The sequence below is a fragment of the Heterodontus francisci genome, chromosome 24 (genome assembly GCF_036365525.1).
Source record: "Heterodontus francisci isolate sHetFra1 chromosome 24, sHetFra1.hap1, whole genome shotgun sequence".
Lineage (NCBI taxonomy): Eukaryota > Metazoa > Chordata > Chondrichthyes > Heterodontiformes > Heterodontidae > Heterodontus > Heterodontus francisci.
The window spans coordinates 6810237-6875830 of record NC_090394.1 but is presented as its reverse complement, the minus strand read 5'-3'; positions in this window follow the sequence as shown (position 1 = coordinate 6875830).

The following is a 65594-nucleotide window of genomic DNA, read 5'->3' as shown; positions in this document are numbered from 1 at the left end:
AAGGGTTTAACTGTGTGCGGAAGGGGTTTCAGTGTCTGGGGAAGATGTTTCAGTGTGTGGGGAAGGGGTTTCAGTGTGTGGGGAAGGGTTTCAGCGTGTGATGAAGGTTTTCAGTGTGTGGGGAAGGGGTTTCAGAGTTTGGGGAAGGGTTTCAGTGTGTAGGGAAGGGGTTTCAGTGTGTGGGGAACGGTTTTCAGTGTGTGGGGAAGTGTTTCAGTGTGTGGGGAAGGATTACAGTGTGTGGGGACGGGGTTTCAGTGTGTGGGGAAGAGATTTCAGTGTGTGGGGAAGTGTTTCAATGTGTGCGGAAGGGGTTTCAGTGTGTGGGGAATGTTTTCAGTGTGTGGGGAAGGTGTTTCAGTGTGTGGGGAAGGGGTTTCTTGGTGTGGGGAAGGGTTTCACTGAGTGCGGAAGGGGTTTCAGTGTTTGTGGAAGGTGTTTCAGTATGTGGGGAAGGTGTTTCAGTGTGTGGGGAAGATGTTTCAGTGTGTGGGGAAGGCGTTTCAGTGTGTGGGGAGGTGTTTCAGTGTGTGGGGAAGGGGTTTCAGTGTGTGGGGAAGGATTTCACTGTGTGCGGAATGGGTTTCAGTGTGTGGGGAAGGGGTTTCAGTGTGTGGGGAAGGTGTTTCAGTGTGTGTGGAAGGGGTTTCATTGTGTGGGGAAGGGGTTTCAGTGTGTGGGGAAGGGGTTTCAGTGTGTGCGGAAGAGGTTTCAGTTTGTGTGGAAGGTGTTTCAGTGTGTGGGGAAGGGGTTTCAATGTGTGGGAAAGGTGTTTCATTGTGTGTGGAAGGGGTTTCAGTGTGTGGGGACGGGGTTTCAGTGTGTGGGGAAGGGATTTCAGTGTGTGGGGAAGTGTTTCAGTGTGTGCGGAAGGTGTTTCAGTGGGTGGGGAAGGGTTTCAGTGTGTGGGGAAGGTGTTTCAGTGTGTGGGGAAGGCGTTTCAGTGTGTGGGGAGGGGGTTTCAGTGTGTGGGGAAGGGTTTAACTGAGTGCGGAAGGCGTTTCAGTGTGTGGGGAAGGTGTTTCAGTGTGTGGGGAAGGGGTTTTAGTATTTGGGGAAGGGGTTTCAGTGTGTGGGGAAGGGTTTCAGTGTGTGGGGAAGGGTTTCAGTGTGTGGGGAAGGTGTTTCAGTGTGTGGAGAAGGGGTTTCTGTGTGTCGGGAAGGGTTTCACTGTGTGCAGAAGGGGTTTCAGTGTGTGGGGAATGGGTTTCAGCGTGTGGGGAAGGTGTTTCAGTGTGTGTGGAAGGGGTTTCACTGTGTGGGGAAGGGGTTTCAGTGTGTGGGGAAGGTGTTTCAGTGTGTGGGGAAGGTGTTTCATTGTGTCCGGAAGTGTATTCAGTGTGTGGGGAAGGTGTTTCATTGTGTGGTGAAGGGTTTCACTGTGTGGGGAAGAGGTTCCTGTGTGTGGGGAAGTGGTTTTAGTGTTTGGGGAAGGGGTTTCAGTGTGCGGGGAAGGATTACAGTGTCTGGGGACGGGGTTTCAGTTTGTGGGGAAGGGGTTTCAGAGTGTGCGGAAGTGTTTCAGTGTGGGGGGAAGGGGTTTCAGCGTGTGGGGAATGGGATACAGTGCGTGGGGAAGGCGTTTCAGTGTGTGGGGATGTGTTTCATTGTGTGGGGAAGGGGTTTCAGTGTGTTGGGAAGGGGTTTCAGTGTGTGGGGAAGGGTTTCACTGTGTGCGGAAGGGGTTTCAGTGTGTGGGGAAGTGGTTTCAGTGTGTGGTGAAGGTGTCTCAGTGTGTGCGGAAGGCGTTTCAGTGTGTGGGGAAGGTGTATCAGTGTGTGGGGATGGGTTTCACTGTGTGGGGAAGCTGTTTTAGTGTGTGTGAAGGGTTTCATTGTGTGCGGAAGTGTTTTCAGTGTGTGGGGAAGGGGTTTCAGTGAGTGGGGAAGGTGTTTCAGTGGGTGGGGATGTGTTTCAGTGTGTGGGGAAGGGGTTTCAGTGTGTGGGGATGTGTTTCAGTGTTTGGGAAAGGGGCGTCAGGGTGTGGGCAAGGGTTTCACTGAGTGCGGAATGGGTTTCAGTGTGTGGGGAATGGGTTTCAGTGTGTGGGGAAGGTGTTTCAGTGTTTGTGGAAGGGGCTTCAGTGTGTGGGGAAGTGTTTTCAGTGTGTGGGGAAGGGCTTTCAGTTTGTGGTTAAGGTGTTTCATTGTGTGCCGAAGGGGTTTCAGTTTTGTGGGGAAGGGGATTCAGTGTGTGGGGAAGGTGTTTCATTGTGTGGGGAAGGTGTTTCATTGTGCTCGGAAGGGCATTCAGTTTGAGGGGAAGGGTTTTCAGTGTGTGGGGAGGGGGATTCACTGAGTGGGTAAGGGTTTAACTGTGTGCGAAAGGGATTTCAGTGTATGGGGAAGGTGTTTCATTGTGTGGGGAAGGGGTTTGAGTATGTGGGGAAGGGTTTCAGTGTGTGATGAATGTTTTCAGTGTGTGGGGAAGGGGTTTCAGAGTGTGGGGAAGGGTTTCAGTGTGTAGGAAAGGGGTTTCAGTGTGTGGGGAAGGGGTTTCAGTGTGTGGGGAAGTGTTTCAGTGAGTGGGAAAGGATTACAGTGTGTGGGGACGTGGTTTCAGTGTGTGGGGAAGGGATTTCAGTGTGTGGGGAATTGTTTCAGCGTGTGCGGAAGGGGTTTCCGGGTGTGGGGAAGGGTTTCAGCGTGTGGGGAAGGTGTTTCAGTGTGTGGGGAAGGGGTTTCTAGGTGTGTGGAAGGGTTTCACTGATTGCGGAAGGGGTTTCAGTGTTTGGGGAAGGGGTTTCAGTCTGTGGGTAAGGTGTTTCAGTGTGTGGGGAAGGTGTTTCAGTGTGTGTGGAAGGGGTTTCAGTGTGTGGGGACGGGGTTTCAGTGTGTGGGGAAGGGATTTCAGTGTGTGGGGAAGTGTTTCAGTGTGTGCGGAAGGTGTTTCAGTGGGTGGGGAAGAGTTTCAGTGTGTGGGCAAGGTGTTTCAGTGTGTGGGGAAGGGGTTTCAGTGTGTGGGGAGGGGGTTTCAGTGTGTGGGGAAGGGTTTAACTGAGTGCGGAAGGTGTTTCTGTGTGTGGGGAAGGTGTTTCAGTGTGTGATGAAGGTGTTTCAGTATGTGGGGAAGGGGTTTCAGTATGTGGGGAAGGGTTTCAGTGTGTGGGGAAGGGTTTCAGTGTGTGGGGAAGGTGTTTCAGTGTGTGGAGAAGGTGTTTCAGTGTGTGGGGAAGGGTTTCACTTTGTGCAGAAGGGGTTTCAGTGAGTGGGGAATGGGTTTCAGCGTGTGGGGAAGGTGTTTCAGTGTGTGTGGAAGGGTTTTCACTGTGTGCGGAAGGGGTTTCAGTGTGTGGGGAAGTTGTTTCAGTGTTTGCGGAAGGGGTTTCAGTCTGTGCGGAAGGGGATTCAGTGTGTGGGGAAGGTGTTTCATTGTGTGGGGAAGGTGTTTCATTGTGTCCGGAAGGGTATTCAGTGTGAGGGGAAGGGGTTTCAGTGTGTGGGGAGGGGGTTTCAGTGTGTGGGGAAGGGTTTAACTGTGTGCGGAAGGGGTTTCAGTGTGTGGGGAATGTGTTTCAGTGTGTGGGGAAGGGGTTTCAGTTTGTGGGGAAGGGGTTTCAGTGTGTGGGGAAGGTTTCAGTGTGTGGTGAAGGGTTTCACTGTGTGGGGAAGGGGTTCCTGTGTGTGGGGAAGTGGTTTTAGTGTTTGGGGAAGGGGTTTCAGTGTGCGGGGAAGGATTACAGTGTCTGGGGACGGGGTTTCACTTCGTGGGGAAGGGGTTTCAGAGTGTGCGGAAGGGTTTCAGTGTGGGGGGAAGGGGTTTCAGCGTGTGGGGAATGGGATACAGTGCGTGGGGAAGGCTTTTCAGTGTGTGGGGATGTGTTTCATTGTGTGGGGAAGGGGTTTCAGTGTGTTGGGAAGGGGTTTCAGTGTGTGGGGAAGGGTTTCACTGTGTGCGGAAGGGGTTTCAGTGTGTGGGGAAGTGGTTTCAGTGTGTGGTGAAGGTGTCTCAGTGTTTGCGGAAGGGGTTTCAGTGTGTGGGGAAGGTGTATCAGTGTGTGGGGATGGGTTTCAGTGTGTGGGGAAGCTGTTTTAGTGTGTGTGAAGGGTTTAATTGTGTGCGGAAGTGTTTTCAGTGTGTGGGGAAGGGGTTTCAGTGAGTGGGGAAGGTGTTTCAGTGGGTGGGGATGTGTTTCAGTGTGTGGGGAAGGGGTTTCAGTGTGTGGGGATGTGTTTCAGTGTTTGGGGAAGGGGTGTCAGGGTGTGGGCAAGGGTTTCACTGAGTGCGGAATGGGTTTCAGTGTGTGGGGAATGGGTTTCAGTGTGTGGGGAAGGTGTTTCAGTGTTTGTGGAAGGGGTTTCAGTGTGTGGGGAAGTGTTTTCGGTGTGTGGGGAAGGGCTTTCAGTTTGTGGGTAAGGTGTTTCATTGTGTGCGGAAGGGGTTTCAGTTTGTGGGGAAGGGGATTCAGTGTGTGGGGAAGGTGTTTCAATGTGTGGGGAAGGTGTTTCATTGTGCTCGGAAGGGTATTCACTGTGAGGGGAAGGGTTTTCAGTGTGTGGGGAGGGTGTTTCACTGTGTGGGTAAGGGTTTAACTGTGTGCGGAAGGGGTTTCAGTGTCTGGGGAAGGTGTTTCAGTGTGTGGGGAAGGGGTTTGAGTGTGTGGGGAAGGGTTTCAGTGTGTGATGAATGTTTATAGTGTGTGGGGAAGGGGTTTCAGAGTGTGGGGAAGGGTTTCAGTGTGTAGGAAAGGTGTTTCAGTGTGTGGGGAAGTGGTTTCAGTGTGTGGTGAAGGTGTCTCAGTGTGTGCGGAAGGGGTTTCAGTGTGTGGGGAAGGTGTATCAGTGTGTGGGGATGGGTTTCAGTGTGTGGGGAAGCTGTTTTAGTGTGTGTGAAGGGTTTCATTGTGTGCGGAAGTGTTTTCAGTGTGTGGGGAAGGGGTTTCAGTGAGTGGGGAAGGTGTTTCAGTGGGTGGGGATGTGTTTCAGTGTGTGGGGAAGGGGTTTCAGTGTGTGGGGATGTGTTTCAGTGTTTGGGGAAGGGGTGTCAGGGTGTGGGCAAGGGTTTCACTGAGTGCGGAATGGGTTTCAGTGTGTGGGGAATGGCTTTCAGTGTGTGGGGAAGGTGTTTCAGTGTTTGTGGAAGGGGTTTCAGTGTGTGGGGAAGTGTTTTCAGTGTGTGGGGAAGGGCTTTCAGTTTGTGGGTAAGGTGTTTCATTGTGTGCGGAAGGGGTTTCAGTTTGTGGGGAAGGGGATTCAGTGTGTGGGGAAGGTGTTTCATTGTGTGGGGAAGGTGTTTCATTGTGCTCGGAAGGGTATTCACTGTGAGGGGAAGGGTTTTCAGTGTGTGGGGAGGGTGTTTCACTGTGTGGGTAAGGGTTTAACTGTGTGCGGAAGGGGTTTCAGTGTCTGGGGAAGGTGTTTCAGTGTGTGGGGAAGGGGTTTGAGTGTGTGGGGAAGGGTTTCAGTGTGTGATGAATGTTTTTAGTGTGTGGGGAAGGGGTTTCAGAGTGTGGGGAAGGGTTTCAGTGTGTAGGAAAGGGGTTTCAGTGTGTGGGGAAGGGGTTTCAGTGTGTGGGGAAGTGTTTCAGTGTGTGGGGAAGGATTACAGTGTGTGGGGACGTGGTTTCAGTGTGTGGGGAAGGGATTTCAGTGTGTGGGGAAGTGTTTCAGTGTGTGCGAAAGGGGTTTCAGTGTGTGGGGAAGGGTTTCAGCGTGTGGGGAAGGTGTTTCAGTGTGTGGGGAAGGGGTTTCTAGGTGTGGGGAAGGGTTTCACTGAGTGCGGAAGGGGTTTCAGTGTCTGGGGAAGGGGTTTCAGTATGTGGGTAAGGGGTTTCAGTGTGTGGGGAATGTGTTTCAGTGTGTGGGGAAGGCGTTTCAGTGTGTGGGGAAGTGTTTCAGTGTGTGGGGAAGGGGTTTCAGTGCGTGGGGAAGGTTTTCACTGTGTGCGGAAGGGGATTCAGTGTGTGGGGAAGGGGTTTCAGTGTGTGGGGAAGGTGTTTCAGTGTGTGTGGAAGGGGTTTCATTGTGTGGGGAAGGGGTTTCAGTGTGTGGGGAAGGTGTTTCAGTGTGTGCGGAAGAGGTTTCAGTTTGTGTGGATGGTGTTTCAGTGTGTGGGGAAGGGGTTTCAATGTGTGGGAAAGGTGTTTCATTGTGTGTGGAAGGGGTTTCAGTGTGTGGGGACGGGGTTTCAGTGTGTGGGGAATGGATTTCAGTGTGTGGGTAAGTGTTTCAGTGTGTGCGGAAGGTGTTTCAGTGTGTGGGGAAGGGTTTCAGTGTGTGGGGAAGGTGTTTCAGTGTGTGGGGAAGGGGTTTTAGTGTGTGGGGAGGGTGTTTCAGTGTGTGGGGAAGTGTTTAACTGAGTGCAGAAGGCGTTTCAGTGTGTGGGGAAGGTGTTTCAGTGTGTGGGGAAGGGGTTTCAGTATGTGGGGAAGGGGTTTCAGTATGTGGGGAAGGGTTTCAGTGTGTGGGGAAGGGTTTCAGTGTGTGGGGAAGGTGTTTCAGTGTGTGGAGAAGGGGTTTCAGTGTGGGGGGATGCTGTTTTTGTGTGTGTGAAGGGTTTCATTGTGTGCGGAAGTGTTTTCAGTGTGTGGGGAAGGGGTTTCAGTGAGTGGGGATGGTGTTTCAGTGGGTGGGGATGTGTTTCAGTGTGTGGGGAAGGGGTTTCAGTGTGTGGGGATGTGTTTCAGTGTGTGAGGAAGGGGTTTCAGTGTGTGGGGATGTGTTTCAGTGTTTGGGGAAGGGGTGTCAGGGTGTGGGGTAGGGTTTCACTGAGTGCGGAATGGGTTTCAGTGTGTGGGGAATGGGTTTCAGTGTGTGGGGAAGGGGTTTCATTGTGTGTGGAAGGGGTTTCAGTATGTGGGGAAGGGGTTTCAATGTGTGGGAAAGGTGTTTCATTGTGTGTGGAAGGGGTTTCAGTGTGTGGGGACGGGGTTTCAGTGTGTGGGGAAGGGATTTCAGTGTGTGGGGACGGGGTTTCAGTGTGTGGGGAAGGGATTTCAGTGTGTGGGGAAGTGTTTCAGTGTGTGCAGAAGGTGTTTCAGCGGGTGGGGAAGGGTTTCAGTGTGTGGGGAAGGTGTTTCAGTGTGTGGGGAAGGGGTTTAAGTGTGTGGGGAGGGGGTTTCAGTGTGTGGGGAATGGTTTAACTGAGTGCGGAAGGTGTTTCTGTGTGTGATGAAGGTGTTTCAGTATGTGGGGAAGGGGTTTCAGTGTGTGGGGAAGGGTTTCAGTGTGTGGGGAAGGGCTTCAGTGTGTGGGGAAGGTGTTTCAGTGTGTGGAGAAGGGGTTTCAGTGTGTGGGGAAGGGTTTCACTGTGTCCGAAGGTGTTTCAGTGTGTGGGGAATGGGTTTCAGTGTGTGGGGAAGGTGTTTCAGTGTGTGTGGAAGGGGTTTCACTGTGTGGGGCAGGGGTTTCCGTGTGTGGGGAAGGATTTCAGTGTGTGGTGAAGGGTTTCACTGTGTGGGGAAGGGGTTCCTCTGTGTGGGGAAGTGGTTTTAGTGTTTGGGGAAGGGGTTTCAGTGTGCGGGGAAGGATTACAGTGTGTGGGGACGGGGTTTCAGTTTGTGGGGAAGGGGTTCCAGAGTGTGCGGAAGGGTTTCAGTGTGTGGGGAAGGGGTTTCAGCGTGTGGGGAATGGGATACAGTGCGCGGGGAAGGCGTTTCAGTGTGTGGGGATGTGTTTCATTGTGTGGGGAAGGGGTTTCAGTGTGTCGGGAAGGGGTTTCAGTGTGTGGGGAAGGGTTTCACTGTGTGCGGAAGGGGTTTCAGGGTGTGGGGAAGTGGTTTCAGTGTGTGGTGAAGGTGTCTCAGTGTGTGCGGAAGGGGTTTCAGTGTGTGGGGAAGGTGTATCAGTGTGTGGGGATGGGTTTCAGTGTGTGGGGAAGCGGTTTTAGTGTGTGTGAAGGGATTCATTCTTTGCGGACGTGTTTTCAGTGTGTGGGGAAGGGGTTTCAGTGAGTGGGGAAGGTGTTTCCTAGGGTGGGGATGTGTTTCAGTGTGTGGGGAAGGGGTTTCAAGCTGTGGGGATGTGTTTCAGTGTGCAAGGAAGGGGTTTCAGTGTGTGGGGACGTGTTTCAGTGTTTGGGGAAGGGCTGTCACGGTGTGGGGAAGGGTTTCACTGAGTGCGGAAGGGGTTTCAGTGTGTGGGGAATGGGTTTCAGTGTGTGGGGAAGGTGTTTCAGTGTTTGTGGAAGGGGTTTCAGTGTGTGGGGAAGGGTTTTCAGTGTGTGGGGAAGGGCTTTCAGTTTGTGGGGAAGGTGTTTCAGTGTGTGCGGAATGGGTTTCAGTGTGTGGGTAAGGTGTTTCATTGTGTGCCGAAGGGGTTTCAGTGTGTGGGGAAGGTGTTTCATTGTGTGGTGAAGGTGTTTCATTGTGCTCGGAAGGGTATTCAGTGTGAGGGGAAGGGTTTTCAGTGTGTGGGGAGGGGGTTTCACTGTGTGGGTAAGGGTTTAACTGTGTGCGGAAGGGGTTTCAGTGTCTGGGGAAGGTGTTTCAGTGTGTGGTGAAGGGGTTTCAGTGTGTGGGGAAGGGTTTCAGTGTGTGATGAAGATTTTCAGTGGGTGGGGAAGGGGTTTCAGAGTGTGGGGAAGGGTTTCAGTGTGTAGGGAACGGGTTTCAGTGTGTGGGGAAGTGTTTCAGTGTGTGGGGAAGGATTACAGTGTGTGGGGACGGGGTTTCAGTGTGTGGGGAAGGGGTTTCATTGTGTGGGGAAGTGTTTCAGTTTGTGTGGAAGGTCTTTCACTGTGTGGGGAAGGGGTTTCTCGGTGTGGGGAAGGTTTTCACTGAGTGCGGAAGGTGTTTCAGTGTTTGGGGAAGGGGTTTAAGTATGTGGGGAAGGTGTTTCAGTGTGTGGGGAAGGTGTTTCAGTGTGTGGGGAAGGCGTTTCAGTGTGTGGGGAAGTGTTTCAGTGTGTGGGGAAGGGGTTTCAGTGTGTGGGGAAGGTTTTCACTGTGTGCGCAAGGAGTGTCAGTGTGTGGGGAAGTGGTTTCAGTGTGTGGGCAAGGTGTTTCAGAGTATGTGGAAGGGGTTTCATTGTGTGGGGAAGGGGTTTCAGTGTGTGGGGAAGGGGTTTCAGTGTGTGCGGAAGAGGTTTCAGTTTGTGTTGAAGGTGTTTCAGTGTGTGGGGAAGGGGTTTCAATGTGTGGGAAAGGTGTTTCATTGTGTGTGGAAGGGGTTTCAGTGTGTGGGGAAGGGGTTTCAGTGTGTGGGGTGGGGGTTTCAGAGTGTGGGGAAGGGTTTAACTTTGTGTGGAAGGGGTTTCTGTGTGTGGGGAAGGTGTTTCAGTGTGTGGGGAAGGGGTTTCAGATTGTGGGGAAGGGGTTTCAGTGTGTGGGGAAGGGTTTCAGTGTGTGGGGAAGGTGTTTCAGTGTGTGCGGAAGGTATTTCAGTGTGTGGGGAAGCGGTTTCAGTGTGTGGGGAAGTGTTTCACTGTGTGCGGAAGGGGTTTCAATGTGTGCGGAAGGTGTTTCAGTGTGTAGGAAAGGGGTTTTATAGTGTGTGGAAGGGGTTTCAGTGTGTGGGGAAGTGTTTCAGTGTGTGGGGAAGGATTACAGTGTGTGGGGCCTGTGTTTCAGTGTGTGGCGAAGGTGTTTCAGTGTGTGGGGAAGTGTTTCAGTGTGTGCGGAAAGGGTTTCAGTGTGTGCCGAAGGGCTTCAGTGTGTGGGGAAGGTGTTTCAGTGTGTGGGGAAGGGGTTTCTTGGTGTGGGGATGTGTTTCACTGTGTGCGGAAGGGGTTTCAGTGTGTGGGGAAGGTGTTTCACTGTGTGCGGAAGGGGTTTCAGTGTGTGGGGAAGGGGCTTCAGTGTGTGGTGAAGATGTTTCAGTGTGTGTGGAAGGGGTTTCAGTGTGTGGGGAAGGGGTTTCACTGTGCGGGGAAGGTGTTTCAGTGTGTGCGGAAGGGGTTTCAGTTTGTGCGGAAGGTGTTTCAGTGTGTGGGGAAAGGTTTTTCATTTTGTGCGGAAGGGGTTTCAGTGTGTGGGGAAGGTGTTTCAGGGTGTGGGGAGGGGGTTTCAGTGTGTGGGGAAGTGTTTAACTGTGTGCGGAAGGGTTTTCAGTGTGTGGTGAAGGTGTTTCAGTGTGTGGGGAAGGGGTTTCAGTATGTGGGGAAGGGGTTTCAGTGTGTGGGGAAGGGTTTCAGTGAGTGGGGAAGGGTTTCAGTGTGTGGGGAAGGTGTTTCAGTGTGTGTGGAAGGTGTTTCAGTGTGTGGGGAAGGGGTTTCAGTTTGTGGGAAAGGTGTTTCGGTGTTTACGGAAGGGGTTTCAGTGTGTGCGGTAGGAGTTTCAGTGTGTGGGGAAGGGGTTTCAGTGTGTGGGAAAGGTGTTTCATTGTGTGCGGAAGGGGTTTCAGTTTGTGGGGAAGGGCATTCAGTGTGTGGGGAAGGTGTTTCATTGTGTGGGGAATGTGTTTCATTGTGTGCAGATGGGTATTCAGTGTGAGGGGAAGAGGTTTCAGTGTGTGGGGAGTGGGTTTCACTGTGTGGGGAAGGGTTTAACAGTGTGCAGAAGGGGTTTCAGTGTGTGGGTAGGAGTTTCAGTGTTTGGGGAATGGGTTTCAGTATGTGGGGAAGGGGTTTCAGTGTGTGGGGAAGGGTTTCAGTGTGTGGGGAAGGGGTTTCAGTGCGTGGGGAAGTGTTTCAGTGTGTGGGGAAGTGTTTCAGTGTGTGCGGAAGGTGTTTCAGTGTGTGGGGAAGGGGTTTCAGTGTGTGGGGAAGGAGTTTCAGTGTGTGCGGATGTGTTTCAGTGTGTGGGGAAGGCGTTTCAGTGTTTGGGGATGTGTTTCAGTGTGTGGGGACGGGGTTTCAGTGTGTGGGGAAGAGTTTCACTGTGTGGGCAAGGGGTTCCTCTGTGTGGGGAAGTGGTTTTAGTGTTTGGGGAAGGGGTTTCAGTGTGCGGGGAAGGATTAAAGTGTCCGGGGACGGGGTTTCAGTTTGTGGGGAAGGGGTTTCAGAGTGTGCGGAAGGGTTTCAGTGTGGGGGGAAAGGGTTTCAGCGTGTGGGGATGTGTTTCATTGTGTGGGGAAGGGGTTTCAGTGTGTCGGGAAGGGGTTTCAGTGTGTGGGGAAGGGTTTCACTGTGTGCGGAAGGGGTTTCAGTGTGTGGGGAAGTGGTTTCAGTGTGTGGTGAAGGTGTCTCAGTGTGTGCGGAAGGGGTTTCAGTGTGTGGGGAAGGTGTATCAGTGTGTGGGGATGGGTTTCAGTGTGTGGGGAAGCGGTTTTAGTGTGTGTGAAGGGATTCATTGTGTGCGGAAGTGTTTTCAGTGTGTGGGGAAGGGGTTTCAGTGAGTGGGGAAGGTGTTTCCATGGGTGAGGATGTGTTTCAGTGTGTGGGGAAGGGGTTTCAGTGTGTGGGGATGTGTTTCAGTGTGTAAGGAAGGGGTTTCAGTGTGTGGGGACGTGTTTCAGTGTTTGGGGAAGGGGTGTCACGGTGTGGGGAAGGGTTTCACTGAGTGCGGAAGGGGTTTCAGTGTGTGGGGAATGGGTTTCAGTGTGTGGGGAAGGTGTTTCAGTGTTTGTGGAAGGGGTTTCAGTGTGTGGGGAAGGGTTTTCAGTGTGTGGGGAAGGGCATTCAGTTTGTGGGGAAGGTGTTTCAGTGTGTGCGGAATGGGTTTCAGTGTGTGGGTAAGGTGTTTCATTGTTTGCGGAAGGGGTTTCAGTTTGTGGGGAAGGGGATTCAGTGTGTGGGGAAGGTGTTTCATTGTGTGGGGAAGGTGTATCATTGTGCTCGGAAGGGTATTCAGTGTGAGGGGAAGGGTTTTCAGTGTGTGGGGAGGGGGTTTCACTGTGTGGGTAAGGGTTTAACTGTGTGCGGAAGGGGTTTCAGTTTCTGGGGAAGGTGTTTCAGTGTGTGGTGAAGGGGTTTCAGTGTGTGGGGAAGGGTTTCAGTGTGTGATGAAGGTTTTCAGTGTGTGGGGAAGGGGTTTCAGAGTGTGGGGAAGGGTTTCAGTGTGTAGGGAACGGGTTTCAGTGTGTGGGGAAGTGTTTCAGTGTGTGGGGAAGGATTACAATGTGTGGGGACGGGGTTTCAGTGTGTGGGGAAGGGGTTTCAGTGTGTGGGGAAGTGTTTCAGTGTGTGTGGAAGGTGTTTCAGTGTGTGGGGAAGGGGTTTCTCGGTGTGGGGAAGGTTTTCACTGAGTGCGGAAGTTGTTTCAGTGTTTGGGGAAGGGGTTTCAGTATGTGGGGAAGGTGTTTCAGTGTGTGGGGAAGGTGTTTCAGTGTGTGGGGAAGGCGTTTCAGTGTGTGGGGAAGTGTTTCAGTGTGTGGGGAAGGGGTTTCAGTGTGTGGGGAAGGTTTTCACTGTGTGCGGAAGGGGTGTCAGTGTGTGGGGAAGGGGTTTCAGTGTGTGGGGAAGGTGTTTCAGTGTATGTGGAAGGGGTTTCATTGTGTGGGGAAGGGGTTTCAGTGTGTGGGGAAGGGGTTTCAGTGTGTGCGGAAGAGGTTTCTGTTTGTGTTGAAGGTGTTTCAGTGTGTGAGGAAGGGGTTTCAATGTGTGGGAAAGGTGTTTCATTGTGTGTGGAAGGGGTTTCAGTGTGTGGGGAAGGGGTTTCAGTGTGTGGGGTGGGGGTTTCAGAGTGTGGGGAAGGGGTTTCAGATTGTGGGGAAGGGGTTTCAGTTTGTGGGGAAGGGTTTCAGTGTGTGGGGAAGGTGTTTCAGTGTGTGCGGAAGGTATTTCAGTGTGTGGGGAAGCGGTTTCAGTGTGTGGGGAAGTGTTTCACTGTGTGCGGAAGGGTTTTCAGTGTGTGCGGAAGATGTTTCAGTGTGTAGGAAAGGGGTTTTATAGTGTGTGGAAGGGGTTTCAGTGTGTGGGGAAGGGGTTTCAGTTTGTGGGAAAGGTGTTTCGGTATTTACGGAAGGGGTTTCAGTGTGTGCGGAAGGAGTTTCAGTGTGTGGGGAAGGGGTTTCAGTGTGTGTGGAAGGTGTTTCAGTGTGTGGGGAAGGGGTTTCAGTTTGTGGGAAAGGTGTTTCGGTGTTTACGGAAGGGGTTTCAGTGTGTGCGGAAGGAGTTTCAGTGTGTGGGGAAGGGGTTTCAGTGTGTGGGAAAGGTGTTTCATTGTGTGCGGAAGGTGTTTCAGTGTGTGGGGAAGGGGTTTCAGTTTGTGGGAAAGGTGTTTCGGTGTTTACGGAAGGGGTTTCAGTGTGTGCGGAAGGAGTTTCAGTGTGTGGGGAAGGGGTTTCAGTGTGTGGGAAAGGTGTTTCATTGTGTGCGGAAGGGGTTTCAGTTTGTGGGGAAGGGCATTCAGTGTGTGGGGAAGGTGTTTCATTGTGTGGGGAATGTGTTTCATTGTGTGCAGAAGGGTATTCAGTGTGAGGGGAAGAGGTTTCAGTGTGTGGGAAGTGGGTTTCACTGTGTGGGGAAGGGTTTAACAGTGTGCAGAAGGGGTTTCAGTGTGTGGGTAGGAGTTTCAGTGTTTGGGGAATGGGTTTCAGTATGTGGGGAAGGGGTTTCAGTGTGTGGGGAAGGGTTTCAGTGTGTGGGGAAGGGGTTTCAGTGCGTGGGGAAGTGTTTCAGTGTGTGGGGAAGTGTTTCAGTGTGTGCGGAAGGTGTTTCAGTGTGTGGGGAAGGGGTTTCAGTGTGTGGGGAAGGAGTTTCAGTGTGTGCGGATGTGTTTCAGTGTGTGGGGAAGGCGTTTCAGTGTTTGGGGATGTGTTTCAGTGTGTGGGGACGGGGTTTCAGTGTGTGGGGAAGAGTTTCACTGTGTGGGCAAGGGGTTCCTCTGTGTGGGGAAGTGGTTTTAGTGTTTGGGGAAGGGGTTTCAGTGTGCGGGGAAGGATTAAAGTGTCCGGGGACGGGGTTTCAGTTTGTGGGGAAGGTGTTTCAGAGTGTGCGGAAGGGTTTCAGTGTGGGGGGAAAGGGTTTCAGCGTGTGGGGATGTGTTTCATTGTGTGGGGAAGGGGTTTCAGTGTGTCGGGAAGGGGTTTCAGTGTGTGGGGAAGGGTTTCACTGTGTGCGGAAGGGGTTTCAGTGTGTGGGGAAGTGGTTTCAGTGTGTGGTGAAGGTGTCTCAGTGTGTGCGGAAGGGGTTTCAGTGTGTGGGGAAGGTGTATCAGTGTGTGGGGATGGGTTTCAGTGTGTGGGGAAGCGGTTTTAGTGTGTGTGAAGGGATTCATTGTGTGCGGAAGTGTTTTCAGTGTGTGGGGAAGGGGTTTCAGTGAGTGGGGAAGGTGTTTCCATGGGTGGGGATGTGTTTCAGTGTGTGGGGAAGGGGTTTCAGTGTGTGGGGATGTGTTTCAGTGTGTAAGGAAGGGGTTTCAGTGTGTGGGGACGTGTTTCAGTGTTTGGGGAAGGGGTGTCACGGTGTGGGGAAGGGTTTCACTGAGTGCGGAAGGGGTTTCAGTGTGTGGGGAATGGGTTTCAGTGTGTGGGGAAGGTGTTTCAGTGTTTGTGGAAGGGGTTTCAGTGTGTGGGGAAGGGTTTTCAGTGTGTGGGGAAGGGCATTCAGTTTGTGGGGAAGGTGTTTCAGTGTGTGCGGAATGGGTTTCAGTGTGTGGGTAAGGTGTTTCATTGTTTGCGGAAGGGGTTTCAGTTTGTGGGGAAGGGGATTCAGTGTGTGGGGAAGGAGTTTCATTGTGTGGGGAAGGTGTTTCATTGTGCTCGGAAGGGTATTCAGTGTGAGGGGAAGGGTTTTCAGTGTGTGGGGAGGGGGTTTCACTGTGTGGGTAAGGGTTTAACTGTGTGCGGAAGGGGTTTCAGTGTCTGGGGAAGGTGTTTCAGTGTGTGGTGAAGGGGTTTCAGTGTGTGGGGAAGGGTTTCAGTGTGTGATGAAGGTTTTCAGTGTGTGGGGAAGGGGTTTCAGAGTGTGGGGAAGGGTTTCAGTGTGTAGGGAACGGGTTTCAGTGTGTGGGGAAGTGTTTCAGTGTGTGGGGAAGGATTACAATGTGTGGGGACGGGGTTTCAGTGTGTGGGGAAGGGGTTTCAGTGTGTGGGGAAGTGTTTCAGTGTGTGTGGAAGGTGTTTCAGTGTGTGGGGAAGGGGTTTCTCGGTGTGGGGAAGGTTTTCACTGAGTGCGGAAGTTGTTTCAGTGTTTGGGGAAGGGGTTTCAGTATGTGGGGAAGGTGTTTCAGTGTGTGGGGAAGGTGTTTCAGTGTGTGGGGAAGGCGTTTCAGTGTGTGGGGAAGTGTTTCAGTGTGTGGGGAAGGGGTTTCAGTGTGTGGGGAAGGTTTGCACTGTGTGCGGAAGGGGTGTCAGTGTGTGGGGAAGGGGTTTCAGTGTGTGGGGAAGGTGTTTCAGTGTATGTGGAAGGGGTTTCATTGCGTGGGGAAGGGGTTTCAGTGTGTGGGGAAGGGGTTTCAGTGTGTGCGGAAGAGGTTTCAGTTTGTGTTGAAGGTGTTTCAGTGTGTGGGGAAGGGGTTTCAATGTGTGGGAAAGGTGTTTCATTGTGTGTGGAAGGGGTTTCAGTGTGTGGGGAAGGGGTTTCAGTGTGTGGGGTGGGGGTTTCAGAGTGTGTGGAAGGGGTTTCAGATTGTGGGGAAGGGGTTTCAGTGTGTGGGGAAGGGTTTCAGTGTGTGGGGAAGGTGTTTCAGTGTGTGCGGAAGGTATTTCAGTGTGTGGGGAAGCGGTTTCAGTGTGTGGGGAAGTGTTTCACTGTGTGCGGAAGGGTTTTCAGTGTGTGCGGAAGGTGTTTCAGTGTGTAGGAAAGGGGTTTTATAGTGTGTGGAAGGGGTTTCAGTGTGTGGGGAAGTGTTTCAGTGTGTGGGGAAGGATTACAGTGTGTGGGGCCTGTGTTTCTGTGTGTGGGGAAGGGGTTTCAGTGTGTGGGGAACGGCTTCAGTGTGTGGGGAAGGTGTTTCAGTGTGTGGGGAAGGGGTTTCTAGGTGTGGGGATGTGTTTCACTGTGTGTGGAAGGGGTTTCAGTGTGTGGGGAAGGTGTTTCACTGTGTGCGGAAGGGGTTTCAGTGTGTGGGGAAGGGGCTTCAGTGTGTGGTGAAGGTGTTTCAGTGTGTGTGGAAGGGGTTTCAGTGTGTGGGGAAGGGGTTTCACTGTGCGGGGAAGGTGTTTCAGTGTGTGCGGAAGGGGTTTCAGTTTGTGCGGAAGGTGTTTCAGTGTGTGGGGAAAGGTTTTTCATTTTGTGTGGAAGGGGTTTCAGTGTGTGGGGAAGGTGTTTCAGTGTGTGGCGAGGGGGTTTCAGTGTGTGGGGAAGGGTTTAACTGTGTGCGGACGGGTTTTCAGTGTGTGGTGAAGGTGTTTCAGCGTGTGGGGAAGGGGATTCAGTATGTGGGGAAGGGGTTTCAGTGTGTGGGGAAGGGTTTCAGTGAGTGGGGAAGGGTTTCAGTGTGTGGGGAAGGTGTTTCAGTGTGTGTGGAAGGTGTTTCACTGTGTGGGGAAGGGGTTTCAGTTTGTGGGAAAGGTGTTTCGGTTTTTGCGGAAGGGGTTTCAGTGTGTGCGGAAGGAGTTTCAGTGTGTGGGGAAGGGGTTTCAGTGTGTGGGAAAGGTGTTTCATTGTGTGCGGAAGGGGTTTCAGTTTGTGGGGAAGGGCATTCAGTGTGTGGGGAAGGTGTTTCATTGTGTGGGGAAGGTGTTTCATTGTGCTCGGAAGGGTATTCAGTGTGAGGGGAAGGGTTTTCAGTGTTTGCGGAGGGGGTTTCACTGTGTGGGTAAGGGTTTAACTGTGTGCGGAAGGGGTTTCAGTGTCTGGGGAAGGTGTTTCAGTGTGTGGTGAAGGGGTTTCAGTGTGTGGGGAAGGGTTTCAGTGTGTGATGAAGGTTTTCAGTGTGTGGGGAAGGGGTTTCAGAGTGTGGGGAAGGGTTTCAGTGTGTAGGGAACGGGTGTCAGTGTGTGGGGAAGTGTTTCAGTGTGTGGGGAAGGATTACACTGTGTGGGGACGGGGTTTCAGTGTGTGGGGAAGGGGTTTCAGTGTGTGGGGAAGTGTTTCAGTGTGTGTGGAAGGTGTTTCAGTGTGTGGGGAAGGGGTTTCTCGGTGTGGGGAAGGTTTTCACTGAGTGCGGAAGGTGTTTCAGTGATTGGGGAAGGGGTTTCAGTATGTGGGGAAGGTGTTTCAGTGTGTGGGGAAGGTGTTTCAGTGTGTGGGGAAGGCGTTTCAGTGTGTGGGGAAAAGTTTCAGTGTGTGGGGAAGGGGTTTCAGTGTGTGGGGAAGGTTTTCACTGTGTGCGGAAGGGGTGTCAGTGTGTGGGGAAGGGGTTTCGGTGTGTGGGGAAGGTGTTTCAGTGTATGTGGAAGGGGTTTCATTGTGTGGGGAAGGGGTTTCAGTGTGTGGGGAAGGGGTTTCAGTGTGTGCGGAAGAGGTTTCAGTTTGTGTTGAAGGTGTTTCAGTGTGTGGGGAAGGGGTTTCAATGTGTGGGAAAGGTGTTTCATTGTGTGTGGAAGGGGTTTCAGTGCGTGGGGAAGGGGTTTCAGTGTGTGGGGTGGGGGTTTCAGAGTGTGGGGAAGGGTGTAACTTTGTGTGGAAGGGGTTTCTGTGTGTGGGGAAGGTGTTTCAGTGTGTGGCGAAGGGGTTTCAGATTGTGGGGAAGGGTTTTCAGTGTGTGGGGAAGGGTTTCAGTGTGTGGGGAAGGTGTTTCAGTGTGTGCGGAAGGTATTTCAGTGTGTGGGGAAGCGGTTTCAGTGTGTGGGGAAGTGTTTCACTGTGTGCGGAAGGGTTTTCAGTGTATGCGGAAGGTGTTTCAGTGTGTAGGAAAGGGGTTTTATAGTGTGTGGAAGGGGTTTCAGTGTGTGGGGAAGTGTTTCAGTGTGTGGGGAAGGATTACAGTGTGTGGGGCCTGTGTTTCTGTGTGTGGGGAAGGGGTTTCAGTGTGTTGGGAAGTGTTTCAGTGTGTGCGGAAAGGGTTTCAGTGTGTGGGGAACGGCTTCAGTGTGTGGGGAAGGTGTTTCAGTGTGTGGGGAAGGGGTTTCTCGGTGTGGGGATGTGTTTCACTGTGTGCGGAAGGGGTTTGAGTGTGTGGGGAAGGTGTTTCACTGTGTGCGGAAGGGGTTTCAGTGTGTGGGGAAGGGGCTTCAGTGTGTGGTGAAGGTGTTTCAGTGTGTGTGGAAGGGGTTTCAGTGTGTGGGGAAGGGGTTTCACTGTGCGGGGAAGGTGTTTCAGTGTGTGCGGAAGGGGTTTCAGTTTGTGCGGAAGGTGTTTCAGTGTATGGGGAAAGGTTTTTCATTTTGTGCGGAAGGGGTTTCAGTGTGTGGGGAAGGGTTTAACTGTGTGCGGACGTGTTTTCAGTGTGTGGTGAAGGTGTTTCAGTGTGTGGGGAAGGGGTTTCAGTATGTGGGGAAGGGGTTTCAGTGTGTGGGGAAGGGTTTCAGTGAGTGGGGAAGGGTTTCAGTGTGTGGGGAAGGTGTTTCAGTGTGTGTGGAAGGTGTTTCACTGTGTGGGGAAGGGGTTTCAGTTTGTGGGAAAGGTGTTCCGGTTTTTGCGGAAGGGGTTTCAGTGTGTGCGGAAGGAGTTTCAGTGTGTGGGGAAGGGGTTTCAGTGTGTGGGAAAGGTGTTTCATTGTGTGCGGAAGGGGTTTCAGTTTGTGGGGAAGGGCATTCAGTGTGTGGGGAAGGTGTTTCATTGTGTGGGGAATGTGTTTCATTGTGTGCGGAAGGGTATTCAGTGTGAGGGGAAGAGGTTTCAGTGTGTGGGGAGTGGGTTTCACTGTGTGGGGAAGGGTTTAACAGTGTGCGGAAGGCGTTTCAGTGTGTGGGTAGGAGTTTCATTGTTTGGGGAATGGGTTTCAGTATGTGGGGAAGGGGTTTCAGTGTGTGGGGAAGGGTTTCAGTGTGTGGGGAAGGGGTTTCAGTGTGTGCGGAAGTGGTTTCAGTGTGTGTGGAAGGGGTTTCCTAGTGTGGGGAAGGGGTTTCATTGTGTGGGGAAGTGTTTCAGTGTGTGCAGAAGGTGTTTCAGTGTGTGGGGAAGGGGTTTCAGTGTGTGGGGAAGGAGTTTCAGTGTGTGCGGATGTGTTTCAGTGTGTGGGGAAGGCGTTTCAGTGTTTGGGGATGTGTTTCAGTGTGTGGGGACGGGGTGTCAGTGTGTGGGGAAGAGTTTCACTGTGTGCGGAAGAGTTTCAGTGTGTGGGAACGGGGTTTCAGTGTGTGGGGAAGGTTTTTCAGTTTGTGTGGAAGGGGTTTCAGTGTGTGGGGAAGGGGTTTCAGTGTGTGGGGAAGGGGTTTCAGTGTGTGGGGAAGGTGTTTCAGTGTGTGCGGATGGGGTTTCAGTTTGTGCGGAAGGTGTTTCAGTGTGTGGGGAAGGGGATTCAATGTGTGGGGATGGAGCTTCATTGTGTGCGGAAGGGTGTTCAGTGTGTGGGGAATGGGTTTCAGTGTGTGGGGAGGGTATTTCAGTGTGTGGGGAAGTGTTTCAGTGTGTGGGGAAGGTGTTGCATTGTGTGGGGAAGGGGTTTCAGTGTGTGGGGAAGGGTTTCAGTGTGTGGGGAAGGGGTTTCAGTGTGTGGGGAAGGGGTTTCAGTGTTTGGGGAAAGTGTTTCAGTACATGGGGAAGGTGTTTCAGTGTGTGGGGATGTGGCTCAGTGTGTGGGGAAGGCGTTTCAGTGTGTATGGATGTTTTGCAGTGCGTGGGGAAGGGGTTTCATTGTGTGGGGATGTGTTTCAGTGTGTGGGGAAGGGGTTTCAGTGTGTGGGGAAGAGTTTCACTGTGTGTGGAAGGGGTTTAAGTGTGTGGGGAAGGGGTTTCAGTGTGTGGAGAAGGTGTTTCTGTGTGTGTGGAAGGTGTTTCAGTGTGTGGGGAATGTGTTTCAGTGTATGGGGAAGGGGTTTCAGTGTGTGGGGAAGGTGTATCAGTGTGTGCGGAAGGGGTTTCAGTTGGTGCGGAAGGTGTTACAGTGTGTGGGCAAAGGGTTTCAATGTGTGGGAAAGGTGTTTCATTGTGTGCAGAAGGGGTTTCAGTGTGTGGGGAAGGTGTTTCAGTGTGTGGGGAGGGGTATTCAGTGTGTGGGGAAGGGTTTAACTGTGTGCGGAGGGGGTTTCAGTGTGTGGTGAAGGTGTTTCAGTTTGTGGGGAAGGGGTTTCAGTATGTGGGGAATGGGTTTCAGTCAGTGGGGAAGGGTTTCAGTGTGTGGGGAAGGGTTTCAGTGTGTGGGGAAGGTGTTTCAGTGTGTGTGGAAGGGTTTTCAGTGTGTGGGGAAGGGGTTTCAGTGTGTGGGGAACGTGTTTCGGTGTTTGCGGAAGTGGTTTCAGTGTGTGCAGAAGGTGTTTCAGTGTGTGGGGAAGGTGTTTCATTGTGTGCGGAAGGGGATTCAGTTTGTGGGGAAGGGTATTCAGTGTGTGGGGAAGGCGTTTCATTGTGTGGGGAAGGTGTTTCATTGTGCGCGGAAGGGTATTCAGTGTGAGGGGAAGAGGTTTCAGTTTGTGCGGAGTGGGTTTCAGTGTGTGGGGAAGGGTATAACAGTGTGCGGAAGGGGTTTCAGTGTGTGGGGAAGGTGTTTCAGTGTGTGGTGAAGGGTTTCATTGTGTGGGGAAGGGGTTTCAGTGTGTGTGGAAGGGGTTTCAGTGTGTGGTGAAGAGGTTTCAGTGTGTGGGGAAGGGGTTTCAGTGTGTGGGGAAGGGGTTTCAGAGTGTGGGGTAGGGGTTTCAGTGTGTGGGGAAGTGTTTCAGTGTGTGCGGAAGGTGTTTCAGTGTGTGGGGAAGGGGTTTCAGTGTGTGGGGAAGGGTTTCACAGAGTGCTGAAGGGGTTTCAGTGTTTTGGGAAGGGGTTTCAGTATGTGGGGAAGGAGTTTCAGTGTGTGCGGATGTGTTTCAGTGTGTGGGGAATGCGTTTCAGTGTTTGGGGATGTGTTTCAATGTGTGGGGAAGGGGTTTCAGTGTGTGGGGATGTGTTTCAGTTTGTGCGGAAGGTGTTTCAGTGTTTGGGGAAGGGGTTTCAATGTGTGGGGAAGGTGCTTCTTTGTGTGCAGAAGGGTATTCAGTGTGTGGGGAAGGGGTTTCAGTGTGTGGGGAAGGTCTTCAGTGTGTGCAGAAGGGTTTCAGTGTGTGGGGAAGGTGATTCAGTGTGTGGGGAATGGGTTTCAGCGTGTGGGGAAGGTGTTTCAGTGTGTTTGGAAGGGGTTTCAATGTGTGGGGAAGGGGTTTCAGTGTGTGGTGAAGGGGTTTCAGTGTGTGGGGAAGTGGTTTCAGTTTGTGGGGAAGGGTTTAACAGTGTGCGGAAGGGGTTTCAGTGTGTGGGGAAGGTGTTTCAGTGTTTGGGGAATGGGTTTCAGTATGTGGGGAAGGGGTTTAAGTGTGTGGGGAAGGGTTTCAGTGTGTGGTGAAGGGTTTCATTGTGTGGGGAAGGGGTTTCAGTGTGTGGGGAAGAGGTTTCAGTGTGTGGTGAAGGGGTTTCAGTGTGTGGGGAAGGGGTTTCAGTGTGTGGGAAAGGGGTTTCAGAGTGTGGGGAAGGGGTTTCAGTGTGTGGGGAAGTGTTTCAGTGTGTGCGGAATGTGTTTCAGTGTGTGGGGAAGGGGTTTCAGTTTGTGGGGAAGGGTTTCACTGAGTGCGGAAGGGGTTTCAGTGTTTTGGGAAGGGGTGTCAGTGTGTGGGGAAGGAGTTTCAGTGTGTGCGGATGTGTTTCAGTGTGTGGGGAAGGCGTTTCAGTGTTTGGGGATGTGTTTCACTGTGTGGGGAAGGGGTTTCAATATGTGGGGATGTGTTTCAGTGTATGGGGACGGGGTTTCAGCGTGTGGGGAAGAGTTTCACTGTGTGCGGAAGAGTTTCAGTGTGTGGGGACGGGGTGTCAGTGTGTGGGGAAGGTGTTTCAGTTTGTGTGGAAGGGGTTTCAGTGTGTGGGGAAGGAGTTTCAGTGTGCGGGGAAGGTGTTTCAGTGTGTGCGGAAGGGGTTTCAGTTTGTGCGGAAGGTGTTTCAGTGTGTGGGGAAGGGGTATCAATGTGTGGGAAAGGTTTTTCATTGTGTGCGGAAGGGGTTTCAGTGTGTGGGGAAGGTGTTTCAGTGAGTGGGGAGGGTGTTTCAGTGTGTGGGGTAGGGTTTAACTGAGTGCGGAAGGGGTTTCAATGTGTGGGGAAGGTGTTTCAATGTGTGGGGAAGGGGCTTCAGTGTGTGGGGAAGGGGTTTCAGTGTGCGGGGTAGGGTTTCAGTGTGCGGGGAAGGGTTTCAGTATGTGGGGAAGGTGTTTCCGTGTGTGGGGAAGTGGTTTCAGTGTGAAGGGTAGTGTTTCACTGTGTGCGGAAGGGGTTTCAGTGTGTGGGGAATGGGTTTCCGCGTGTGGGGAAGGTGTTTCAGTGTGTGTGGAAGGGGTTTCAGTGTGTGGGGAAGGGGTTTCAGTGTGTGGGGAAGGTGTTTCGGTGTTTGCGGAATGGGTTTCAGTGTGTGCGGAAGGTGTTTCAGAGTGTGTTGGGAAGGGGTTTCAGTGTGTGGGGAAGGTGTTTCATTGTGTGCGGAAGGGGTTTCAGTTTGTGGGGAAGGGGATTCAGTGTGTGACGAAGGTGTTTCATTGTGTGGGGAAGGTGTTTCATTGTGTGCGGAAGGGTATTCAGTGTGAGGGGAAGGGGTTTCAGTGTGTGGGGAAGGTGTTTCAGTGTGTGGGGAAGGTGTATCAGAGTGTGGGGAAGGGGTTTCAGTGTGTGGGGAAGTGTTTCAGTGTGTGCGGAATGTGTTTCAGTGTTTGGGGAAGGGGTTTCAGTTTGTGGGGAAGGGTTTCACTGAGTGCGGAAGGGGTTTCAGTGTTTTGGGAAGGGGTGTCAGTGTGTGGGGAAGGAGTTTCAGTGTGTGCGGATGTGTTTCAGTGTGTGGGGAAGGCGTTTCAGTGTTTGGGGATGTGTTTCACTGTGTGGGGAAGGGGTTTCAATATGTGGGGATGTGTTTCAGTGTATGGGGACGGGGTTTCAGCGTGTGGGGAAGAGTTTCACTGTGTGCGGAAGAGTTTCAGTGTGTGGGGACGGGGTGTCAGTGTGTGGGGAAGGTGTTTCAGTTTGTGTGGAAGGGGTTTCAGTGTGTGGGGAAGGAGTTTCAGTGTGCGGGGAAGGTGTTTCAGTGTGTGCGGAAGGGGTTTCAGTTTGTGCGGAAGGTGTTTCAGTGTGTGGGGAAGGGGTATCAATGTGTGGGAAAGGTTTTTCATTGTGTGCGGAAGGGGTTTCAGTGTGTGGGGAAGGTGTTTCAGTGAGTGGGGAGGGTGTTTCAGTGTGTGGGGTAGGGTTTAACTGAGTGCGGAAGGGGTTTCAGTGTGTGGGGAAGGTGTTTCAATGTGTGGGGAAGGGGCTTCAGTGTGTGGGGAAGGGGTTTCAGTGTGCGGGGTAGGGTTTCAGTGTGCGGGGAAGGGTTTCAGTATGTGGGGAAGGTGTTTCCGTGTGTGGGGAAGTGGTTTCAGTGTGAAGGGTAGTGTTTCACTGTGTGCGGAAGGGGTTTCAGTGTGTGGGGAATGGGTTTCCGCGTGTGGGGAAGGTGTTTCAGTGTGTGTGGAAGGGGTTTCAGTGTGTGGGGAAGGGGTTTCAGTGTGTGGGGAAGGTGTTTCGGTGTTTGCGGAATGGGTTTCAGTGTGTGCGGAAGGTGTTTCAGAGTGTGTTGGGAAGGGGTTTCAGTGTGTGGGGAAGGTGTTTCATTGTGTGCGGAAGGGGTTTCAGTTTGTGGGGAAGGGGATTCAGTGTGTGACGAAGGTGTTTCATTGTGTGGGGAAGGTGTTTCATTGTGTGCGGAAGGGTATTCAGTGTGAGGGGAAGGGGTTTCAGTGTGTGGGGAAGGTGTTTCAGTGTGTGGGGAAGGGGTATCAGTATGTGGGGAAGGTGTTTCAGTGTGTGGAGAAGGGTTTCAGTGTGTGGTGAAGGGTTTCATTGTGTGGGGAATGGGTTTCAATGTCTGGGGACGGGATTTCAGTGTGTGGGGAAGGGGATACAGTGCGTGGGGAAGGCCTTTCAGTGTGTGGGGATGTGTTTCAATGTGTGGGGAAAGGGTTTCAGTTTGTGGGGAAGGAGTTTGAGAGTGTGGGGAAGGGGTTTCAGTGGGTGGGGATGTGTTTCAGTGTGTGGGGATGGGGTTTCAGTGTGTGGGGATGTGTTGCAGTGTGTGGGGAAGGTGTTTCAGTGTGTGGGGATGTGTTTCAGTGTTTGGGGAAAAGGTGTCAGGGTGTGGGGAAGGGTTTCACTGAGTGCGGAAGGGGTTTCAGTGTGTGGGGAATGGGTTCCAGTGTGTGGGGAAGGTGTTTCAGTGTTAGTGGAAGGGGTTTCAGTGTGCGGAGGAGGTGTTTCCGTGTGTGGGGAAGGGCTTTCAGTTTGTGGGGAAGGTGTTTCAGTGTGTGCGGAAGGGGTTTCAGTTTGTGCAGAAGGTGTTTCAGTGTGTGGGGAAGGGGTTTCAGTGTGTGGGGAAGGTGTTTCATTGTGTGGGGAAGGTGTTTCATTGTGTGCGGAAGGGTATTCAGTGTGAGGGGAAGAGGTTTCAGTGTGTGGGGAGTGGGTTTCAGTGTGTGGGGAAGGGTTTAACAATGTGCGGAAGGGGTTTCAGTGTGTGGGGAAGGTGTTTCAGTGTTTGGGGAATGGGTTTCAGAATGTGGGGAAGGGGTTTAAGTGTGTGGGGAAGGGTTTCAGTGTGTGGTGAAGGGTTTCATTGTGTGGGGAAGGGGTTTCAGTGTGTGGGGAAGAGGTTTCAGTGTGTGGTGAAGGGGCTTCAGTGTGTGGGGAAGGGGTTTCAGAGAGTGGGGAAGGGGTTTCAGTGTGTGGGGAGGTGTTTCAGTGTGTGCGGAAGGTGTTTCAGTGTGTGGGGAAGGGTTTCAGTGTGTGGTGAAGGGTTTCATTGTGTGGGGAAGGGGTTTCAGTGTGTGGGGAAGAGGTTTCAGTGTGTGGTGAAGGGGTTTCAGTGTTTTGGGAAGGGGTTTCAGTGTGTGGGAAAGGAGTTTCAGTGTGTGCGGATGTGTTTCAGTGTGTGGGGAAGGCGTTTCAGTGTGTGGGGATGTGTTTCAGTGTGTGGGGACGGGATGTCAGTGTGTGGGGAAGAGTTTCACTGTGTGCAGAAGAGTTTCAGTGTGTGGGGACGGGGTGTCAGTGTGTGGGAAAGGTGTTTCAGTTTGTGTGGAAGGGGTTTCAGTGTGTGGGGAAGGAGTTTCAGTGTGCGGGGAAGGTGTTTCAGTGTGTGCGGAAGGTGTTTCAGTATGTGGGGAAGGGGTTTCAGTGTGTGGGGTAGGGTTTCAGTGTGTGGGGAAGGGTTGCAGTGTGTGGGGATGGTGTTTCAGTGTGTGGGGAAGTGGTTTCAGTGTGTAGGGTAGTATTTCACTATGTGCGGAAGGGGTTTCAGTGTGTGGGGAAGGTGTTTCAATGTGTGGGGAAGGGTTTCAGTATGTGGGGAAGGTGTTTCAGTGTGTGGGGTAGGGTTTCAGTGTGTGGGGAAGGGTTGCAGTGTGTGGGGATGGTGTTTCAGTGTGTGGGGAAGTGGTTTCAGTGTGTAGGGTAGTGTTTCACGATGTGCGGAAGGGGTTTCAGTGTGTGGGGAATTGGTTTCCGCATGTGGGGAAGGTGTTTCAGTGTGTGTGGAAGGTGTTTCAGTGTGTGGGGAAGGGGATTCGGTGTGTGGGGAAGGTGTTTCATTGTGTGCGGAAGGGGTTTCAGTTTGTGGGGAAGGGGATTCAGTGTGCGACGAAGGTGTTTCATTGTGTGGGGAAAGTGTTTCATTGTTTGCGGAAGGGTATTCAGTGTGAGGAGAAGGGGTTTCAGTGTGTGGGGAAGGTGTTTCAGTGTGTGGGGAAGGGGTTTCAGTAAGTGGGGAAGGGGTTTCAGTGTGTGGGGAAGGGTTTCAGTGTGTGGTGAAGGGTTTCATTGTTTGGGGAAGGGGTTTCAGTGTGTGGGGAAGGGGTTTCAGTGATTGGTGAAGGGGTTTCAGTGTGTGGGGAAGCGGTTTCAGTGTGTGTGGATGGGGTTTCAGTGTGTGGGGAAGTGTTTCAGTGTGTGGGGAAGGGGTTTCAGTGTGTGGGGAAGTGTTTCAGTGTGTGTGGAAGTGGTTTCAGTGTGTGGGGAAGGGTTTCAGTGTGTGGGGAAGGTGTTTCAGTGTGTGGGGAAGGGGTTACAGTGTGTGGGGAATGGCTTTCAGTTTGTGGGGAAGGTGTTTCAGAGTGTGGGGAAGGGGTTTCTGTGGGTGGGGATGTGTTTCAGTGTGTGGGGAAGGGGTTTCAGTGTGTGAGGTTGTGTTTCAGTGTGTGAGGAAGGGGTTTCAGTGTGTGGGGATGTGTTTCAGTGTTTGGGGAAGGGGTGTCAGGGTTTGGGGAAGGGTTTCACTGAGTGCGGAAGGGGTTTCAGTGTATGGGGAATGGGTTTCAGTGTGTGGGGAAGGTGTTTCAGTGTTTGTGGAAGGGGTTTCAGTGTGCGGGGAAGGGTTTTCAGTGAGTGGGGAAGGGCTTTCAGTTTGAGGGGAAGGTGTTTCATGGTGTGCGGAAGGGGTTTCAGTTTGTGGGGGAAGGGGATTCAGTGTGTGGGAAAGGTGTTTCATTGTGTGGGGAAGGTGTTTCATTGTGCTCGGAAGGGTATTCAGTGTGAGGGGAAGGGTTTTCAGTGTGTGGGGACGGAGTTTCACTGTGTGGGTAAGGGTTTAACTGTGTGCGGAATAGGTTTCAGTGTCTGGGGAAGGTGTTTCAGTTTGTGGGGAAGGGGTTTTAGTGTGTGGGGAAGGGTTTCAGTGTGTGATGAAGGTTTTCTGTGTGTGGGGAAGGGGTTTCAGTGTGTGGGGAAGGGTTTCAGTGTGTAGGGAAGGGGTTTCAGTGTGTGGGGAAGGTGTTTCAGTCTGTGGGGAAGGTTTACAGTGACTGGGGACGGGGTTTCAGTGTGTGGGGAAGGGATTTCAGTGTGTGGGGAAGTGTTTCGAGAGTGTGCGGAAGGGGGTTCTGTGTGTGGGGAAGGGTTTCAGTGTGTGGGGAAGGTGTTTCAGTGTGTGGGGCAGGGGTTTCAGTGTGTGGGGAGGGGGTTTCAGTGTGTGGGGAAGGTTTTAACTGAGTGCGGAAGGCGTTTCAGTGTGTGGGGAAGGTGTTTCAGTGTGTGGGGAAGGGGTTTCAGTATGTGGGGAAGGGGTATCAGTGTGTGGGGAAGGGTTTCAGTGTGTGGGGAAGGGTTTCAGTGTGTGGGGAAGGTGTTTCAGTGTTTGGGGAAGGGGCTTCAGTGTGTGGGGAAGGGTTTCACTGTGTGCGGAAGGGGTTTCAGTGTGTGGGGAATGGGTTTCAGCGTGTGGGGAAGGTGTTTCAGTGTGTGTGGAAGGGGTTTCACTGTGTGGGGAAGGGGTTTCTGTGTGTGGGGAAGTGTTTCAGTGTGTGGGGAAGTATTACAGTGTGTGGGGACGGTGTTTCAGTGTGTGGGGAAGGGGTTTCAGTGTGTGGGGAAGTGTTTCTGTGTTTGGGGAAGGGGTTTCAGTGTGTGGGGAAGGGTTTCAGCGTGTGGGGAAGGTGTTTCACTTTGTGGTGAAGGGGTTTCTAGGTGTGGGGAAGAGTTTCACTGAGTGCAAAAGGGGTTTCAGTGTTTGGGGAAGGGGTTTCAGTATGTGGGGAAGGTGTTTCAGTGTGTGGGGATGTGTTTCAGTGAGTGGGGAAGTCGTTTCAGTGTGTGGGGATGTGTTTCAGTGAGTGGCGAAGGGGTTTCAGTGTGTGGGGAAGGGTTTCACTGTGTGCGGAAGGGGTTTCAGTGTGTGGGGAAGGTGTTTCAGTGTGTGTGGAAGGTGTTTCAGTGTGTGTGGAAGGGGTTTCAGTGTGTGGGGAAGGGGTTTCAGTGTGCGGGGCTGATGTTTCAATGTGTGCGGAAGGGGTTTCAGTTTGTGGGGATGGTGTTTCAGAGTGTGGGGAACGGGCTTCAATGTGTGGGAAAGGCTTTTCATTGTGTGCGGAAGGGGTTTCAGTATGTGGGGAAGGTGTTTCAGTGAGTGGGGAGGGGGTTTCAGTGTGTGGGGTAGGGTTTAACTGTGAGTGGAAGGTGGTCCGGTATGTGGGGAAGGGGTTTCAGTGTGTGGGGTAGGGTTTTAGTGTTTGGGGAAGTGGTTTCAGTGTGTGGGGTAGTGTTTCACTGTGTGCGGAAGGGGTTTCAGTATGTGGGGAATGGGTTTCAGCGTGTGGGGAAGGTGTTTCAGTGTGTGTGGAAGGGGTTTCAGTGTGTGGGGAAGGGGTTTCAGTGTGTGGGGAAGGTGTTTCGGTGTTTGCGGAAGGGGTTTCAGTGTGTGCGGAAGGTGTTTCAGTGTGTGGGGAAGGGGTTTCAGTGTGTGGGGAAGGTGTTTCATTGTTTGCGGAAGGGGTTTCAGTGTGTGGGGAAGGGGATTCAGTGTGTGACGAAGGTGTTTCATTGTGTGGGGAAGGTGTTTCATTGTGTGCGGAAGGGTATTCAGTGTGAGGGGAAGGGGTTTCAGTGTGTGGGGAGTGGGTTTCAGTGTGTGGGGAAGGGTTTAACTGTGTGCGGAAGGGGTTTCAGTGTGTGGGGAAGGTGTTTCAGTGTGTGGGGAAGGGGTTTCAGTATATGGGGAAGGGGTTTCAGTGTGTGGGGAAGGGTTTCAGTGTGTGGTGAAGGGTTTCATTGTGTCGGGAAGGGGTTTCAGTGTGTGGGGAAGGGGTTTCAGTGTGTGGTGAAGGGGTTTCAGTGTGTGGGGAAGGGGTTTCAGTGAGTGGGGATGGGGTTTCAGTGTGTGGGGAAGTGTTTCAGTGTGTGGGGAGGGGTTTCACTGTGTGTGGGGAAGTGTTTCAGTGTGTGCGGAAGTGGTTTCAGTGTGAGGGGAAGGGTTTCAGTGTGTGGGGAAGGGTTTCACTGAGTGCGGAAGGGGTTTCAATGTTTGGTGAAGGGGTTTCAGTCTGTGGGGAAGGTTTTTCAGTGTGTGGGGATGTGTTTCTGTGTGTGGGGAAGGCGTTTCAGTGTGTGGGGATGTGTTTCAGTGTGTGCGGAAGGGGTTTCAGTGTGTGGTAATGTGTTTCAGTGTATGGGGAAGGGGTTTCAGTGTGTGGGGAAGAGTTTCACTCTGTGTGGAAGGGGTTTCAGTGTGTGAGGAAGGGGTTTCAGTGTGTGGGGAAGGTGTTTCAGTGTGTGTGGAAGGGGTTTCAGTTTGCGGGGAAGTTGTTTCAGTGTGTGCGGTCGGGGTTTCAGTTTGTGCGGAAGGTGTTTCAGTGTGTGGGGAAGGGGTTTCAATGTGTGGGAAAGTTTTTTCATTGTGTGTGGAAGGGTTTCAGTGTGTGGGGAAGGTGTTTCAGTGAGTGGGGAGGGGGTTTCAGTGTGTGGGGTAGGGTTTCAGTGTGTGGGGAAGGGTTGCAGTGTGTGGGGATGGTGTTTCAGTGTGTGGGGAAGTGGTTTCAGTGTGTAGGGTAGTGTTTCACTATGTGCGGAAGGGGTTTCAGTGTGTGGGGAAGGTGTTTCAATGTGTGGGGAAGGGTTTCAGTATGTGGGGAAGGGGTTTCAGTGTGTGGGGTAGGGTTTCAGTGTGTGGGGAAGGGTTGCAGTGTGTGGGGATGGTGTTTCAGTGTGTGGGGAAGTGGTTTCCGCATGTGGGGAAGGTGCTTCAGTGTGTGTGGAAGGTGTTTCAGTGTGTGGGGAAGGGGTTTCGGTGTGTGGTGAAGGTGTTTCATTGTGTGCGGAAGGGGTTTCAGTTTGTGGGGAAGGGGATTCAGTGTGTGACGAAGGTGTTACATTGTGTGGGGAAAGTGTTTCATTGTGTGCGGAAGGGTATTCAGTGTGTGGGGAAGGGGTTACAGTGTGTCGGGAAGGTGTTGCAGTGTGTGGGGAAGGGGTTTCAGTAAGTGGGGAAGGGGTTTCAGTGTGTGGGGAAGGGTTTCAGTGTGTGGTGAAGGGTTTCATTGTTTGGGGAAGGGGTTTCAGTGTGTGGGGAAGGGGTTTCAGTGATTGGTGAAGGGGTTTCAGTGTGTGGGGAAGCGTTTTCAGTGTGTGTGGATGGGGTTTCAGTGTGTGGGGAAGTGTTTCAGTGTGTGGGGAAGGGGTTTCAGTGTGTGGGGAAGTGTTTCAGTGTGTGTGGAAGTGGTTTCAGTGTGTGGGGAAGGGTTTCAGTGTGTGGGGAAGGTGTATCAGAGTGTGGGGAAGGGGTTTCAGTGTGTGGGGAATGGGTTTCAGTTTGTGGGGAAGGGGTTTCAGAGTGTGGGGAAGTGGTTTCAGTGGGTGGGGATGTGTTTCAGTGTGTGGGGAAGGGATTTCAGTGTGTGAGGTTGTGTTTCAGTGTGTGAGGAAGGGGTTTCAGTGTGTGGGGATGTGTTTCAGTGTTTGGGGAAGGGGTGTCAGGGTATGGGGAAGGGTTTCACTGAGTGCGGAAGGGGTTTCAGTGTATGGGGAATGGGTTTCAGTGTGTGGGGAAGGTGTTTCAGTGTTTGTGGAAGGGGTTTCAGTGTGCGGGGAAGGGTTTTCAGTGAGTGGGGAAGGGCTTTCAGTTTGAGGGGAAGGTGTTTCATGGTGTGCGGAAGGGGTTTCAGTTTGTGGGGAAGGGGATTCAGTGTGTGGGAAAGGTGTTTCATTGTGTGGGGAAGGTGTTTCATTGTGCTCGGAAGGGTATTCAGTGTGAGGGGAAGGGTTTTCAGTGTGTGGGGAGGGGGTTTCACTGTGTGGGTAAGGGTTTAACTGTGTGCGGAATAGGTTTCAGTGTCTGGGGAAGGTGTTTCAGTTTGTGGGGAAGGGGTTTCAGTGTGTGGGGAAGCGTTTCAGTGTGTGATGAAGGTTTTCTGTGTGTGGGGAAGGGGTTTCAGTGTGTGGGGAAGGGTTTCAGTGTGTAGGGAAGGGGTTTCAGTGTGTGGGGAAGGTGTTTCAGTCTGTGGGGAAGGTTTACAGTGACTCGGGACGGGGTTTCAGTGTGTGGGGAAGGGATTTCAGTGTGTGGGGAAGAGTTTCAAGAGTGTGCGGAAGGGGGTTCTGTGTGTGGGGAAGGGTTTCAGTGTGTGGGGAAGGTGTTTCATTGTGTGGGGAAGGGGTTTCAGTGTGTGGGGAGGGGGTTTCAGTGTGTGGGGAAGGTTTTAACTGAGTGCGGAAGGCGTTTCAGTGTGTGGGGAAGGTGTTTCAGTGTGTGGGGAAGGGGTTTCAGTATGTGGGGAAGGGGTATCAGTGTGTGGGGAAGGGTTTCAGTGTGTGGGGAAGGGTTTCAGTGTGTGGGGAAGGTGTTTCAGTGTTTGGGGAAGGGGTTTCAGTGTGTGGGGAAGGGTTTCACTGTGTGCGGAAGGGGTTTCAGTGTGTGGGGAATGGGTTTCAGCGTGTGGGGAAGGTGTTTCAGTGTGTGTGGAAGGGGTTTCACTGTGTGGGGAAGGGGTTTCTGTGTGTGGGGAAGTGTTTCAATGTGTGGGGAAGTATTACAGTGTGTGGGGACGGTGTTTCAGTGTGTGGGGAAGGGGTTTCAGTGTGTGGGGAAGTGTTTCAATGTTTGGGGAAGGGGTTTCAGTGTGTGGGGAAGGGTTTCAGCGTGTGGGGAAGTTGTTTCAGTTTGTGGCGAAGGGGTTTCTAGGTGTGGGGAAGAGTTTCACTGAGTGCGGAAGGGGTTTCAGTGTTTGGGGAAGGGGTTTCAGTATGTGGGGAAGGTGTTTCAGTGTGTGGGGATGTGTTTCAGTGTGTGGGGAAGTCGTTTCAGTGTGTGGGGATGTGTTTCAGTGAGTGGCGAAGGGGTTTCAGTGTGTGGGGAAGGGTTTCACTGTGTGCGGAAGGGGTTTCAGTGTGTGGAGAAGGTGTTTCAGTGTGTGTGGAAGGTGTTTCAGTGTGTGTGGAAGGGGTTTCAGTGTGTGGGGAAGGGGTTTCAGTGTGCGGGGCTGATGTTTCAATGTGTGCGGAAGGGGTTTCAGTATGTGGGGAAGGTGTTTCAGTGAGTGGGGAGGGAGTTTCAGTATGTGGGGTAGGGTTTAACTGTGAGTGGAAGGGGGTCCGGTATGTGGGGAAGGGGTTTCAGTGTGTGGGGTAGGGTTTTAGTGTTTGGGGAATTGTTTCAGTGTGTGGGGAAGGTCTTTCAGTATGTGGGGAAGTGGTTTCAGTGTGTGGGGTAGTGTTTCACTGTGTGCGGAAGGGGTTTCAGTGTGTGGGGAATGGGTTTCAGCGTGTGGGGAAGGTGTTTCAGTGTGTGTGGAAGGGGTTTCAGTGTGTGGGGAAGGGGTTTCAGTGTGTGGGGAAGGTGTTTCAGTGAGTGGGGAGGGGGTTTCAGTGTGTGGGGTAGGGTTTCAGTGTGTGGGGAAGGGTTGCAGTGTGTGGGGATGGTGTTTCAGTGTGTGGGGAAGTGGTTTCAGTGTGTAGGGTTTTGTTTTACTATGTGCGGAAGGGGTTTCAGTGTGTGGGGAAGGTGTTTCAATGTGTGGGGAAGGGTTTCAGTATGTGGGGAAGGGGTTTCAGTGTGTGGGGTAGGGTTTCAGTGTGTGGGGAAGGGTTGCAGTGTGTGGGGATGGTGTTTCAGTGTGTGGGGAAGTGGTTTCCGCATGTGGGGAAGGTGTTTCAGTGTGTGTGGAAGGTGTTTCAGTGTGTGGGGAAGGGGTTTCGGTGTGTGGGGAAGGTGTTTCATTGTGTGCGGAAGGGGTTTCAGTTTGTGGGGAAGGGGATTCAGTGTGTGACGAAGGTGTTTCATTGTGTGGGGAAAGTGTTTCATTGTGTGCGGAAGGGTATTCAGTGTGAGGAGAAGGGGTTTCAGTGTGTGGGGAAGGTGTTTCAGTGTGTGGGGAAGGGGTTTCAGTAAGTGGGGAAGGGGTTTCAGTGTGTGGGGAAGGGTTTCAGTGTGTGGTGAAGGGTTTCATTGTTTGGGGAAGGGGTTTCAGTGTGTGGGGAAGGGGTTTCAGTGATTGGTGAAGGGGTTTCAGTGTGTGGGGAAGCGGTTTCAGTGTGTGTGGATGGGGTTTCAGTGTGTGGGGAAGTGTTTCAGTGTGTGGGGAAGGGGTTTCAGTGTGTGGGGAAGTGTTTCAGTGTGTGTGGAAGTGGTTTCAGTGTGTGGGGAAGGGTTTCAGTGTGTGGGGAAGGTGTTTCAGTGTGTGGGGAAGGGGTTTCAGTGTGTGGGGAATGGGTTTCAGTTTGTGGGGAAGGGGTTTCAGAGTGTGGGGAAGTGGTTTCAGTGGGTGGGGATGTGTTTCAGTGTGTGGGGAAGGGATTTCAGTGTGTGAGGTTGTGTTTCAGTGTGTGAGGAAGGGGTTTCAGTGTGTGGGGATGTGTTTCAGTGTTTGGGGAAGGGGTGTCAGGGTTTGGGGAAGGGTTTCACTGAGTGCGGAAGGGGTTTCAGTGTATGGGGAATGGGTTTCAGTGTGTGGGGAAGGTGTTTCAGTGTTTGTGGAAGGGGTTTCAGTGTGCGGGGAAGGGTTTTCAGTGAGTGGGGAAGGGCTTTCAGTTTGAGGGGAAGGTGTTTCATGGTGTGCGGAAGGGGTTTCAGTTTGTGGGGAAGGGGATTCAGTGTGTGGGAAAGGTGTTTCATTGTGTGGGGAAGGTGTTTCATTGTGCTCGGAAGGGTATTCAGTGTGAGGGGAAGGGTTTTCAGTGTGTGGGGAGGGGGTTTCACTGTGTGGGTAAGGGTTTAACTGTGTGCGGAATAGGTTTCAGTGTCTGGGGAAGGTGTTTCAGTTTGTGGGGAAGGGGTTTCAGTATGTGGGGAAGGGTTTCAGTGTGTGATGAAGGTTTTCTGTGTGTGGGGAAGGGGTTTCAGTGTGTGGGGAAGGGTTTCAGTGGGTAGGGAAGGGGTTTCAGTGTGTGGGGAAGGTGTTTCAGTCTGTGGGGAAGGTTTACAGTGACTGGGGACGGGGTTTCAGTGTGTGGGGAAGGGATTTCAGTGTGTGGGGAAGTGTTTCGAGAGTGTGCGGAAGGGGGTTCTGTGTGTGGGGAAGGGTTTCAGTGTGTGGGGAAGGCGTTTCAGTGTGTGGGGAAGGGGTTTCAGTGTGTGGGGAGGGGGTTTCAGTGTGTGGGGAAGGTTTTAACTGAGTGCGGAAGGCGTTTCAGTGTGTGGGGAAGGTGTTTCAGTGTGTGGGGAAGGGGTTTCAGTATGTGGGGAAGGGGTATCAGTGTGTGGGGAAGGGTTTCAGTGTGTGGGGAAGGGTTTCAGTGTGTGGGGAAGGTGTTTCAGTGTTTGGGGAAGGGGTTTCAGTGTGTGGGGAAGGGTTTCACTGTGTGCGGAAGGGGTTTCAGTGTGTGGGGAATGGGTTTCAGCGTGTGGGGAAGGTGTTTCAGTGTGTGTGGAAGGGGTTTCACTGTGTGGGGAAGGGGTTTCTGTGTGTGGGGAAGTGTTTCAGTGTGTGGGGAAGTATTACAGTGTGTGGGGACGGTGTTTCAGTGTGTGGGGAAGGGGTTTCAGTGTGTGGGGAAGTGTTTCAATGTTTGGGGAAGGGGTTTCAGTGTGTGGGGAAGGGTTTCAGCGTGTGGGGAAGGTGTTTCAGTTTGTGGCGAAGGGGTTTCTAGATGTGGGGAAGAGTTTCACTGAGTGCGGAAGGGGTTTCAGTGTTTGGGGAAGGGGTTTCAGTATGTGGGGAAGGTGTTTCAGTGTGTGGGGATGTGTTTCAGTGTGTGGGGAAGTCGTTTCAGTGTGTGGGGATGTGTTTCAGTGAGTGGCGAAGGGGTTTCAGTGTGTGGGGAAGGGTTTCACTGTGTGCGGAAGGGGTTTCAGTGTGTGGAGAAGGTGTTTCAGTGTGTGTGGAAGGTGCTTCAGTGTGTGTGGAAGGTGTTTCAGTGAGTGGGGAGGGGGTTTCAGTGTGTGGGGTAGGGTTTAACTGTGAGTGGAAGGGGGTCCGGTATGTGGGGAAGGGGTTTCAGTGTGTGGGGTAGTGTTTTAGTGTTTGGGGAATTGTTTCAGTGTGTGGGGAAGGTCTTTCAGTATGTGGGGAAGTGGTTTCAGTGTGTGGGGTAGTGTTTCACTGTGTGCGGAAGGGGTTTCAGTGTGTGGGGAATGGGTTTCAGCGTGTGGGGATGGTGTTTCAGTGTGTGTGGAAGGGGTTTCAGTGTGTGGGGAAGGGGTTTCAGTGTGTGGGGAAGGTGTTTTGGTGTTTGCGGAAGGGGTTTCAGTGTGTGCGGAAGGTGTTTCAGTGTGTGGGGAAGGGGTTTCAGTGTGTGGGGAAGGTGTTTCATTGTTTGCGGAAGGGGTTTCAGTTTGTGGGGAAGGGGATTCAGTGTGTGACGAAGGTGTTTCATTGTGTGGGGAAGGTGTTTCATTGTGTGCGGAAGGGTATTCAGTGTGAGGGGAAGGGGTTTCAGTGTGTGGGGAGTGGGTTTCAGTGTGTGGGGAAGGGTTTAACTGTGTGCGGAAGGGGTTTCAGTGTGTGGGGAAGGTGTTTCAGTGTGTGGGGAAGGGGTTTCAGTATATGGGGAAGGGGTTTCAGTGTGTGGGGAAGGGTTTCAGTGTGTGGTGAAGGGTTTCATTGTGTCGGGAAGGGGTTTCAGTGTGTGGGGAAGGGGTTTCAGTGAGTGGTGAAGGGGTTTCAGTGTGTGGGGAAGGGGTTTCAGTGAGTGGGGATGGGGTTTCAGTGTGTGGGGAAGTGTTTCAGTGTGTGTGGAGGGGTTTCACTGTGTGTGGGGAACTGTTTCAGTGTGTGCGGAAGTGGTTTCAGTGTGTGGGGAAGGGTTTCAGTGTGTGGGGAAGGGTTTCACTGAGTGCGGAAGGGGTTTCAATGTTTGGTGAAGGGGTTTCAGTCTGTGGGGAAGGTTTTTCAGTGTGTGGGGATGTGTTTCTGTGTGTGGGGAAGGCGTTTCAGTGTGTGGGGATGTGTTTCAGTGTGTGCGGAAGGGGTTTCAGTGTGTGATAATGTGTTTCAGTGTATGGGGAAGGGGTTTCAGTGTGTGGGGAAGAGTTTCACTCTGTGTGGAAGGGGTTTCAGTGTGTGGGGAAGGGGTTTCAGTGTTTGGGGAAGGTGTTTCAGTGTGTGCGGAAGGGGTTTCAGTTTGCGGGGAAGGTGTTTCAGTGTGTGCGGTAGGGGTTTCAGTTTGTGCGGAAGGTGTTTCTGTGTGTGGGGAAGGGTTTCAGTGTGTGGGGAAGGTGTTTCAGTGTGTGGGGAAGGGGTTTCAGTGTGTGGGGAGGGGGTTTCAGTGTGTGGGGAAAGTTTTAACTGAGTGCGGAAGGCGTTTCAGTGTGTGGGGAAGGGGTTTCAGTATGTGGGGAAGGGGTATCAGTGTGTGGGGAAGGGTTTCAGTGTGTGGGGAAGGGTTTCAGTGTCTGGGGAAGGTGTTTCAGTGTTTGGGGAAGGGGTTTCAGTGTGTGGGGAAGGGTTTCACTGTGTGCGGAAGGGGTTTCAGTGTGTGGGGAATGGGTTTCAGCGTGTGGGGAAGGTGTTTCAGTGTGTGTGGAAGGGGTTTCACTGTGTGGTGAAGGGGTTTCTGTGTGTGGGGAAGTGTTTCAGTGTGTGGGGAATTATTACAGTGTGTGGGGACGGTGTTTCAGTGTGTGGGGAAGGGGTTTCAGTGTGTGGGGAAGTGTTTCAGTGTTTGGGGAAGGGGTTTCAGTGTGTGGGGAAGGGTTTCAGCGTGTGGGGAAGGTGTTTCAGTTTGTGGCGAAGGGGTTTCTAGGTGTGGGGAAGAGTTTCACTGAGTGCCGTAGGGGTTTCAGTGTTTGGGGAAGGGGTTTCAGTATGTGGGGAAGGTGTTTCAGTGTGTGGGGATGTGTTTCAGTGTGTGGGGAAGTCGTTTCAGTGTGTGGGGATGTGTTTCAGTGAGTGGCGAAGGGGTTTCAGTGTGTGGGGAAGGGTTTCACTGTGTGCGGAAGGGGTTTCAGTGTGTGGGGAAGGTGTTTCAGTGTGTGTGGAAGGTGTTTCAGTGTGTGTGGAAGGGGTTTCAGTATGTGGGGAAGGGGTTTCAGTGTGCGGGGCTGATGTTTCAATGTGTGCGGAAGGGGTTTCAGTTTGTGGGGATGGTGTTTCAGATTGTGGGGAACGGGCTTCAATGTGTGGGAAAGGTTTTTCATTGTGTGCGGAAGGGGTTTCAGTATGTGGGGAAGGTGTTTCAGTGAGTGGGGAGGGGGTTTCAGTGTGTGGGGTAGGGTTTAACTGTGAGTGGAAGGGGGTCCGGTATGTGGGGAAGGGGTTTCAGTGTGTGGGGTAGGGTTTTAGTGTTTGGGGAATTGTTTCAGTGTGTGGGGAAGGTCTTTCAGTATGTGGGGAAGTGGTTTCAGTGTGTGGGGTAGTGTTTCACTGTGTGCGGAAGGGGTTTCAGTGTGTGGGGAATGGGTTTCAGCGTGTGGGGAAGGTGTTTCAGTGTGTGTGGAAGGGGTTTCAGTGTGTGGGGAAGGGGTTTCAGTGTGTGGGGAAGGTGTTTCGGTGTTTGCGGAAGGGGTTTCAGTGTGTGCGGAAGGTGTTTCAGTGTGTGGGGAAGGGGTTTCAGTGTGTGGGGAAGGTGTTTCATTGTTTGCGGAAGGGGTTTCAGTTTGTGAGGAAGGGGATTCAGTGTGTGACGAAGGTGTTTCATTGTGTGGGGAAGGTGTTTCATTGTGTGCGGAAGGGTATTCAGTGTGAGGGGAAGGGGTTTCAGTGTGTGGGGAGTGGGTTTCAGTGTGTGGGGAAGGGTTTAACTGTGTGCGGAAGGGGTTTCAGTGTGTGGGGAAGGTGTTTCAGTGTGTGGGGAAGGGGTTTCAGTATATGGGGAAGGGGTTTCAGTGTGTGGGGAAGGGTTTCAGTGTGTGGTGAAGGGTTTCATTGTGTCGGGAAGGGGTTTCAGTGTGTGGGGAAGGGGTTTCAGTGAGTGGTGAAGGGGTTTCAGTGTGTGGGGAAGGGGTTTCAGTGAGTGGGGATGGGGTTTCAGTGTTTGGGGAAGTGTTTCAGTGTGTGGGGAGGGGTTTCACTGTGTGTGGGGAAGTGTTTCAGTGTGTGCGGAAGTGGTTTCAGTGTGTGGGGAAGGGTTTCAGTGTGTGGGGAAGGGTTTCACTGAGTGCGGAAGGGGTTTCAATGTTAGGTGAAGGGGTTTCAGTCTGTGGGGAAGGTTTTTCAGTGTGTGGGGATGTGTTTCTGTGTGTGGGGAAGGCGTTTCAGTGTGTGGGGATGTGTTTCAGTGTGTGCGGAAGGGGTTACAGTGTGTGGTAATGTGTTTCAGTGTATGGGGAAGGGGTTTCAGTGTGTGGGGAAGAGATTCACTCTGTGTGGAAGGGGTTTCAGTGTGTGGGGAAGGGGTTTCAGTGTGTGGGGAAGGTGTTTCAGTGTGTGTGGAAGGGGTTTCAGATTGCGGGGAAGGTGTTTCAGTGTGTGCGGTAGGGGTTTCAGTTTGTGCGGAAGGTGTTTCAGTGTGTGGGGAAGGGGTTTCAATGTGTGGGAAAGTTTTTTCATTGTGTGCGGAAGGGTTTCAGTGTGTGGGGAAGGTGTTTCAGTGAGTGGGGAGGGGGTTTCAGTGTGTGGGGTAGGGTTTCAGTGTGTGGGGAAGGGTTGCAGTGTGTGGGGATGGTGTTTCAGTGTGTGGGGTAGTGGTTTCAGTGTGTAGGGTAGTGTTTCACTATGTGCGGAAGGGGTTTCAGTGTGTGGGGAAGGTGTTTCAATGTGTGGGGAAGGGTTTCAGTATGTGGGGAAGGGGTTTCAGTGTGTGGGGTAGGGTTTCAGTGTGTGGGGAAGGGTTGCAGTGTGTGGGGATGGTGTTTCAGTGTGTGGGGAAGTGGTTTCCGCATGTGGGGAAGGTGTTTCAGTGTGTGTGGAAGGTGTTTCAGTGTGTGGGAAAGGTGTTTCATTGTGTGGGGAAGGTGTTTCATTGTGCTCGGAAGTGTATTCAGTGTGAGGGGAAGGGTTTTCAGTGTGTGGGGAGGGTGTTTCACTGTGTGGGTAAGGGTTTAACTGTGTGCGGAATAGGTTTCAGTGTCTGGGGAAGGTGTTTCAGTTTGTGGGGAAGGGGTTTCAGTGTGTGGGGAAGGGTTTCAGTGTGTGATGAAGGTTTTCTGTGTGTGGGGAAGGGGTTTCAGTGTGTGGGGAAGGGTTTCAGTGGGTAGGGAAGGGGTTTCAGTGTGTGGGGAAGGTGTTTCAGTCTGTGGGGAAGGTTTACAGTGACTGGGGACGGGGTTTCAGTGTGTGGGGAAGGGATTTCAGTGTGTGGGGAAGAGTTTCGAGAGTGTGCGGAAGGGGGTTCTGTGTGTGGGGAAGGGTTTCAGTGTGTGGGGAAGGTGTTTCAGTGTGTGGGGAAGGGGTTTCAGTGTGTGGGGAGGGGGTTTCAGTGTGTGGGGAAGGTTTTAACTGAGTGCGGAAGGCGTTTCAGTGTGTGGGGAAGGTGTTTCAGTGTGTGGGGAAGGGGTTTCAGTATGTGGGGAAGGGGTATCAGTGTGTGGGGAAGGGTTTCAGTGTGTGGGGAAGGGTTTCAGTGTGTGGGGAAGGTGTTTCATTGTTTGGGGAAGGGGTTTCAGTGTGTGGGGAAGGGTTTCACTGTGTGCGGAAGGGGTTTCAGTGTGTGGGGAATGGGTTTCAGCGTGTGGGGAAGGTGTTTCAGTGTGTGTGGAAGGGGTTTCACTGTGTGGGGAAGGGGTTTCTGTGTGTGGGGAAGTGTTTCAGTGTGTGGGGAAGTATTACAGTGTGTGGGGACGGTGTTTCAGTGTGTGGGGAAGGGGTTTCAGTGTGTGGGGAAGTGTTTCAATGTTTGGGGAAGGGGTTTCAGTGTGTGGGGAAGGGTTTCAGCGTGTGGGGAAGGTGTTTCAGTTTGTGACGAAGGGGTTTCTAGATGTGGGGAAGAGTTTCACTGAGTGCGGAAGGGGTTTCAGTGTTTGGGGAAGGGGTTTCAGTATGTGGGGAAGGTGTTTCAGTGTGTGGGGATGTGTTTCAGTGTGTGGGGAAGTCGTTTCAGTGTGTGGGGATGTGTTTCAGTGAGTGGCGAAGGGGTTTCAGTGTGTGGGGAAGGGTTTCACTGTGTGCGGAAGGGGTTTCAGTGTGTGGAGAAGGTGTTTCAGTGTGTGTGGAAGGTGTTTCAGTGTGTGTGGAAGGTGTTTCAGTGAGTGGGGAGGGGGTTTCAGTGTGTGGGGTAGGGTTTAACTGTGAGTGGAAGGGGGTCCGGTATGTGGGGAAGGGGTTTCAGTGTGTGGGGTAGGGTTTTAGTGTTTGGGGAATTGTTTCAGTGTGTGGGGAAGGTCTTTCAGTATGTGGGGAAGTGGTTTCAGTGTGTGGGGTAGTGTTTCACTGTGTGCGGAAGGGGTTTCAGTGTGTGGGGAATGGGTTTCAGCGTGTGGGGATGGTGTTTCAGTGTGTGTGGAAGGGGTTTCAGTGTGTGGGGAAGGGGTTTCAGTGTGTGGGGAAGGTGTTTTGGTGTTTGCGGAAGGGGTTTCAGTGTGTGCGGAAGGTGTTTCAGTGTGTGGGGAAGGGGTTTCAGTGTGTGGGGAAGGTGTTTCATTGTTTGCGGAAGGGGTTTCAGTTTGTGGGGAAGGGGATTCAGTGTGTGACGAAGGTGTTTCATTGTGTGGGGAAGGTGTTTCATTGTGTGCGGAAGGGTATTCAGTGTGAGGGGAAGGGGTTTCAGTGTGTGGGGAGTGGGTTTCAGTGTGTGGGGTAGGGTTTAACTGTGTGCGGAAGGGGTTTCAGTGTGTGGGGAAGGTGTTTCAGTGTGTGGGGAAGGGGTTTCAGTATATGGGGAAGGGGTTTCAGTGTGTGGGGAAGGGTTTCAGTGTGTGGTGAAGGGTTTCATTGTGTCGGGAAGGGGTTTCAGTGTGTGGGGAAGGGGTTTCAGTGAGTGGTGAAGGGGTTTCAGTGTGTGGGGAAGGGGTTTCAGTGAGTGGGGATGGGGTTTCAGTGTGTGGGGAAGTGTTTCAGTGTGTGTGGAGGGGTTTCACTGTGTGTGGGGAACTGTTTCAGTGTGTGCGGAAGTGGTTTCAGTGTGTGGGGAAGGGTTTCAGTGTGTGGGGAAGGGTTTCACTGAGTGCGGAAGGGGTTTCAATGTTTGGTGAAGGGGTTTCAGTCTGTGGGGAAGGTTTTTCAGTGTGTGGGGATGTGTTTCTGTGTGTGGGGAAGGCGTTTCAGTGTGTGGGGATGTGTTTCAGTGTGTGCGGAAGGGGTTTCAGTGTGTGATAATGTGTTTCAGTGTATGGGGAAGGGGTTTCAGTGTGTGGGGAAGAGTTTCACTCTGTGTGGAAGGGGTTTCAGTGTGTGGGGAAGGGGTTTCAGTCTGTGGGGAAGGTGTTTCAGTGTGTGTGGAAGGGGTTTCAGTTTGCGGGGAAGGTGTTTCAGTGTGTGCGGTAGGGGTGTCAGTTTGTGCGGAAGGTGTTTCTGTGTGTGGGGAAGGGTTTCAGTGTGTGGGGAAGGTGTTTCAGTGTGTGGGGAAGGGGTTTCAGTGTGTGGGGAGGGGGTTTCAGTGTGTGGGGAAAGTTTTAACTGAGTGCGGAAGGCGTTTCAGTGTGTGGGGAAGGTGTTTCAGTGTGTGGGGAAGGGGTTTCAGTATGTGGGGAAGGGGTATCAGTGTGTGGGGAAGGGTTTCAGTGTGTGGGGAAGGGTTTCAGTGTGTGGGGAAGGTGTTTCAGTGTTTGGGGAAGGGGTTTCAGTGTGTGGGGAAGGGTTTCACTGTGTGCGGAAGGGGTTTCAGTGTGTGGGGAATGGGTTTCAGCGTGTGGGGAAGGTGTTTCAGTGTGTGTGGAAGGGGTTTCACTGTGTGGGGAAGGGGTTTCTGTGTGTGGGGAAGTGTTTCAGTGTGTGGGGAATTATTACAGTGTGTGGGGACGGTGTTTCAGTGTGTGGGGAAGGGGTTTCAGTGTGTGGGGAAGTGTTTCAGTGTTTGGGGAAGGGGTTTCAGTGTGTGGGGAAGGGTTTCAGCGTGTGGGGAAGGTGTTTCAGTTTGTGGCGAAGGGGTTTCTAGGTGTGGGGAAGAGTTTCACTGAGTGCCGTAGGGGTTTCAGTGTTTGGGGAAGGGGTTTCAGTATGTGGGGAAGGTGTTTCAGTGTGTGTGGAAGTCGTTTCAGTGTGTGGGGATGTGTTTCAGTGAGTGGCGAAGGGGTTTCAGTGTGTGGAGAAGGGTTTCACTGTGTGCGGAAGGGGTTTCAGTGTGTGGGGAAGGTGTTTCAGTGTGTGTGGAAGGTGTTTCAGTGTGTGTGGAAGGGGTTTCAGTGTGTGGGGAAGGGGTTTCAGTGTGCGGGGCTGATGTTTCAATGTGTGCGGAAGGGGTTTCAGTTTGTGGGGATGGTGTTTCAGAGTGTGGGGAACGGCCTTCAATGTGTGGGAAAGGTTTTTCATTGTGTGCGGAAGGGGTTTCAGTATGTGGGGAAGGTGTTTCAGTGAGTGGGGAGGGGGTTTCAGTGTGTGGGGTAGGGTTTAACTGTGAGTGGAAGGGGGTCCGGTATGTGGGGAAGGGGTTTCAGTATGTGGGGGAGGGTTTTAGTGTTTGGGGAATTGTTTCAGTGTGTGTGGATGGTCTTTCAGTATGTGGGGAAGTGGTTTCAGTGTGTGGGGTAGTGTTTCACTGTGTGCGGAAGGGGTTTCAGTGTGTGGGGAATGGGTTTCAGCGTGTGGGGAAGGTGTTTCAGTGTGTGTGGAAGGGGTTTCAGTGTGTGGGGAAGGGGTTTCAGTGTGTGGGGAAGGTGTTTCGGTGTTTGCGGAAGGGGTTTCAGTGTGTGCGGAAGGTGTTTCAGTGGGTGGGGAAGGGGTTTCAGTGTGTGGGGAAGGTGTTTCATTGTTTGCGGAAGGGGTTTCAGTTTGTGAGGAAGGGGATTCAGTGTGTGACGAAGGTGTTTCATTGTGTGGGGAAGGTGTTTCATTGTGTGCGGAAGGGTATTCAGTGTGAGGGGAAGGGGTTTCAGTGTGTGGGGAGTGGGTTTCAGTGTGTGGGGAAGGGTTTAACTGTGTGCGCAAGGGGTTTCAGTGTGTGGGGAAGGTGTTTCAGTGTGTGGGGAAGGGGTTTCAGTATATGGGGAAGGGGTTTCAGTGTGTGGGGAAGGGTTTCAGTGTGTGGTGAAGGGTATCATTGTGTCGGGAAGGGGTTTCAGTGTGTGGGGAAGGGGTTTCAGTGAGTGGTGAAGGGGTTTCAGTGTGTGGGGAAGGGGTTTCAGTGAGTGGGGATGGGGTTTCAGTGTGTGGGGAAGTGTTTCAGTGTGTGGGGAGGGGTTTCACTGTGTGTGGGGAAGTGTTTCAGTGTGTGCGGAAGTGGTTTCAGTGTGTGGGGAAGGGTTTCAGTGTGTGGGGAAGGGTTTCACTGAGTGCGGAAGGGGTTTCAATGTTTGGTGAAGGGGTTTCAGTCTGTGGGGAAGGTTTTTCAGTGTGTGGGGATGTGTTTCTGTGTGTGGGGAAGGCGTTTCAGTGTGTGGGGATGTGTTTCAGTGTGTGCGGAAGGGGTTTCAGTGTGTGGTAATGTGTTTCAGTGTATGGGGAAGGGGTTTCAGTGTGTGGGGAAGAGATTCACTCTGTGTGGAAGGGGTTTCAGTGTGTGGGGAAGGGGTTTCAGTGTGTGTGGAAGGGGTTTCAGATTGCGGGGAAGGTGTTTCAGTGTGTGCGGTAGGGGTTTCAGTTTGTGCGGAAGGTGTTTCAGTGTGTGGGGAAGGGGTTTCAATGTGTGGGAAAGTTTTTTCATTGTGTGCGGAAGGGTTTCAGTGTGTGGGGAAGGTGTTTCAGTGAGTGGGGAGGGGGTTTCAGTGTGTGGGGTAGGGTTTCAGTGTGTGGGGAAGGGTTGCAGTGTGTGGGGATGGTGTTTCAGTGTGTGGGGTAGTGGTTTCAGTGTGTAGGGTAGTGTTTCACTATGTGCGGAAGGGGTTTCAGTGTGTGGGGAAGGTGTTTCAATGTGTGGGGAAGGGTTTCAGTATGTGGGGAAGGGGTTTCAGTGTGTGGGGTAGGGTTTCAGTGTGTGGGGAAGGGTTGCAGTGTGTGGGGATGGTGTTTCAGTGTGTGGGGAAGTGGTTTCCGCATGTGGGGAAGGTGTTTCAGTGTGTGTGGAAGGTGTTTCAGTGTGTGGGAAAGGTGTTTCATTGTGTGGGGAAGGTGTTTCATTGTGCTCGGAAGTGTATTCAGTGTGAGGGGAAGGGTTTTCAGTGTGTGGGGAGGGTGTTTCACTGTGTGGGTAAGGGTTTAACTGTGTGCGGAATAGGTTTCAGTGTCTGGGGAAGGTGTTTCAGTTTGTGGGGAAGGGGTTTCAGTGTGTGGGGAAGGGTTTCAGTGTGTGATGAAGGTTTTCTGTGTGTGGGGAAGGGGTTTCAGTGTGTGGGGAAGGGTTTCAGTGGGTAGGGAAGGGGTTTCAGTGTGTGGGGAAGGTGTTTCAGTCTGTGGGGAAGGTTTACAGTGACTGGGGACGGGGTTTCAGTGTGTGGGGAAGGGATTTCAGTGTGTGGGGAAGTGTTTCGAGAGTGTGCGGAAGGGGGTTCTGTGTGTGGGGAAGGGTTTCAGTGTGTGGGGAAGGTGTTTCAGTGTGTGGGGAAGGGGTTTCAGTGTGTGGGGAGGGGGTTTCAGTGTGTGGGGAAGGTTTTAACTGAGTGCGGAAGGCGTTTCAGTGTGTGGGGAAGGTGTTTCAGTGTGTGGGGAAGGGGTTTCAGTATGTGGGGAAGGGGTATCAGTGTGTGGGGAAGGGTTTCAGTGTGTGGGGAAGGGTTTCAGTGTGTGGGGAAGGTGTTTCAGTGTTTGGGGAAGGGGTTTTAGTGTGTGGGGAAGGGTTTCACTGTGTGCGGAAGGGGTTTCAGTGTGTGGGGAATGGGTTTCAGCGTGTGGGGAAGGTGTTTCAGTGTGTGTGGAAGGGGTTTCACTGTGTGGGGAAGGGGTTTCTGTGTGTGGGGAAGTGTTTCAGTGTGTGGGGAAGTATTACAGTGTGTGGGGACGGTGTTTCAGTGTGTGGGGAAGGGGTTTCAGTGTGTGGGGAAGTGTTTCAATGTTTGGGGAAGGGGTTTCAGTGTGTGGGGAAGGGTTTCAGCGTGTGGGTAAGGTGTTTCAGTTTGTGGCGAAGGGGTTTCTAGATGTGGGGAAGAGTTTCACTGAGTGCGGAAGGGGTTTCAGTGTTTGGGGAAGGGGTTTCAGTATGTGGGGAAGGTGTTTCAGTGTGTGGGGATGTGTTTCAGTGTGTGGGGAAGTCGTTTCAGTGTGTGGGGATGTGTTTCAGTGAGTGGCGAAGGGGTTTCAGTGTGTGGGGAAGGGTTTCACTGTGTGCGGAAGGGGTTTCAGTGTGTGGAGAAGGTGTTTCAGTGTGTGTGGAAGGTGTTTCAGTGTGTGTGGAAGGTGTTTCAGTGAGTGGGGAGGGGGTTTCAGTGTGTGGGGTAGGGTTTAACTGTGAGTGGAAGGGGGTCCGGTATGTGGGGAAGGGGTTTCAGTGTGTGGGGTAGGGTTTTAGTGTTTGGGGAATTGTTTCAGTGTGTGGGGAAGGTCTTTCAGTATGTGGGGAAGTGGTTTCAGTGTGTGGGGTAGTGTTTCACTGTGTGCGGAAGGGGTTTCAGTGTGTGGGGAATGGGTTTCAGCGTGTGGGGATGGTGTTTCAGTGTGTGTGGAAGGGGTTTCAGTGTGTGGGGAAGGGGTTTCAGTGTGTGGGGAAGGTGTTTTGGTGTTTGCGGAAGGGGTTTCAGTGTGTGCGGATGGTGTTTCAGTGTGTGGGGAAGGGGTTTCAGTGTGTGGGGAAGGTGTTTCATTGTTTGCGGAAGGGGTTTCAGTTTGTGGGGAAGGGGATTCAGTGTGTGACGAAGGTGTTTCATTGTGTGGGGAAGGTGTTTCATTGTGTGCGGAAGGGTATTCAGTGTGAGGGGAAGGGGTTTCAGTGTGTGGGGAGTGGGTTTCAGTGTGTGGGGAAGGGTTTAACTGTGTGCGGAAGGGGTTTCAGTGTGTGGGGAAGGTGTTTCAGTGTGTGGGGAAGGGGTTTCAGTATATGGGGAAGGGGTTTCAGTGTGTGGGGAAGGGTTTCAGTGTGTGGTGAAGGGTTTCATTGTGTCGGGAAGGGGTTTCAGTGTGTGGGGAAGGGGTTTCAGTGAGTGGTGAAGGGGTTTCAGTGTGTGGGGAAGGGGTTTCAGTGAGTGGGGATGGGGTTTCAGTGTGTGGGGAAGTGTTTCAGTGTGTGTGGAGGGGTTTCACTGTGTGTGGGGAACTGTTTCAGTGTGTGCGGAAGTGGTTTCAGTGTGTGGGGAAGGGTTTCAGTGTGTGGGGAAGGGTTTCACTGAGTGCGGAAGGGGTTTCAATGTTTGGTGAAGGGGTTTCAGTCTGTGGGGAAGGTTTTTCAGTGTGTGGGGATGTGTTTCTGTGTGTGGGGAAGGCGTTTCAGTGTGTGGGGATGTGTTTCAGTGTGTGCGGAAGGGGTTTCAGTGTGTGATAATGTGTTTCAGTGTATGGGGAAGGGGTTTCAGTGTGTGGGGAAGAGTTTCACTCTGTGTGGAAGGGGTTTCAGTGTGTGGGGAAGGGGTTTCAGTGTTTGGGGAAGGTGTTTCAGTGTGTGTGGAAGGGGTTTCAGTTTGCGGGGAAGGTGTTTCAGTGTGTGCGGTAGGGGTTTCAGTTTGTGCGGAAGGTGTTTCTGTGTGTGGGGAAGGGTTTCAGTGTGTGGGGAAGGTGTTTCAGTGTGTGGGGAAGGGGTTTCAGTGTGTGGGGAGGGGGTTTCAGTGTGTGGGGAAAGTTTTAACTGAGTGCGGAAGGTGTTTCAGTGTGTGGGGAAGGTGTTTCAGTGTGTGGGGAAGGGGTTTCAGTATGTGGGGAAGGGGTATCAGTGTGTGGGGAAGGGTTTCAGTGTGTGGGGAAGGGTTTCAGTGTGTGGGGAAGGTGTTTCAGTGTTTGGGGAAGGGGTTTCAGTGTGTGGGGAAGGGTTTCACTGTGTGCGGAAGGGGTTTCAGTGTGTGGGGAATGGGTTTCAGCGTGTGGGGAAGGTGTTTCAGTGTGTGTGGAAGGGGTTTCACTGTGTGGGGAAGGGGTTTCTGTGTGTGGGGAAGTGTTTCAGTGTGTGGGGAATTATTACAGTGTGTGGGGACGGTGTTTCAGTGTGTGGGGAAGGGGTTTCAGTGTGTGGGGAAGTGTTTCAGTGTTTGGGGAAGGGGTTTCAGTGTGTGGGGAAGGGTTTCAGCGTGTGGGGAAGGTGTTTCAGTTTGTGGCGAAGGGGTTTCTAGGTGTGGGGAAGAGTTTCACTGAGTGCCGTAGGGGTTTCAGTGTTTGGGGAAGGGGTTTCAGTATGTGGGGAAGGTGTTTCAGTGTGTGGGGATGTGTTTCAGTGTGTGGGGAAGTCGTTTCAGTGTGTGGGGATGTGTTTCAGTGAGTGGCGAAGGGGTTTCAGTGTGTGGGGAAGGGTTTCACTGTGTGCGGAAGGGGTTTCAGTGTGTGGGGAAGGTGTTTCAGTGTGTGTGGAAGGTGTTTCAGTGTGTGTGGAAGGGGTTTCAGTGTGTGGGGAAGGGGTTTCAGTGTGCGGGGCTGATGTTTCAATGTGTGCGGAAGGGGTTTCAGTTTGTGGGGAAAGTGTTTCAGAGTGTGGGGAACGGGCTTCAATGTGTGGGAAAGGTTTTTCATTGTGTGCGGAAGGGGTTTCAGTATGTGGGGAAGGTGTTTCAGTGAGTGGGGAGGGGGTTTCAGTGTGTGGGGTAGGGTTTAACTGTGAGTGGAAGGGGGTCCGGTATGTGGGGAAGGGGTTTCAGTGTGTGGGGTAGGGTTTTAGTGTTTGGGGAATTGTTTCAGTGTGTGGGGAAGGTCTTTCAGTATGTGGGGAAGTGGTTTCAGTGTGTGGGGTAGTGTTTCACTGTGTGCGGAAGGGGTTTCAGTGTGTGGGGAATGGGTTTCAGCGTGTGGGGAAGGTGTTTCAGTGTGTGTGGAAGGGGTTTCAGTGTGTGGGGAAGGGGTTTCAGTGTGTGGGGAAGGTGTTTCGGTGTTTGCGGAAGGGGTTTCAGTGTGTGCGGAAGGTGTTTCAGTGTGTGGGGAAGGGGTTTCAGTGTGTGGGGAAGGTGTTTCATTGTTTGCGGAAGGGGTTTCAGTTTGTGAGGAAGGGGATTCAGTGTGTGACGAAGGTGTTTCATTGTGTGGGGAAGGTGTTTCATTGTGTGCGGAAGGGTATTCAGTGTGAGGGGAAGGGGTTTCAGTGTGTGGGGAGTGGGTTTCAGTGAGTGGGGAAGGGTTTAACTGTGTGCGGAAGGGGTTTCAGTGTGTGGGGAAGGTGTTTCAGTGTGTGGGGAAGGGGTTTCAGTATATGGGGAAGGGGTTTCAGTGTGTGGGGAAGGGTTTCAGTGTGTGGTGAAGGGTTTCATTGTGTCGGGAAGGGGTTTCAGTGTGTGGGGAAGGGGTTTCAGTGAGTGGTGAAGGGGTTTCAGTGTGTGGGGAAGGGGTTTCAGTGAGTGGGGATGGGGTTTCAGTGTGTGGGGAAGTGTTTCAGTGTGTGGGGAGGGGTTTCACTGTGTGTGGGGAAGTGTTTCAGTGTGTGCGGAAGTGGTTTCAGTGTGTGGGGAAGGGTTTCAGTGTGTGGGGAAGGGTTTCACTGAGTGCGGAAGGGGTTTCAATGTTTGGTGAAGGGGTTTCAGTCTGTGGGGAAGGTTTTTCAGTGTGTGGGGATGTGTTTCTGTGTGTGGGGAAGGCGTTTCAGTGTGTGGGGATGTGTTTCAGTGTGTGCGGAAGGGGTTTCAGTGTGTGGTAATGTGTTTCAGTGTATGGGGAAGGGGTTTCAGTGTGTGGGGAAGGTGTTTCAGTGTGTGTGGAAGGGGTTTCAGTTTGCGGGGAAGGTGTTTCAGTGTGTGCGGTAGGGGTTTCAGTTTGTGCGGAAGGTGTTTCAGTGTGTGGGGAAGGGGTTTCAATGTGTGGGAAAGTTTTTTCATTGTGTGCGGAAGGGTTTCAGTGTGTGGGGAAGGTGTTTCAGTGAGTGGGGAGGGGGTTTCAGTGTGTGGGGTAGGGTTTAACTGAGTGCGGAATGGGTTTCAGTGTGTGGGGAAGGTGTTTCAATGTGTGGGGAAGGGGTTTCAGTATGTGGGGAAGGGGTTTCAGTGTGTGGGGTAGGGTTTCAGTGTGTGGGGAAGGGTTTCAGTGTGTGGGGAAGGTGTTTCAGTGTGTGGGGAAGTGGTTTCAGTGTGTAGGGTAGTGTTTCACTCTGTGGGGAAGGGGTTTCAGTGTGTGGGGAATGGGTTTCCACGTGTGGGGAAGGTGTTTCAGTGTGTGTGGAAGGGGTTTCAGTGTGTGGGGAAGGGGTTTCAGTGTGTGAGTAAGGTGCTTCGGTGTTTGCGGAATGGGTTTCAGTGTGTGCGGAAGGTGTTACAGTGTGTGGGGAAGGGGTTTCAGTGTGTGGGGAAGGTGTTTCATTGTGTGCGGAAGGGGTTTCATTGTGTGCGGAAGGGTATTCAGTGTGAGGGGAATGGGTTTCAGTGTGTGGGGAAGGTGTTTCAGTGTGTGGGGAAGGGGTTTCAGTGTCTGGGGACGGGATTTCAGTGTGTGGGGAAGAGGATACAGTGCGTGGGGAAGGCGTTTCAGTGTGTGGGGATGTGTTTCAATGTGTGGGGAAGGGGTTTCAGTGTGTGCGGAAGGTGTTTCAGTGTGTGGGGAAGGGATTTCAGTGTGTGGGGAAGGTGTTTCATTGTTTGCGGAAGGGGTTTCAGTTTGTGGGGAAGGGGATTCAGTGTGTGACGAAGGTGTTTCATTGTGTGTGGAAGGTGTTTCATTGTGTGCGGAAGGGTATTCAGTGTGAGGGGAAGGGGTTTCAGTGTGTGGGGAGTGGGTTTCAGTGTGTGGGGAAGGGTTTAACTGTGTGCGGAAGGGGTTTCAGTGTGTGGGGAAGGTGTTTCAGTGTGTGGGGAAGGGGTTTCAGTATATGGGGAAGGGGTTTCAGTGTGTGGGGAAGGGTTTCAGTGTGTGGTGAAGGGTTTCATTGTGTCGGGAAGGGGTTTCAGTGTGTGGGGAAGGGGTTTCAGTGAGTGGTGAAGGGGATTCAGTGTGTGGGGAAGGTGTTTCAGTGTGTGGGGAAGGGGTTTCAGTATGTGGGGAAGGGGTTTCAGTGTGTGGGGAAGGGTTTCAGTGTGTGGTGAAGGGTTTCATTGTGTGGGGAATGGGTTTCAGTGTCTGGGGACGGGATTTCAGTGTGTGGGGATGTGTTTCAATGTGTGGGGAATGGGTTTCAGTTTGTGGGGAAGGGGTTTCAGAGTGTGGGGAAGGGGTTTCAGTGGGTGGGGATGTGTTTCAGTGTGTGGGGAAGGGGTTTCAGTGTGTGGGGATGTGTTTCAGTGTGTGGGGAAGGGGTTTCAGTGTGTGGGGATGTGTTTCAGTGTTTGGGGAAGGGGTGTCAGGGTTTGGGGAAGGGTTTCACTGAGTGCGGAAGGGGTTTCAGTGTATGGGGAATGGGTTTCAGTGTGTGGGGAAGGTGTTTCAGTGTTTGTGGAAGGGGTTTCAGTGTGCGGGGAAGGGTTTTCAGTGAGTGGGGAAGGGCTTTCAGTTTGAGGGGAAGGTGTTTCATGGTGTGCGGAAGGGGTTTCAGTTTGTGGGGAAGGGGATTCAGTTTGTGGGAAAGGTGTTTCATTGTGTGGGGAAGGTGTTTCATTGTGCTCGGAAGGGTATTCAGTGTGAGGGGAAGGGTTTTCAGTGTGTGGGGCGGGGGTTTCACTGTGTGGGTAAGGGTTTAACTGTGTGCGGAATAGGTTTCAGTGTCTGGGGAAGGTGTTTCAGTTTGTGGGGAAGGGGTTTCAGTGTGTGGGGAAGGGTTTCAGTGTGTGATGAAGGTTTCTGTGTGTGGGGAAGGGGTTTCAGTGTGTGGGGAAGGGTTTCAGTGTGTAGGGAAGGGGTTTCAGTGTGTGGGGAAGGTGTTTCAGTCTGTGGGGAAGGTTTACAGTGACTGGGGACGGGGTTTCAGTGTGTGGGGAAGGGATTTCAGTGTGTGGGGAAGTGTTTCAAGAGTGTGCAGAAGGGGTTTCTGTGTGTGGGGAAGGGTTTCAGTGTGTGGGGAAGGTGTTTCAGTGTGTGGGGAAGGGGTTTCAGTGTGTGGGAAGGGGGTTTCAGTGTGTGGGGAAGGTTTTAACTGACTGCGGAAGGCGTTTCAGTGTGTGGGGAAGATGTTTCAGTGTGTGGGGAAGGGGTTTCAGTATGTGGGGAAGGGGTATCAGTGTGTGGGGAAGGGTTTCAGTGTGTGGGGAAGGGTTTCAGTGTGTGGGGAAGGTGTTTCAGTGTTTGGGGAAGGGGTTTCAGTGTGTGGGGAAGGGTTTCACTGTGTGCGGAAGGGGTTTCAGTGTGTGGGGAATGGGTTTCAGCGTGTGGGGAAGGTGTTTCAGTGTGTGTGGAAGGGGTTTCACTGTGAGGGGAAGGTGTTTCTGTGTGTGGGGAAGTGTTTCAGTGTGTGGGGAAGTATTACGGTGTGTGGGGACGGTGTTTCAGTGTGTGGGGAAGGGGTTTCAGTGTGTGGGGAAGTGTTTCAGTGTTTGGGGAAGGGGTTTCAGTGTGTGGGGAAGGGTTTCAGCGTGTGGGGAAGGTGTTTCAGTGTGTGGGGAAGGGGTTTCAGTATGTGGGGAAGGGGTTTCAGTATGTGGGGAAGGGTTTCAGTGTCTGGTGAAGGGTTTCATTGTGTGGGGAAGGGGTTTCAGTGTCTGGGGACGGGATTTCAGTGTGTGGGGAAGAGGATACAGTGCGTGGGGAAGGCGTTTCAGTGTGTGGGGATGTGTTTCAATGTGTGGGGAAGGGGTTTCAGTGTGTGACGAAGGTGTTTCATTGTGTGCGGAAGGGGTTTCATTGTGTGCGGAAGGGTATTCAGTGTGAGGGGAAGGGGTTTCAGTGTGTGGGGAAGGTGTTTCAGTGTGTGGGGAAGGGGTTTCAGTATGTGGGGAAGGGGTTTCAGTGTGAGGGGAAGGATTTCAGTGTGTGGTGAAGGGTTTCATTGTGTGGGGAATGGGTTTCAGTGTCTGGGGACGGGATTTCAGTGTGTGGGGAAGGGGATACAGTGCGTGGGGAAGGCCTTTCAGTGTGTGGGGATGTGTTTCAATGTGCGGGGAAGGGTTTTCAGTGAGTGGGGAAGGGCTTTCAGTTTGAGGGGAAGGTGTTTCATGGTGTGCGGAAGGGGTTTCAGTTTGTGGGGAAGGGGATTCAGTGTGTGGGAAAGGTGTTTCATTGTGTGGGGAAGGTGTTTCATTGTGCTCGGAAGGGTATTCAGTGTGAGGGGAAGGGTTTTCAGTGTGTGGGGAGGGGGTTTCACTGTGTGGGTAAGGGTTTAACTGTGTGCGGAATAGGTTTCAGTGTCTGGGGAAGGTGTTTCAGTTTGTGGGGAAGGGGTTTCAGTGTGTGGGGAAGGGTTTCAGTGTGTGATGAAGGTTTTCTGTGTGTGGGGAAGGGGTTTCAGTGTGTGGGGAAGGGTTTCAGTGTGTGGGGAAGTATTACAGTGTGTGGGGACGGTGTTTCAGTGTGTGGGGAAGGGGTTTCAGTGTGTGGGGAAGTGTTTCAGTGTTTGGGGAAGGGGTTTCAGTGTGTGGGGAAGGGTTTCAGCGTGTGGGGAAGGTGTTTCAGTGTGTGGGGAAGGGGTTTCAGTATGTGGGGAAGGGGTTTCAGTGTGTGGGGAAGGGTTTCAGTGTGTGGTGAAGGGTTTCATTGTGTGGGGAAGGGGTTTCAGTGTCTGGGGACGGGATTTCAGTGTGTGGGGAAGAGGATACAGTGCGTGGGGAAGGCGTTTCAGTGTGTGGGGATGTGTTTCAATGTGTGGGGAAGGGGTTTCAGTGTGTGACGAAGGTGTTTCATTGTGTGCGGAAGGGGTTTCATTGTGTGCGGAAGGGTATTCAGTGAGAGGGGAAGGGGTTTCAGTGTGTGGGGAAGGTGTTTCAGTGTGTGGGGAAGGGGTTTCAGTATGTGGGGAAGGGGTTTCAGTGTGTGGGGAAGGATTTCAGTGTGTGGTGAAGGGTTTCATTGTGTGGGGAATGGGTTTCAGTGTCTGGGGACGGGATTTCAGTGTGTGGGGAAGGGGATACAGTGCGTGGGGAAGGCCTTTCAGTGTGTGGGGATGTGTTTCAATGTGTGGGGAATGGGTTTCAGTTTGTGGGGAAGGGGTTTCAGAGTGTGGGGAAGGGGTTTCAGTGGGTGGGGATGTGTTTCAGTGTGTGAGGAAGGGGTTTCAGTGTGTGGGGATGTGTTTCAGTGTTTGGGAAAGTGGTGTCAGGGTTTGGGGAAGGGTTTCACTGAGTGCGGAAGGGGTCTCAGTGTATGGGGAATGGGTTTCAGTGTGTGGGGAAGGTGTTTCAGTGTTTGTGGAAGGGGTTTCAGTGTGCGGGGAAGGGTTTTCAGTGAGTGGGGAAGGGCTTTCAGTTTGAGGGGAAGGTGTTTCATGGTGTGCGGAAGGGGTTTCAGTTTGTGGGGAAGGGGATTCAGTGTGTGGGAAAGGTGTTTCATTGTGTGGGGAAGGTGTTTCATTGTGCTCGGAAGGGTATTCAGTGTGAGGGGAAGGGTTTTCAGTGTGTGGGGAGGGGGTTTCACTGTGTGTGTAAGGGTTCAACTGTGTGCGGAATAGGTTTCAATGTCTGGGGAAGGTGTTTCAGTTTGTGGGGAAGGGGTTTCAGTGTGTGGGGAAGGGTTTCAGTGTGTGATGAAGGTTTTCTGTGTGTGGGGAAGGGGTTTCAGTGTGTGGGGAAGGGTTTCAGTGTGTGGGGAAGTATTGCAGTGTGTGGGGACGGTGTTTCAGTGTGTGGGGAAGGGGTTTCAGTGTGTGGGGAAGTGTTTCAGTGTTTGGGGAAGGGGTTTCAGTGTGTGGGGAAGGGTTTCAGCGTGTGGGGAAGGTGTTTCAGTGTGTGGGGAAGGGGTTTCAGTATGTGGGGAAGGGGTTTCAGTGTGTGGGGAAGGGTTTCAGTGTGTGGTGAAGGGTTTCATTGTGTGGGGAAGGGGTTTCAGTGTCTGGGGACGGGATTTCAGTGTGTGGGGAAGAGGATACAGTGCGTGGGGAAGGCGTTTCAGTGTGTGGGGATGTGTTTCAATGTGTGGGGAAGGGGTTTCAGTGTGTGACGAATGTGTTTCATTGTGTGCAGAAGGGGTTTCATTGTGTGCGGAAGGGTATTCAGTGTGAGGGGAAGGGGTTTCAGTGTGTGGGGAAGGTGTTTCAGTGTGTGGGGAAGGGGTTTCAGTATGTGGGGATGGGGTTTCAGTGTTTGGGGAAGGATTTCAGTGTGTGGTGAAGGGTTTCATTGTGTGGGGAATGGGTTTCAGTGTCTGGGGACGGGATTTCATTGTGTGGGGAAGGGGATACAGTGCGTGGGGAAGGCCTTTCAGTGTGTGGGGATGTGTTTCAATGTGTGGGGAATGGGTTTCAGTTTGTGGGGAAGGGGTTTCAGAGTGTGGGGAAGGGGTTTCAGTGGGTGGGGATGTGTTTCAGTGTGTGAGGAAGGGGTTTCAGTGTGTGGGGATGTGTTTCAGTGTTTGGGGAAGTGGTGTCAGGGTTTGGGGAAGGGTTTCACTGAGTGCGGAAGGGGTTTCAGTGTATGGGGAATGGGTTTCAGTGTGTGGGGAAGGTGTTTCAGTGTTTGTGGAAGGGGTTTCAGTGTGCGGGGAAGGGTTTTCAGTGAGTGGGGAAGGGCTTTCAGTTTGAGGGGAAGGTGTTTCATGGTGTGCGGAAGGGGTTTCAGTTTGTGGGGAAGGGGATTCAGTGTGTGGGAAAGGAGTTTCATTGTGTGGGGAAGGTGTTTCATTGTGCTCGGAAGGGTATTCAGTGTGAGGGGAAAAGTTTTCAGTGTGTGGGGAGGGGGTTTCACTGTGTGGGTAAGGGTTTAACTGTGTGCGGAATAGGTTTCAGTGTCTGGGGAAGGTGTTTCAGTTTGTGGGGAAGGGGTTTCAGTGTGTGGGGAAGGGTTTCAGTGTGTGATGAAGGTTTTCTGTGTGTGGGGAAGGGGTTTCAGTGTGTGGGGAAGGGTTTCAGTGTGTAGGGAAGGGGTTTCAGTGTTTGGGGAAGGTGTTTCAGTCTGTGGGGAAGGTTTACAGTGACTGGGGACGGGGTTTCAGTGTGTGGGGAAGGGATTTCAGTGTGTGGGGAAGTGTTTCGAGAGTGTGCGGAAGGGGGTTCTGTGTGTGGGGAAGGGTTTCAGTGTGTGGGGAAGGTGTTTCAGTGTGTGGGGAAGGGGTTTCAGTGTGTGGGGAGGGGGTTTCAGTGTGTGGGGAAGGGTTTCAGTGTGTGGTGAAGTATTACAGTGTGTATGGACGGTGTTTCAGTGTGTGGGGATGGGGTTTCAGTGTGTGGGGAAGTGTTTCAGTGTTTGGGGAAGGGGTTTCAGTGTGTGGGGAAGGGTTTCAGCGTGTGGGGAAGGTGTTTCAGTGTGTGGGGAAGGGGTTTCAGTATGTGGGGAAGGGGTTTCAGTGTGTGGGGAAGGGTTTCAGTGTGTGGTGAAGGGTTTCATTGTGTGGGGAAGGGGTTTCAGTGTCTGGGGACGGGATTTCAGTGTGTGGGGAAGAGGATACAGTGCGTGGGGAAGGCGTTTCAGTGTGTGGGGATGTGTTTCAATGTGTGGGGAAGGGGTTTCAGTGTGTGACGAAGGTGTTTCATTGTGTGCGGAAGGGGTTTCATTGTGTGCGGAAGGGTATTCAGTGTGAGGGGAAGGGGTTTCAGTGTGTGGGGAAGGTGTTTCAGTGTGTGGGGAAGGGGTTTCAGTATGTGGTGAAGGGGTTTCAGTGTGTGGGGAAGTGTTTCAGTGTGTGGTGAAGGGTTTCATTGTGTGGGGAATGGGTTTCAGTGTCTGGGGACGGGATTTCAGTGTGTGGGGAAGGGGATACAGTCCGTGGGGAAGGCCTTTCAGTGTGTGGGGATGTGTTTCAATGTGTGGGGAATGGGTTTCAGTTTGTGGGGAAGGGGTTTCAGAGTGTGGGGAAGGGGTTACAGTGGGTGGGGATGTGTTTCAGTGTGTGGGGAAGGGGTTTCAGTGTGTGGGGATGTGTTTCAGTGTGTGGAGAAGGGATTTCAGTGTGTGGGGAAGTGTTTCAAGAGTGTGCAGAAGGGGTTTCTGTGTGTGGGGAAGGGTTTCAGTGTGTGGGGAAGGTGTTTCAGTGTGTGGGGAAGCGGTTTCAGTGTGAAGAGAAGGGGTTTCAGTGTGTGGGGAAGGTGTTTCAGTGTGTGGGGAAGGGGTTTCAGTAAGTGGGGAAGGGGTTTCAGTGTGTGGGGAAGGGTTTCAGTGTGTGGTGAAGGGTTTCATTGTTTGGGGAAGGGGATTAAGTGTCTGGGGAAGGGGTTTCAGTGATTGGTGAAGGGGTTTCAGTGTGTGGGGAAGCGGTTTCAGTGTGTGTGGATGGGGTTTCAGTGTGTGGGGAAGTGTTTCAGTGTGTGGGTAAGGGGTTTCAGTGTGTGGGGAAGTGTTTCAGTGTGTGTGGAAGTGGTTTCAGTGTGTGGGGAAGGGTTTCAGTGTGTGGGGAAGGTGTTTCAGTGTGTGGGGAAGGGGTTTCAGTGTGTGGGGAATCGGTTTCAGTTTGTGGGGAAGGGGTTTCAGAGTGTGGGGAAGTGGTTTCAGTGGGTGGGGATGTGTTTCAGTGTGTGGGGAAGGGCTTTCAGTGTGTGAGGTTGTGTTTCAGTGTGTGAGGAAGGGGTTTCAGTGTGTGGGGATGTGTTTCAGTGTTTGGGGAAGGGGTGTCAGGGTTTGGGGAAGGGTTTCACTGAGTGCGGAAGGGGTTTCAGTGTATGGGGAATGGGTTTCAGTGTGTGGGGAAGGTGTTTCAGTGTTTGTGGAAGGGGTTTCAGTGTGCGGGGAAGGGTTTTCAGTGAGTGGGGAAGGGCTTTCAGTTTGAGGGGAAGGTGTTTCATGGTGTGCGGAAGGGGTTTCAGTTTGTGGGGAAGGGGATTCATTGTGTGGGAAAGGTGTTTCATTGTGTGGGGAAGGTGTTTCATTGTGCTCGGAAGGGTATTCAGTGTGAGGGGAAGGGTTTTCAGTGTGTGGGGAGGGGGTTTCACTGTGTGGGTAAGGGTTTAACTGTGTGCGGAATAGGTTTCAGTGTCTGGGGAAGGTGTTTCAGTTTGTGGGGAAGGGGTTTCAGTGTGTGGGGAAGGGTTTCAGTGTGTGATGAAGGTTTTCTGTGTGTGGGGAAGGGGTTTCAGAGTGTGGGGAAGGGTTTCAGTGTGTAGGGAAGGGGTTTCAGTGTGTGGGGAAGGTGTTTCAGTCTGTGGGGAAGGTTTACAGTGACTGGGGACGGGGTTTCAGTGTGTGGGGAAGGGATTTCAGTGTGTGGGGAAGTGTTTCGAGAGTGTGCGGAAGGGGGTTCTGTGTGTGGGGAAGGGTTTCAGTGTGTGGGGAAGGTGTTTCAGTGTGTGGGGAAGGGGTTTCAGTGTGTGGGGAGGGGGTTTCAGTGTGTGGGGAAGGTTTTAACTGAGTGCGGAAGGCGTTTCAGTGTGTGGGGAAGGTGTTTCAGTGTGTGGGGAAGGGGTTTCAGTATGTGGGGAAGGGGTTCAGTGTGTGGGGAAGGGTTTCAGTGTGTGGGAAAGGGTTTCAGTGTGTGGGGAAGGTGTTTCAGTGTTTGGGGAAGGGGTTTCAGTGTGTGGGGAAGGGTTTCACTGTGTGCGGAAGGGGTTTCAGTGTGTGGGGAATGGGTTTCAGCGTGTGGGGAAGGTGTTTCAGTGTGTGTGGAAGGGGTTTCACTGTGTGGGGAAGGGGTTTCTGTGTGTGGGGAAGTGTTTCAGTGTGTGGGGAAGTATTACAGTGTGTGGGGACGGTGTTTCAGTGTGTGGGGAAGGGGTTTCAGTGTGTGGGGAAGGGTTTCAGTGTGTGCGGAAGGGGTTTCAGTGTTTGGGGAAGGGGTTTCAGTATGTGGGGAAGGTGTTTCAGTGTGTGGGGATGTGTTTCAGTGTGTGGGGAAGTCGTTTCAGTTTGTGGGGATGTGTTTCAGTGAGTGGGGAATGGGTTTCACTGTGTGGGGAAGGGTTTCACTGTGTGCGGAAGGGGTTTCAGTGTGTGGGGAAGGTGTTTCAGTGTGTGTGGAAGGTGTTTCAGTGTGTGTGGAAGGGGTTTCAGTGTGTGGGGAAGGGGTTTCAGTGTGCGGGGCTGATGTTTCAATGTGTGCGGAAGGGGTTTCAGTTTGTGGGGATGGTGTTTCAGAGTGTGGGGAACGGGCTTCAATGTGTGGGAAAGGTTTTTCATTGTGTGCGGAAGGGGTTTCAGTATGTGGGGAAGGTGTTTCAGTGAGTGGGGAGGGGGTTTCTGTGTGTGGGGTAGGGTTTAACTGTGAGTGGAAGGGGGTCCGGTATGTGGGGAAGGGGTTTCAGTGTGTGGGGTAGGGTTTTAGTGTTTGGGGAATTGTTTCAGTGTGTGGGGAAGGTCTTTCAGTATGTGGGGAAGTGGTTTCAGTGTGTGGGGTAGTGTTTCACTGTGTGCGGAAGGGTTTTCAGTGTGTGGGGAATGGGTTTCAGCGTGTGGGGAAGGTGTTTCAGTGTGTGTGGCAGGGGTTTCAGTGTGTGGGGAAGGGGTTTCGGTGTTTGCGGAAGGGGTTTCAGTGTGTGCGGAAGGTGTTTCAGTGTGTGGGGAAGGGGTTTCAGTGTGTGGGGAAGGTGTTTCATTGTTTGCGGAAGGGGTTTCAGTTTGTGGGGAAGGGGATTCAGTGTGTGACGAAGGTGTTTCATTGTGTGGGGAAGGTGTTTCATTGTGTGCGGAAGGGTATTCAGTGTGAGGGGAAGGGGTTTCAGTGTGTGGGGAGTGGGTTTCAGTGTGTGGGGAAGGGTTTAACTGTGTGCGGAAGGGGTTTCAGTGTGTGGGGAAGGTGTTTCAGTGTGTGGGGAAGGGGTTTCAGTATATGGGGAAGGGGTTTCAGTGTGTGGGGAAGGGTTTCAGTGTGTGGTGAAGGGTTTCATTGTGTCGGGAAGGGGTTTCAGTGTGTGGGGAAGGGGTTTCAGTGAGTGGTGAAGGGGTTTCAGTGTGTGGGGAAGGGGTTTCAGTGAGTGGGGATGGGGTTTCAGTGTGTGGGGAAGTGTTTCAGTGTGTGTGGAGGGGTTTCACTGTGTGTGGGGAAGTGTTTCAGTGTGTGCGGAAGTGGTTTCAGTTTGTGGGGAAGGGTTTCAGTGTGTGGGGAAGGGTTTCACTGAGTGCGGAAGGGGTTTCAATGTTTGGTGAAGGGGTTTCAGTCTGTGGGGAAGGTTTTTCAGTGTGTGGGGATGTGTTTCTGTGTGTGGGGAAGGCGTTTCAGTGTGTGAGGAAGTGGTTTCAGTGTGTGGTAATGTGTTTCAGTGTATGGGGAAGGGGTTTCAGTGTGTGGGGAAGAGTTTCACTCTGTGTGGAAGGGGTTTCAGTGTGTGGGGAAGGGGTTTCAGTGTGTGGGGAAGGTGTTTCAGTGTGTGTGGAATGGGTTTCAGTTTGCGGGGAAGGTGTTTCAGTGTGTGCGGTAGGGGTTTCAGTTTGTGCTGAAGGTGTTTCAGTGTGTGGGGAAGGGGTTTCAATGTGTGGGAAAGTTTTTTCATTGTGTGCGGAAGGGTTTCAGTGTGTGGGGAAGGTGTTTCAGTGAGTGGGGAGGGGGTTTCAGTGTGTGGGGTAGGGTTTAACTGAGTGCGGAAGGGGTTTCAGTGTGTGGGGAAGGTGTTTCAATGTGTGGGAAAGGGGTTTCAGTATGTGGGGAAGGGGTTTCAGTGTGTGGGGTAGGGTTTCAGTGTGTGGGGAAGGGTTTCAGTGTGTGGGGAAGGTGTTTCAGTGTGTGGGGAAGTGGTTTCAGTGTGTAGGGTAGTGTTTCACTCTGTGGGGAAGGGGTTTCAGTGTGTGGGGAATGGGTTTCCACGTGTGGGGAAGGTGTTTCAGTGTGTGTGGAAGGGGTTTCAGTGTGTGGGGAAGGGGTTTCAGTGTGTGGGTTAGGTGCTTCGGTGTTTGCGGAATGGGTTTCAGTGTGTGCGGAAGGTGTTTCAGTGTGTGGGGAAGGGGTTTCAGTGTGTGGGGAAGGTGTTTCATTGTGTGCGGAAGGGGTTTCATTGTGTGCGGAAGGGTATTCAGTGTGAGGGGAATGGGTTTCAGTGTGTGGGGAAGGTGTTTCAGTATGTGGGGAAGGGGTTTCAGTATGTGGGGAAGGGGTTTCAGTGTGTGGGGAAGGGTTTCAGTGTGTGGTGAAGGGCTTCATTGTTTGGGGAAGGGGTTTCAGTGTCTGGGGACGGGATTTCAGTGTGTGGGGAAGAGGATACAGTGCGTGGGGAATGCGTTTCAGTGTGTGTGGATGTGTTTCAATGTGTGGGGAAGGGGTTTCAGTGTGTGATGAAGGTGTTTCATTGTGTGCGGAAGGGGTTTCATTGTGTGCGGAAGGGTATTCAGTGTGAGGGGAAGGGGTTTCAGTGTGTGGGGAAGGTGTTTCAGTGTGTGGGGAAGGGGTTTCAGTATGTGGGGAAGGGGTTTCAGTGTGTGGGGAAGGGTTTCAGTGTGTGGTGAAGGGTTTCATTGTGTGGGGAATGGGTTTCAGTGTCTGGGGACGGGATTTCAGTGTGTGGGGAAGGGGATACAGTGCGTGGGGAAGGCCTTTCAGTGTGTGGGGATGTGTTTCAATGTGTGGGGAATGGGTTTCAGTTTGTGGGGAAGGGGTTTCAGAGTGTGGGGAAGGGGTTTCAGTGGGTGGGGATGTGTTTCAGTGTGTGGGGAAGGGGTTTCAGTGTGTGGGGATGTGTTTCAGTGTGTGAGGAAGGGGTTTCAGTGTGTGGGGATGTGTTTCAGTGTTTGGGGAAGGGGTGTCAGGGTTTGGGGAAGGGTTTCACTGAGTGCGGAAGGGGTTTCAGTGTATGGGGAAGATGTTTCAGTGTGTGGGGAAGGGGTTTCAGTGTGTGGGGAGGGGGTTTCAGTGTGTGGGGAAGGTTTTAACTGAGTGCGGAAGGCGTTTCAGTGTGTGGGGAAGATGTTTCAGTGTGTGGGGAAGGGGTTTCAGTATGTGGGGAAGGGGTATCAGTGTGTGGGGAAGGGTTTCAGTGTGTGGGGAAGGGTTTCAGTGTGTGGGGAAGGTGTTTCAGTGTTTGGGGAAGGGGTTTCAGTGTGTGGGGAAGGGTTTCACTGTGTGCGGAAGGGGTTTCAGTGTGTGGGGAATGGGTTTCAGCGTGTGGGGAAGGTGTTTCAGTGTGTGTGGAAGGTGTTTCACTGTGAGGGGAAGGTGTTTCTGTGTGTGGGGAAGTGTTTCAGTGTGTGGGGAAGTATTACGGTGTGTGGGGACGGTGTTTCAGTGTGTGGGGAAGGGGTTTCAGTGTGTGGGGAAGTGTTTCAGTGTTTGGGGAAGGGGTTTCAGTGTGTGGGGAAGGGTTTCAGCGTGTGGGGAAGGTGTTTCAGTGTGTGGGGAAGGGGTTTCAGTATGTGGGGAAGGGGTTTCAGTGTGTGGGGAAGGGTTTCAGTGTGTGGTGAAGGGTTTCATTGTGTGGGGAAGGGGTTTCAGTGTCTGGGGACGGGATTTCAGTGTGTGGGGAAGAGGATACAGTGCGTGGGGAAGGCGTTTCAGTGTGTGGGGATGTGTTTCAATGTGTGGGGAAGGGGTTTCAGTGTGTGACGAAGGTGTTTCATTGTGTGCAGAAGGGGTTTCATTGTGTGCGGAAGGGTATTCAGTGTGAGGGGAAGGGGTTTCAGTGTGTGGGGAAGGGGTTTCAGTATGTGGGGAAGGGGTATCAGTGTGTGGGGAAGGGTTTCAGTGTGTGGGGAAGGGTTTCAGTGTGTGGGGAAGGTGTGTCAGTGTTTGGGGAAGGGGTTTTAGTGTGTGGGGAAGGGTTTCACTGTGTGCGGAAGGGGTTTCACTGTGTGGGGAATGGGTTTCAGCGTGTGGGGAAGGTGTTTCAGTGTGTGTGGAAGGGGTTTCACTGTGTGGGGAAGGGGTTTCTGTGTGTGGGGAAGTGTTTCAGTGTGTGGGGAAGTATTACAGTGTGTGGGGACGGTGTTTCAGTGTGTGGGGAAGGGGTTTCAGTGTGTGGGGAAGTGTTTCAATGTTTGGGGAAGGGGTTTCAGTGTGTGGGGAAGGGTTTCAGCGTGTGGGTAAGGTGTTTCAGTTTGTGGCGAAGGGGTTTCTAGATGTGGGGAAGAGTTTCACTGAGTGCGGAAGGGGTTTCAGAGTTTGGGGAAGGGGTTTCAGTATGTGGGGAAGGTGTTTCAGTGTGTGGGGATGTGTTTCAGTGTGTGGGGAAGTCGTTTCAGTGTGTGGGGATGTGTTTCAGTGAGTGGCGAAGGGGTTTCAGTGTGTGGGGAAGGGTTTCACTGTGTGCGGAAGGGGTTTCAGTGTGTGGAGAAGGTGTTTCAGTGTGTGTGGAAGGTGTTTCAGTGTGTGTGGAAGGTGTTTCAGTGAGTGGGGAGGGGGTTTCAGTGTGTGGGGTAGGGTTTAACTGTGAGTGGAAGGGGGTCCGGTATGTGGGGAAGGGGTTTCAGTGTGTGGGGTAGGGTTTTAGTGTTTGGGGAATTGTTTCAGTGTGTGGGGAAGGTCTTTCAGTATGTGGGGAAGTGGTTTCAGTGTGTGGGGTAGTGTTTCACTGTGTGCGGAAGGGGTTTCAGTGTGTGGGGAATGGGTTTCAGCGTGTGGGGATGGTGTTCCAGTGTGTGTGGAAGGGGTTTCAGTGTGTGGGGAAGGGGTTTCAGTGTGTGGGGAAGGTGTTTTGGTGTTTGCGGAAGGGGTTTCAGTGTGTGCGGATGGTGTTTCAGTGTGTGGGGAAGGGGTTTCAGTGTGTGGGGAAGGTGTTTCATTGTTTGCGGAAGGGGTTTCAGTTTGTGGGGAAGGGGATTCAGTGTGTGACGAAGGTGTTTCATTGTGTGGGGAAGGTGTTTCATTGTGTGCGGAAGGGTATTCAGTGTGAGGGGAAGGGGTTTCAGTGTGTGGGGAGTGGGTTTCAGTGTGTGGGGAAGGGTTTAACTGTGTGCGGAAGGGGTTTCAGTGTGTGGGGAAGGTGTTTCAGTGTGTGGGGAAGGGGTTTCAGTATATGGGGAAGGGGTTTCAGTGTGTGGGGAAGGGGTTTCAGTGTGTGGGGAAGGGGTTTCAGTGAGTGGTGAAGGGGTTTCAGTGTGTGGGGAAGGGGTTTCAGTGAGTGGGGATGGGGTTTCAGTGTGTGGGGAAGTGTTTCAGTGTGTGTGGAGGGGTTTCACTGTGTGTGGGGAACTGTTTCAGTGTGTGCGGAAGTGGTTTCACTGTGTGGGGAAGGGTTTCAGTGTGTGGGGAAGGGTTTCACTGAGTGCGGAAGGGGTTTCAATGTTTGGTGAAGGGGTTTCAGTCTGTGGGGAAGGTTTTTCAGTGTGTGGGGATGTGTTTCTGTGTGTGGGGAAGGCGTTTCAGTGTGTGGGGATGTGTTTCAGTGTGTGCGGAAGGGGTTTCAGTGTGTGATAATGTGTTTCAGTGTATGGGGAAGGGGTTTCAGTGTGTGGGGAAGAGTTTCACTCTGTGTGGAAGGGGTTTCAGTGTGTGGGGAAGGGGTTTCAGTGTTTGGGGAAGGTGTTTCAGTGTGTGTGGAAGGGGTTTCAGTTTGCGGGGAAGGTGTTTCAGTGTGTGCGGTAGGGGTTTCAGTTTGTGCGGAAGGTGTTTCTGTGTGTGGGGAAGGGTTTCAGTGTGTGGGGAAGGTGTTTCAGTGTGTGGGGAAGGGGTTTCAGTGTGTGGGGAGGGGGTTTCAGTGTGTGGGGAAAGTTTTAACTGAGTGCGGAAGGTGTTTCAGTGTGTGGGGAAGGTGTTTCAGTGTGTGGGGAAGGGGTTTCAGTATGTGGGGAAGGGGTATCAGTGTGTGGGGAAGGGTTTCAGTGTGTGGGGAAGGGTTTCAGTGTGTGGGGAAGGTGTTTCAGTGTTTGGGGAAGGGGTTTCAGTGTGTGGGGAAGGGTTTCACTGTGTGCGGAAGGGGTTTCAGTGTGTGGGGAATGGGTTTCAGCGTGTGGGGAAGGTGTTTCAGTGTGTGTGGAAGGGGTTTCACTGTGTGGGGAAGGGGTTTCTGTGTGTGGGGAAGTGTTTCAGTGTGTGGGGAATTATTACAGTGTGTGGGGACGGTGTTTCAGTGTGTGGGGAAGGGGTTTCAGTGTGTGGGGAAGTGTTTCAGTGTTTGGGGAAGGGGTTTCAGTGTGTGGGGAAGGGTTTCAGCGTGTGGGGAAGGTGTTTCAGTTTGTGGCGAAGGGGTTTCTAGGTGTGGGGAAGAGTTTCACTGAGTGCCGTAGGGGTTTCAGTGTTTGGGGAAGGGGTTTCAGTATGTGGGGAAGGTGTTTCAGTGTGTGGGGATGTGTTTCAGTGTGTGGGGAAGTCGTTTCAGTGTGTGGGGATGTGTTTCAGTGAGTGGCGAAGGGGTTTCAGTGTGTGGGGAAGGGTTTCACTGTGTGCGGAAGGGGTTTCAGTGTGTGGGGAAGGTGTTTCAGTGTGTGTGGAAGGTGTTTCAGTGTGTGTGGAAGGGGTTTCAGTGTGTGGGGAAGGGGTTTCAGTGTGCGGGGCTGATGTTTCAATGTGTGCGGAAGGGGTTTCAGTTTGTGGGGATGGTGTTTCAGAGTGTGGGGAACGGGCTTCAATGTGTGGGAAAGGTTTTTCATTGTGTGCGGAAGGCGTTTCAGTATGTGGGGAAGGTGTTTCAGTGAGTGGGGAGGGGGTTTCAGTGTGTGGGGTAGGGTTTAACTGTGAGTGGAAGGGGGTCCGGTATGTGGGGAAGGGGTTTCAGTGTGTGGGGTAGGGTTTTAGTGTTTGGGGAATTGTTTCAGTGTGTGGGGAAGGTCTTTCAGTATGTGGGGAAGTGGTTTCAGTGTGTGGGGTAGTGTTTCACTGTGTGCGGAAGGGGTTTCAGTGTGTGGGGAATGGGTTTCAGCGTGTGGGGAAGGTGTTTCAGTGTGTGTGGAAGGGGTTTCAGTGTGTGGGGAAGGGGTTTCAGTGTGTGGGGAAGGTGTTTCGGTGTTTGCGGAAGGGGTTTCAGTGTGTGCGGAAGGTGTTTCAGTGTGTGGGGAAGGGGTTTCAGTGTGTGGGGAAGGTGTTTCATTGTTTGCGGAAGGGGTTTCAGTTTGTGAGGAAGGGGATTCAGTGTGTGACGAAGGTGTTTCATTGTGTGGGGAAGGTGTTTCATTGTGTGCGGAAGGGTATTCAGTGTGAGGGGAAGGGGTTTCAGTGTGTGGGGAGTGGGTTTCAGTGAGTGGGGAAGGGTTTAACTGTGTGCGGAAGGGGTTTCAGTGTGTGGGGAAGGTGTTTCAGTGTGTGGGGAAGGGGTTTCAGTATATGGGGAAGGGGTTTCAGTGTGTGGGGAAGGGTTTCAGTGTGTGGTGAAGGGTTTCATTGTGTCGGGAAGGGGTTTCAGTGTGTGGGGAAGGGGTTTCAGTGAGTGGTGAAGGGGTTTCAGTGTGTGGGGAAGGGGTTTCAGTGAGTGGGGATGGGGTTTCAGTGTGTGGGGAAGTGTTTCAGTTTGTGGGGAGGGGTTTCACTGTGTGTGGGGAAGTGTTTCAGTGTGTGCGGAAGTGGTTTCAGTGTGTGGGGAAGGGTTTCAGTGTGTGGGGAAGGGTTTCACTGAGTGCGGAATGGGTTTCAATGTTTGGTGAAGGGGTTTCAGTCTGTGGGGAAGGTTTTTCAGTGTGTGGGGATGTGTTTCTGTGTGTGGGGAAGGCGTTTCAGTGTGTGGGGATGTGTTTCAGTGTGTGCGGAAGGGGTTTCAGTGTGTGGTAATGTGTTTCAGTGTATGGGGAAGGGGTTTCAGTGTGTGGGGAAGGTGTTTCAGTGTTTGTGGAAGGGGTTTCAGTTTGCGGGGAAGGTGTTTCAGTGTGTGCGGTAGGGGTTTCAGTTTGTGCGGAAGGTGTTTCAGTGTGTGGGGAAGGGGTTTCAATGTGTGGGAAAGTTTTTTCATTGTGTGCGGAAGGGTTTCAGTGTGTGGGGAAGGTGTTTCAGTGAGTGGGGAGGGGGTTTCAGTGTGTGGGGTAGGGTTTAACTGAGTGCGGAATGGGTTTCAGTGTGTGGGGAAGGTGTTTCAATGTGTGGGGAAGGGGTTTCAGTATGTGGGGAAGGGGTTTCAGTGTGTGGGGTAGGGTTTCAGTGTGTGGGGAAGGGTTTCAGTGTGTGGGGAAGGTGTTTCAGTGTGTGGGGAAGTGGTTTCAGTGTGTAGGGTAGTGTTTCACTCTGTGGGGAAGGGGTTTCAGTGTGTGGGGAATGGGTTTCCACGTGTGGGGAAGGTGTTTCAGTGTGTGTGGAAGGGGTTTCAGTGTGTGGGGAAGGGGTTTCAGTGTGTGAGTAAGTTGCTTCGGTGTTTGCGGAATGGGTTTCAGTGTGTGCGGAAGGTGTTA